The sequence below is a fragment of the Cherax quadricarinatus genome, chromosome 15, assembly GCF_038502225.1.
Source record: "Cherax quadricarinatus isolate ZL_2023a chromosome 15, ASM3850222v1, whole genome shotgun sequence".
Taxonomy (NCBI): Eukaryota; Metazoa; Arthropoda; class Malacostraca; order Decapoda; family Parastacidae; genus Cherax; species Cherax quadricarinatus.
In genome coordinates this window covers 46888578-46954264 of record NC_091306.1, presented here as the reverse complement: position 1 = coordinate 46954264, position 65687 = coordinate 46888578, and the positions used below count along the sequence as shown (strand labels likewise).

The window sequence follows — 65687 nt, the reverse complement described above, 5'->3', positions numbered from 1 at the left end:
GTAAATCATACAAAAGTGAACTCCACACCATAAGCATTACACATATGTCCTCCTGTGGACGGTTATACCTTCAAACATTGCCTAAAAACACTGAAGGTATTCCCTCCATCATACAACACACAGTATGACCTAAGAATATTACATCATTTCATGTATCAACTTAAGGTTTCTACACAAATAACCCGCACATAGAAGAGAGGAGCTTACGACGACGTTTTGGTCCGACTTGGACCATTTACAAAGTCACAATAACCCGAAGTGGTAGGAAGAGGTAGTGGTGGTAGTAGTAGTAGTAGTAGTAGTGGTGGTAGTAGTAGTAGTAGTAGTAGTAGTAGTAGTAGTAGTAGTAGTAGTAGTAGTAGTAGTAGTAGTAGTGGTAGTGGTAGTGGTGGGGAAGTAAGGAGGAGGAGCCAGTCATATACAAAGAAAGGGGAGCACTGCAAGGGAGCTAGGTGCCCACAGAGGGAGACCAAATGCACAGAGGTGGGGGGAAGGGGAAGTGATGAAATAAATAATGAAGGAACAGAAACACGCGACAGAAGAAACACAAAAAAAGGAAAGAGGAAAGGGGAAGAGAGAGAAGAAGAAAAAAATGAGGAATCAGGTTAAGTCACGGGTGTTCTGAAGTTTGGAGCATTTTACAATGTAGTGGGAGAGGAAGGCATCTACAGAGACGAAGCCAGGACTAAGACTCATACAAGGAAAGTTGTATATTAGAGAGGATTCAACAAGACGGCGACTGTTAAAGTTGGAAGTAGGGAAGACAGTTTTAGCAGAAGACCAGTCTATAGGATGGCTGTGATCTCTGACGTGACAGAAAAGAGCATTGTTAGTGTCGGCAAGCCTAACACTATTTTTGTGCTCCCTAAGTCAGTCAGAAAGAGATCGACCAGTTTCTCCAAAGTATTGAAGAGGACAGGAGGAGCAAGAAATAGTGTAGACACCAGGAACATCTGTAGAGGGAGGAGAGGTATGAACGAGATTAGTGCGAAGAGTGTTAGTCTGGCGGAAAGTAAGCTTGATGTCATAAGCTTGATGTCATAAATCCGTCTTCCATACTTCAGGTAGTTGCCCAGTTTCAAGGGATGTGTTGAAGATTGTGGTTAGTGGCACACACACAGCATATCCACTCCCTCTCTAAGGACCCACAGGGAGATGTTGTCCGGTCCCATTGCCTTTGAGGTATCAGTGTCCCTTAGAAGCTTCTTCACCTCCTCCTCAGTTGTATGTATGTCATCCAACGCTTGTTGGTATATTCCTTGCTGGTGTCCCCCTCTGTTCTGTCCTCCCAGAGGTTTTCCTGTCCCAATTGTAAATACTTCATGTATGTTGAGCTCCTCACATAACTCTTGATCGTTTCTTGTGAATTCCCCACCTTCTTTCCTCAGCCTGATCACCTGGTCTTTGACAGCTGTCTTCCTCCTAATGTGGCTATACAGCAGTTTCGGGTCAAACTTGACTTTCGATGCTATGTCGTTTTCGTACTGGCGCTTGGCCTCCCTCCTTACCTGTGCATACTCGTTTCCTGCTCTTCAGCTAATCTCCTTATTTTCCTGGGTCCTTTGCCTTTTGTACCTTTTCCATTCTCTGGTGCACTTAGTTTTTGCCTCCCAATACCTTCGGGTAAACCAAGGACTCGCTTTGGTCTTCCCATTATTTCTGTTGCTCTTTTGAACAAACCTTTCCTTTGCCTTCTTGCATTTTGTTGTTACTTACTCCCTCATCTCGTTTACTAACTTTCCTAAAAGTTCTCTGTCCCACTGAGCCTCCTGCAGTAAGTTCCTCATATCTGTGTAGTCCCCCCTTTTATAGTTTGGCTTTTCCCACTCAGTTCCTGTTACCCTCTCCACTTGTAACTCTACTATATATTCAAAACTCAGAACTACGTGATCGCTAGCTCCAAGGGGCCTCTCGTAAGTGACGTCTTCAATGTCTGAACTGATCAGGGTGAACACAATGTCCCGTCTTGCTGGTTCATCCTCCCCTCTCTCTCTGGTAGTGTCCCTGACATGTTGAAGCATGAGGTTTTCCAGTACCACATCCATCATCTTGGCTCTCCATGTTTTGGGACCCCCATGTGGCTCCAGGTTTTCCCAGTCCATCTCCCTGTGGTTGAAATCGCCCATAACCAGTAACTTTGCTCTGCTCAAGTGAGCTCTTCTTGCCACCTCAGCCAGTGTGTCCACCATCGCTCTGTTGTTTTCTTTGTACTCCTCTCTTGGCCTCCTGCAGTTCTGTGGTGGATTATACATTACTCCAATGACTACTTTATGTTCCCCAGATTGAATTGTACCTACTATGTAGTCCCTTTCTCCAATCTCGTCCATGCCTTCCATTTCCTCAAATCCCCATCCGTTTTTTATGAGCAGTGCAACCCCTCCTCCCCCTCTACTCCTTCTATCTTTCCTCAAGATCTGATATCCTGGTGGGAAGATTGCGTCTGCTATAGTCTCAGTGAGTTTCGTTTCTGTGACTGCTATGATGTCTGGAGATTTCTCACTGATTTTTTCGTGCCACTCCTCATATTTATTCGTTATTCCGTTCACGTTCGTGTACCAAGCCTTATGTATGCATGTACGTAGGTATGCTTTTGCATATATAATGTATGTGCAATGCATGTTTGTATTCATATCTATGCTTGTGCTATTGTACATGTTTTTTTATGAATGCATGTGTATCTATGTGCATGTGTGTGCATATGTCTGAAAGTATAATTTTTTGATGATTGAGACACTTATGCAACTTATGGGAATCTTTATTAAGGAAACGTTTCGCCACACAGTGGCTTCATCAGTCCAATACAAAGCAGAGAGGGGTAAGGAGAGGAGGAAATTGAGGTAATTAGTCCCTCAGCCTGGAATCAATGTGTTCAGTCCATCATTCTTCTATGTATGTACGTACATTTTTAGGATGTATGAATGTGAGAACTTAAATATGTGTTTATCTATGTCTGCATAGTGCGTATGAAATCTTGGGTGTGCATGTGTGTGCAGATGTATGTATATACGGATTTACTCTTGTTCATATGTATAAATATGAACTTGTATACATGTGTCTATCCATGTATATGCATCCTTGCGTGCACGTATGTGTGCGTGTGTGTGTGTGCTTCTGTATAATATATATATTTAAAGTGTGTGAATGTATTAGCCATAATAGAATCCCTGGGTGATATTATCGAATGATTTCCTTAGAGTTAGCGTAAAAATAATTACTTAACAAATCAATATTTATTTTTAGAGTTTCGTGGGATTTGTTATCTCATTTATATTACAGAAATCAATAGACTTATGATGAAGAACGTCACACAAGCTATTTAACAGACGCAGTATATTTTAGGTAAAAGTAATATCTGGTGAATAACTAAAGGGAATTGTCTATAAAATAACGTAGGAAAGTTCATATAAAATTCAGATTTGTTTAGTTATCAAATTTATTCCTAAAATACGTAACGTAAAGATATTTTGCAAATTTAAAATAGATAAAATTAGCAAATTAAAATCGTCTCTTTCAATAAGGCACAAATATCACATATTTACAAAACCGTGAGAGGTGAATGAAACAGGTGTGCAAGGGTTGCAAATGTGTACAGAGGAGACACTTACCTAACCAGTTAGTGTATCAATCCAGTACAGAAAATACTGCAAACGGTAGATTACACGAAGTGGTCTGAGGTGCTCAGTCTCTCAGAGTAATGAATCAGTTGGATTATTATTATTATTATTATAATCAAGGGGGAAGCGCTAAACCCGGAGGATTATACAGCGCCTGGGGGGGGGATATGGAAGGCATTCAGGCTTAATTCGGGGAACTGGAGCACAGATCCAATTCCCTAAATCAAGAGCCCCTCACCAACATCAAGGAACCTTCCTTGAGGGGACTGAATCAGTTGGAGACGGTAGAGGACGGGGGGAATTAGTTTGAGGTAGTTAGTCCCTCAAATATTTGTGTTCCAGCAAATAATCTTGATAATTCTGGTCACTTCAAAATATTACTTGATGCCTTCTACCGTTTGCAGTATTATTCTCTGTACTGGATTAATGATGGCTCTGGTTGGCAAAACATCTTCATAATAAGGATTCCTAAGTGTCGCACATGTCACATTTGTCTTATTCAAGACATGGTAACGTCGAAAGCTTGAAGCCGATCTGAAGAGAAAACAATATCTCGAAGTCCCTTATGTAAGAGTTTCCGTAGGGAACCCACGCCACTACTCCCTCCTCTCTCTTTCTCCCGTCCTTGTCCACCTTGCCTATATATACCGGCTCACTCATTCTTTTGTGTCTGTGTGACTTGTAAATGGTCCAAGTCGGACCGAAACGTCATCATAAGCTTTTCTCTCTTCTATGTGCGGGATATTTGTGTATTGCTCCAGTCAAGGAATTGGGTTTTTTCGTTCTTTTCCTGTCCAAGATATATTACGAGAGCTTTGCCATTTTGAAGCAGTTATAAACGATAATTTTGGGTAAAGATGAGAAAATTTTTACTGATATGTGTTAGATTTTTTATTTTTTTTTAATTTATTTTCTATTTAAAAAATCTCTTCAGGCCTGTAAGAAAATATCATACGTATTTTATTTTTTTAGGAAATCCAATTTGGGACAATTGCTTAAAAACAATGCCCAAAATCAATGCAAAAAAAATACTTAAAATTTAGATACACAAGCGTTTAGGGTTTGAAGCTGATCAGAAGACTAATTATGTAGTTAATTCAACTGGCAAATTGAAATTTACATGGCTAAAAGTGAACTAGCAGCTTTATTTTAAATAAAGCCCGAATCTGGTTAAAGTTTGAAGCTAATCAAAAATGGAATTCCCGAATAATTGACCTGATTCCAACAATTTCAAATTTTTTTTAACAATTTCTATAAAATTACAAATTTTGTAATGTTTAATCGCCAGTAGTTTGAAGCCAGTCGTGAGAGGCATTATTTAGTTATTGATTGTCAATGAAAATCAATGTTTATTTAATAAAATGGGCAAACAGTGACTTTTTCGACCCAACAGCAACGTGAACCTAGTGCTCAGGACACCAAAAATAGAGCATGAAATTTAAAGCCGATCAGAAGAGTCATTCTTCAGATAAAACACAGATTCCAACAATTGGAAGTGTTTCTTAAACTAACTGAACAAACTGAACATAATAAGTATTAAGTTGTTCTTAAGTGAATCAATATTAAATCTGTTCAGAAGAGGAAGACTTAAAAAAAAATTTCCGTGATTTAGCGGGAATAAAATGTGCAAGCTGTTTCACATGTAAAATTGAGACATACTATGTACCAGTATACTTGACCGTCACTCCCCGCCATCATCAATGATGACACACCAGTATACTTGACTGTCACTCCCCGCCATCATCAATGATGACACACCAGTATACTTGACTGTCACTCCCCGCCATCATCAATGATGACACACCAGTATACTTGACCGTCACTCCCTGCCATCATCAATGATGACACACCAGTATACTTGACTGTCACTCCCTCCCATCATCAATGATGACACACCAGTATACTTGGCTGTCACTCCCTACCATCATCAATGATGACACACCAGTATACTTGACTGTCACTCCCCGCCATCATCAATGATGACGCACCAGCACACTTGACTGTCACTCCCCGCCATCATCAATGATGACGCACCAGCACACTTGACTGTCACTCAACCATCATCAATGATGACGCACCAGCACACTTGACTGTCACTCCCCGCCATTATCAATGATGACGCACCAGCACACTTGACTGTCACTCAACCATCATCAATAATGACGCACCAGCACACTTGACTGTCACTCCCCGCCATCATCAATAATGACGCACCAGCACACTTGACTGTCACTCCCCGCCATCGTCAATGATGACGCACCAGCACACTGGACTGTCACTCCCCGCCATCATCAATGATGACGCACCAGCACACTTGACTGTCACTCCCCGCCATCATCAATAATGACGCACCAGCACACTTGACTGTCACTCCCCGCCATCATCAATAATGACGCACCAGCACACTTGACTGTCACTCCCCGCCATCGTCAATGATGACGCACCAGCACACTTGACTGTCACTCCACCATCATCAATAATGATGCACCAGCACACTTGACTGTCACTCCCCGCCATCATCAATAATGACGCACCAGCACACTTGACTGTCACTCCACCATCATCAATAATGACGCACCAGCACACTTGACTGTCACTCCACCATCATCAATAATGACGCACCAGCACACTTGACTGTCACTCCCCACCTTCATCAATAATGACGCACCAGCACACTTGACTGTCACTCCACCATCATCAATAATGACGCACCATATTCCCCTAAGAAAGAAGAAGAGCAGAAGTAAACTGGAGAGAAAAAGACGCTCCCTCTACAGAAGACGACGAAGAGTCACTGAGCTCCTCAGGAGTGCTAGAACATCTGATACACGAAGGGAGGCGCTGACCAGGGAAGTGGAAACTATCGAACTTAAGCTAAATGACTCTTACAGGAACCAGGAGAGGCAAGAGGAGCTTAAAGCTATTAGTGAAATTGAAAGAAATTCAAAATATTTCTTTTCATATGCCAAAAACAAGGCAAATACCACATCTAGTATCGGGCCCTTACTCAGACAGGATGGGACTTACACAGATGACAACAAGGAAATGAGTGAAATATTGAAATCCCAGTACGACTCTTTGTTTAGTGAACCACTAATCGGTCTGAGGATCGACGACCCAAATGATTTCTTCATGAATGAGCCTCAAAACTCCATAAATGTATGCCAGATTTCCGACATTACCCTAACTCCGATAGATTTCGAAAAAGCCATTGACAACATGCCTATGCACTCAGCCCCGGGCCCAGACTCGTGGAACTCTGTTTTCATTAAGAACTGCAAGAAACCCCTCTCGCGTGCCCTAAGTACACTATGGAGGAGGAGCTTGGACATGGGTGAAATTCCACAGTCACTTAAAACAACGGATATAGCCCCACTCCATAAAGGTGGCAGCAAAGCATTAGCTAAGAACTATAGACCAATAGCTCTGACGCCCCACATCATAAAAATCTTTGAAAGAGTGCTAAGAAGCAGGATTGCAAATCACCTGGATTCCCAAAATCTGCACAATCCAGGGCAACATGGGTTCAGGGCAGGTCGCTCCTGCCTCTCACAACTACTGGATCACTATGACATGGCCTTGGAAGCACTGGAAGAAAATCAGAATGCTGATGTAATATACACAGACTTTGCAAAAGCATTTGACAAATGCGATCATGGCGTAATAGCCCATAAAATACGTGCTAAATGAATAACTGGGAAAGTGGGGAGATGGATCTTCAACTTCCTAACAAATCGAACACAAAGAGTAGTGGTCAACAGAGTTAAATCGGAGGCTGCCATAGTGAAGAGCTCTGTTCCACAAGGCACAGTACTCGCCCCCATCTTATTCCTTATCCTCATATCAGACATATACAGAGATATACGCCACAGCACCGTATCATCCTTTGCGGATGATACTAGGATCTGCATGAGGCTGTCATCTGCTGAGGACGCGGTTAATCTCCAAGAAGATATAAACAAAGTTTTCCAATGGGCAACGGTAAACAATATGATGTTCAATGAGGACAAATTCCAACTACTCCGTTATGGAAAACTGGAGGAGATAATAACTAGAACAGAGTATACTACTGACTCCGGCCATACAATAGAGCGGAAAACTAATGTAAGGGACCTGGGAGTAGTAATGTCTGAGGATCTCACTTTCAAGGATCACAACAGTGCCACGATCGCACGTGCAAAGAAAATGATAGGATGGATAATGAGAACTTTCAAAACGAGAGATGCCAAGCCCATGATGATCCTTTTCAAATCACTTGTTCTCTCTAGGCTGGAATACTGCTGTACATTAACATCTCCATTCAAAGCAGGTAAAATCGCAGATCTAGAGAGTGTACAGAGATCCTTTACTGCACGTATAAGTTCTGTCAAGCACCTTAACTACTGGGAACGCTTGGAAGCACTTGACTTGTACTCGTTGGAACGCAGGAGGGAGAGATATATCATAATCTACACTTGGAAAATCTTGGAAAGAATGGTCCCAAATCTGCACACAGAAATCACTCCCTACGAAAGTAAAAGACTGGGCAGGCGATGCAAAATGCCGCCAATAAAAAGTAGGGGCGCCATTGGTACACTAAGGGAAAACACCATAAGTGTCCGGGGCCCAAAACTGTTTAACAGCCTCCCATCAAGCATTAGGGGAATTGCCAATAAACCCCTGGCTGCCTTCAAGAGAGAGCTGGACAGATACCTAAAGTCAGTGCCGGATCAGCCGGGCTGTGGCTCGTACGTTGGACTGCGTGCGGCCAGCAGTAGCAGCCTAGTTGATCAGGCCCTGATCCATCGGGAGGCCTGGTCATGGACCGGGCCGCGGGGGCGTTGATCCCCGGAATAACCTCCAGGTAACCTCCAGGTAACCAGCACACTTGACTGTCACTCCCCGCCATCATCAATGATGACGCACCAGCACACTTAAATGTCACTCCCCGCCATCATCAATAATGACGCACCAGCACACTTGACTGTCACCCCACCATCATCAATAATGACGCACCAGCACACTTGACTATCACTCCCACCATCATCAATAATGACGCACCAGCACACTTGACTGTCACCCCACCATCATCAATAATGACGCACCAGCACACTTGACTGTCACTCCCACCATCATCAATAATGACGCACCAGCACACTTGACTATCACTCCCACCATCATCAATAATGACGCACCAGCACACTTGACTGTCACTCCCACCATCATCAATAATGACGCACCAGCACACTTGACTATCACTCCCCGCCATCATCAATAATGACGCACCAGCACACTTAACTGTCACTCCCGCCATCATCAATAATGACGCACCAGCACACTTGACTATCACTCCCACCATCATCAATAATGACGCACCAGCACACTTGACTGTCACCCCACCATCATCAATAATGACGCACCAGCACACTTGACTGTCACTCCACCATCATCAATAATGACGCACCAGCACACTTGACTGTCACTCCACCATCATCAATAATGACGCATCAGCACACTTGACTGTCACTCCACCATCATCAATAATGACGCATCAGCACACTTGACTGTCACTCCACCATCATCAATAATGACGCATCAGCACACTTGACTGTCACTCCCCGCCATCATCAATAATGACGCACCAGCACACTTGACTGTCACTCCCACCATCATCAATAATGACGCACCAGCACACTTGACTGTCACTCCCCGCCATCATCAATAATGACGCACCAGCACACTTGACTGTCACTCCCACCATCATCAATAATGACGCACCAGCACACTTGACTGTCACTCCCACCATCATCAATAATGACGCACCAGCACACTTGACTGTCACTCCCACCATCATCAACAATGACGCACCAGCACACTTGACTGTCACTCCCACCATCATCAATAATGACGCATCAGCACACTTGACTGTCACTCCACCATCATCAATAATGACGCATCAGCACACTTGACTGTCACTCCACCATCATCAATAATGACGCACCAGCACACTTGACTGTCACTCCCACCATCATCAATAATGACGCACCAGCACACTTGACTGTCACTCCACCATCATCAATAATGACGCATCAGCACACTTGACTGTCACTCCCACCATCATAAATAATGACGCATCAGCACACTTGACTGTCACTCCCACCATCATCAATAATGACGCACCAGCACACTTGACTGTCACTCCACCATCATCAATAATGACGCACCAGCACACTTGACTGTCACTCCCCGCCATCATCAATGATGACGCACTAGCACACTTGACTGTCACTCCCCGCCATCATCAATGATGACGCACTAGCACACTTGACTGTCACTCCCCGCCATTATCAATAATGACGCACCAACACACTTGACTGTCACTCCCACCATCATCAATAATGACGCACCAGCACACTTGACTGTCACTCCCACCATCATCAATAATGACGCACCAGCACACTTGACTGTCACTCCACCATCATCAATAATGACGCATCAGCACACTTGACTGTCACTCCCACCATCATCAATAATGACGCACCAGCACACTTGACTGTCACTCCACCATCATCAATAATGACGCATCAGCACACTTGACTGTCACTCCCACCATCATCAATAATGACGCACCAGCACACTTGACTGTCACTCCCACCATCATCAATAATGACGCATCAGCACACTTGACTGTCACTCCACCATCATCAATAATGACGCATCAGCACACTTGACTGTCACTCCCACCATCATCAATAATGACGCATCAGCACACTTGACTGTCACTCCCACCATCATCAATAATGACGCATCAGCACACTTGACTGTCACTCCACCATCATCAATAATGACGCACCAGCACACTTGACTGTCACTCCCACCATCATAAATAATGACGCACCAGCACACTTGACTGTCACTCCACCATTATTAATAATGACGCATCAGCACACTTGACTGTCACTCCACCATCATCAATAATGACGCACCAGCACACTTGACTGTCACTCCACCATCATCAATAATGACGCACCAGCACACTTGACTGTCACTCCCACCATCATCAATAATGACGCACCAGCACACTTGACTGTCACTCCACCATCATCAATAATGACGCATCAGCACACTTGACTGTCACTCCCCGCCATCATAAATAATGACGCACCAGCACACTTGACTGTCACTCCACCATTATTAATAATGACGCATCTTTCTTTGAATATTTAAGCCACGTCGATGAAGGTTTTTCGAGAGTTTTCAAAGCTGTTCCAGAATGCTTGAAACAGGTTCCAGGAACTTTGATCATAGAACACATACACATACCATTTATTACAAGATTATCGCCCTTGCTACTGTACACCACCATTAAGAATTTGAAGCGTATCGGATAAGGCGTTTTTTTTGAGTTATGCGCAAAAATAAAAACGAAACTTTGGTGGAAAAAACAAATTTATAAACCACTTAAAACTTCTCCTTCTTATATAAAACTTTGTAAATCAATATAAGAGGCTTGACAAGACGTGTTTCCAAGTGGTAGTAGATGGTGAAGCACATTAATTAAACCTAGTGGTAGTAGATGCTGAAGTACATTAAACCCAGTGGTAGTAGATGGTGAAGTACATTAAACCCAGTGGTAGTAGATGCTGACGTACATTAAACCCAGTGGTAGTAGATGCTGACGTACATTAAACCCAGTGGTAGTAGATGCTGAAGTACATTAAACCCAGTGGTAGTAGATGCTGAAGCACATTAAACCCAGTGGTAGTAGATGCTGACGTACATTAAACCCAGTGGTAGTAGATGGTGAAGTACATTAAACCCAGTGGTAGTAGATGCTGAAGTACATTAAACCCAGTGGTAGTAGATGCTGAAGTACATTAAACCCAGTGGTAGTAGATGCTGACGTACATTAAACCCAGTGGTAGTAGATGCTGACGTACATTAAACCCAGTGGTAGTAGATGCTGAAGTACATTAAACCCAGTGGTAGTAGATGGTGAAGTACATTAAACCCAGTGGTAGTAGATGCTGAAGTACATTAAACCCAGTGGTAGTAGATGGTGAAGTACATTAAACCCAGTGGTACTAGATGGTGAAGTACATTAAACTCAGTGGTAGTAGATGCTGAAGTACATTAAACCCAGTGGTAGTAGATGCTGACGTACATTAAACCCAGTGGTAGTAGATGCTGAAGTACATTAAACCCAGTGGTAGTAGATGGTGAAGTACATTAAACCCAGTGGTAGTAGATGCTGAAGTACATTAAACCCAGTGGTAGTAGATGGTGAAGTACATTAAACCCAGTGGTAGTAGATGCTGAAGTACATTAAACCCAGTGGTAGTAGATGCTGACGTACATTAAACCCAGTGGTAGTAGATGGTGAAGTACATTAAACCCAGTGGTAGTAGATGGTGAAGTACATTAAACCCAGTGGTAGTAGATGCTTAAGTACATTAAACCCAGTGGTACTAGATGGTGAAGTACATTAAACTCAGTGGTAGTAGATGCTGAAGTACATTAAACCCAGTGGTAGTAGATGCTGACGTACATTAAACCCAGTGGTAGTAGATGCTGAAGTACATTAAACCCAGTGGTAGTAGATGGTGAAGTACATTAAACCCAGTGGTAGTAGATGCTGAAGTACATTAAACCCAGTGGTAGTAGATGGTGAAGTACATTAAACCTAGTGGTAGTAGATGGTGAAGTACATTAAACCCAGTGGTAGTAGATGCTGAAGTACATTAAACCCAGTGGTAGTAGATGCTGAAGTACATTAAACCCAGTGGTAGTAGATGCTGAAGTACATTAAACCCAGTGGTAGTAGATGGTGAAGTACATTAAACCCAGTGGTAGTAGATGCTGAAGTACATTAAACCCAGTGGTAGTAGATGCTGACGTACATTAAACCCAGTGGTAGTAGATGCTGAAGTACATTAAACCCAGTGGTAGTAGATGGTGAAGTACATTAAACCCAGTGGTAGTAGATGCTTAAGTACATTAAACCCAGTGGTACTAGATGGTGAAGTACATTAAACTCAGTGGTAGTAGATGCTGAAGTACATTAAACCCAGTGGTAGTAGATGCTGACGTACATTAAACCCAGTGGTAGTAGATGCTGAAGTACATTAAACCCAGTGGTAGTAGATGGTGAAGTACATTAAACCCAGTGGTAGTAGATGGTGAAGTACATTAAACCCAGTGGTAGTAGATGGTGAAGTACATTAAACCCAGTGGTAGTAGATGCTGAAGTACATTAAACCCAGTGGTAGTAGATGCTGAAGTACATTAAACCCAGTGGTAGTAGATGCTGAAGTACATTAAACCCAGTGGTAGTAGATGCTGAAGTACATTAAACCCAGTGGTAGTAGATGCTGAAGTACATTAAACCCAGTGGTAGTAGATGCTGAAGTACATTAAACCCAGTGGTAGTAGATGCTGACGTACATTAAACCCAGTGGTAGTAGATGCTGAAGTACATTAAACCCAGTGGTAGTAGATGGTGAAGTACATTAAACCCAGTGGTAGTAGATGCTTAAGTACATTAAACCCAGTGGTACTAGATGGTGAAGTACATTAAACTCAGTGGTAGTAGATGCTGAAGTACATTAAACCCAGTGGTAGTAGATGCTGACGTACATTAAACCCAGTGGTAGTAGATGCTGAAGTACATTAAACCCAGTGGTAGTAGATGGTGAAGTACATTAAACCCAGTGGTAGTAGATGCTGAAGTACATTAAACCCAGTGGTAGTAGATGGTGAAGTACATTAAACCCAGTGGTAGTAGATGGTGAAGTACATTAAACCCAGTGGTAGTAGATGCTGAAGTACATTAAACCCAGTGGTAGTAGATGGTGAAGTACATTAAACCCAGTGGTAGTAGATGCTGAAGTACATTAAACCCAGTGGTAGTAGATGGTGACGTACATTAAACCCAGTGGTAGTAGATGGTGAAGTACATTAAACCCAGTGGTAGTAGATGCTGAAGTACATTAAACCCAGTGGTAGTAGATGCTGAAGTACATTAAACCCAGTGGTAGTAGATGCTTAAGTACATTAAACCCAGTGGTAGTAGATGGTGAAGTACATTAAACTCAGTGGTAGTAGATGCTGAAGTACATTAAACCCAGTGGTAGTAGATGCTGACGTACATTAAACCCAGTGGTAGTAGATGATGAAGTACATTAAACCCAGTGGTAGTAGATGGTGAAGTACATTAAACCCAGTGGTAGTAGATGGTGAAGTACATTAAACTCAGTGGTAGTAGATGATGAAGTACATTAAACCCAGTGGTAGTAGATGGTGAAGTACATTAAACCCAGTGGTAGTAGATGCTGAAGTACATTAAACCCAGTGGCAGTAGATGGTGACGTACATTAAACCCAGTGGTAGTAGATGGTGAAGTACATTAAACCCAGTGGTAGTAGATGCTGAAGTACATTAAACCCAGTGGTAGTAGATGGTGAAGTACATTAAACCCAGTGGTAGTAGATGCTTAAGTACATTAAACCCAGTGGTAGTAGATGGTGAAGTACATTAAACCCAGTGGTAGTAGATGCTGAAGTACATTAAACCCAGTGGTAGTAGATGGTGAAGTACATTAAACCCAGTGGTAGTAGATGCTGAAGTACATTAAACCCAGTGGTAGTAGATGCTGAAGTACATTAAACCCAGTGGTAGTAGATGGTGAAGTACATTAAACCCAGTGGTAGTAGATGCTTAAGTATATTAAACCCAGTGGTAGTAGATGCTTAAGTATATTAAACCCAGTGGTAGTAGATGCTTAAGTATATTAAACCCAGTGGTAGTAGATGCTTAAGTATATTAAACCCAGTGGTAGTAGATGCTTAAGTATATTAAACCCAGTGGTAGTAGATGCTTAAGTATATTAAACCCAGTGGTAGTAGATGCTTAAGTATATTAAACCCAGTGGTAGTAGATGCTTAAGTATATTAAACCCAGTGGTAGTAGATGCTTAAGTATATTAAACCCAGTGGTAGTAGATGCTTAAGTATATTAAACCCAGTGGTAGTAGATGCTTAAGTATATTAAACCCAGTGGTAGTAGATGCTTAAGTATATTAAACCCAGTGGTAGTAGATGCTTAAGTATATTAAACCCAGTGGTAGTAGATGCTTAAGTATATTAAACCCAGTGGTAGTAGATGCTTAAGTATATTAAACCCAGTGGTAGTAGATGCTTAAGTATATTAAACCCAGTGGTAGTAGATGCTTAAGTATATTAAACCCAGTGGTAGTAGATGCTTAAGTATATTAAACCCAGTGGTAGTAGATGCTTAAGTATATTAAACCCAGTGGTAGTAGATGCTTAAGTATATTAAACCCAGTGGTAGTAGATGCTTAAGTATATTAAACCCAGTGGTAGTAGATGCTTAAGTATATTAAACCCAGTGGTAGTAGATGCTTAAGTATATTAAACCCAGTGGTAGTAGATGGTATTTTTTATTCCAGTGTGGATAAGAGTTTCACTAAAATGTACAGATTATTTCAACAAATTAATTTTCATTTCAGTTTGTAAGAACTTTCAGGATTCAGTACAGAACAGGATAATTACATAAATAAACATGTATTACACAGAGTTACACTAAGCTAACCATTATGGGAGTAATGATTTGAATCATTGTGTCATAGACTAATTGCCATTACAGTCTCAAAGATTGAATCTACCAGTACTGGATATTTACATAAAATTAAATGAGTGATTTCAGTCCGAGTGGGATCAAGTTAGCAGCTCTCACAACTAGATTTATGCGCTCTCTTAGACTCAAAAATCTAACGCTTACACACACTTTTCATATTATAGAATCACAGGTTACGAAATTAACTATGCATCAGCAATAGAAAGATTGAAATTAATTTGGTTAGGTTTTTTGAGTTTCCTGTTATGTTTCCTCTTCTGTATTTCACACTGCCTGAAAACACCGGTGTCCAGGGTAAGCGAGAAGTGTGTTTGTACTGCGGCACTGGGCCAGTCTCTTGGTGTCTGGACATAAGAGCATAAGAAAGAAGGAACACTGTAGCAGGCCTACTGGCCCATGTGAGGCAGGTCCAAGTTGCTTATGTCACTGACCCAATTTAGTCAGGTCCAGGTCACATCCACTTAAGGAAGAAGCACTTCATCAGACCTAATAGCACAAGCAAGTCAGGTCCAACTCACACCCACTCTTGTATTGATCTAACCTATTTTTAAAACTACACAACGTCTTAGCTTCTATGACGGTACTCGGGAGTTTGTTCCAGTCATCCACAACTTTATTACCATACTAATGCTTTCCTATATCTTTCCTGAATCTGAATTTTTCCAGCTTAAAACCATTGCTGCGAGTCCTGTCTTGGCTAGATATTTTTAGCACACTATTTACATTCCCTTTATTTATTCCTGTTTTCCATTAATACACCTTAATCATATCCCCCCTAATTTTACGCCTTTCTAGAGAGTGCAGATTCAGGGCCCTCATTCTATCCTCATAGGGAAGATTTCTGATATATGAGATCAAAATGAAAATTAGACACATATGCAACATTTGGATATCTTTAGTGTAGACGTTTCGCCATCCAATGGCTTTATCAATACAAATTAAAAGGCATAACTGGAAGATAAGAACTATACACAGAAGATGAGGTAATCAGTCCCTCAGCCTTGGAATTGGTGTGAGGAGCTCCGTATTCGTGAAGAATCTGCAGCATAGGCAAGAAGGCAACACTTATATACTCGCGTCAGGTGAAAAGGGATGGGTAGCAGACGAGGGCATAATCACTGGTAGGCGGGATTTCCCAGTGGAAGTGGCGGCCCATTAAAAGTTACTCATTTAAAGGGGAGGCATCTGTAATTCCAAGGAAGACGGCTATTGTTTATCTATATTACAGGATTCTGAAGCAAATGCTGGCTTAACTATCAGACAAAGCAAGAAATATAGGCCCCTAAGTGTAGAACTACATGCAAGACAGCCTAACATATTCGTATAAGAGACTAATTTTTGGGATGTACAATTACCTCAACTAAAAACGAATCTAATTTTAGCAATCCATCACTGTTATTGTATAATGAACGCTTATCATGCTTAATAATTACCGATTCTACAATATTACGTTCAAGCAAAGAGGAACAAGGGTTAATGAATCGTACCTTCGACCAATTTGCCGATTGAAAGTTAAGACACATGTGCAACATCTGGGTATCTTTATAGTAGACGTCTACAATAAAGACACCCACATGTTGCACATGTGTCTTAACATTCATTTTGTTAGTACTGTATACCTTTCTTGCACAATCTTTCTATTATTGTAAGCTATATTGTGGCTAAAAATTCCGTTTGACTCCTGTGAAGTACGTATCGAATAACGGTGTTGTGATATCCAGACACACTTCTGGGGAGAATTATTTATCAGAATGGTTCTAATAGTCCGCGAATTCTTAAAAATTACTTGCATATTAAATCTTTTAATGACATTAGGCAGGACAGATAGATTCTCGATGCATGGGAGAGCTAACACATTCTTTATCTGAAGTGTTATCCTAGGCTCTGTTCTATGATAAGTTTTCCTATCTGCCAACAACGCAGATTCCACGAGCTATTTAGGATAATTGTAGTTTCTTGGCAATGTTAAATATATCCACACAGCCAGACTCCAAATAAATATTGACGCCTAGCAGAAACTAGTCGGTCACACCCTACATACCATCAATACGACAACATTTGCAAATATTCAGTGTCTTAAACTATCAACAAACAACAAAATAACTTTCATCAGTAGACTCCTCACACTCAAATGAAATGTTTGCGGCTTTTACAGAGACCTACACAAAGCATCACTTTGATAACGAAATATGGATGCCAGGGTATAACCTATTGTGTGTGACAGAAAGAACAGGCAACAATGGGGAAGGGGTTGGCCTGTATGTCACTGAGTCGCTCATTTGCTCGGAATTAGTAAACACCACAAATGATGAAGTCGAAATTTTGGCAGTAAAGACTGAAAACTAAAACCTTGACCCTGTGAGTATATACAAGCCACTAGATACAACTTCCCAACAGTTCAAGGAAAAGCTTCTAAAAATTGACTACTGCCTGGAAAATCTCCCAACTCTGGCCCCAAATATCTTGTAGATAAATGGTTCAGAGAACCGACAAGTGTCTAATTTCCCAAATATCTTGTTGCTGGGTGATTCCAACTTACGACGCCTAAAATAAAGAAATGTAGCAAATAATGTTTTAGCAGAGATAACTCCAGAGGGCAGCTTAGACACATGAGCTATTGAATCTCTGCAACAAATTCACCTTAAGCTAGCAAATAGTGGGACCAACAAGACTGGAAAGTACACTTGACCTCATTTTTCACTAATAATGATGATTGGTACGAAATATAATAGTTTAAAGACAATACACTCGCATCACAACATAATCGATATGCAGACATGTAGCGCAGGGCTCCTGAACAGCAAAATAAGATCAGTTATGAGGGTGCCGTCACCAAATTCATTAACAAAAGCAGAGTGGGATCAAATTAACCATGTCCTATATGAAACAACCTGAGAAGATATCCTAAACAACACGGATACGAATCTTTGCCTAGAAAGAATTAACTCTGTGGCATTTAGAGGTATGCTCAAGGTACACTCTCCTAAGAAAAAAGAAGAGACGATGTAAACTAGAAAGAGAGAGAGAGGGGGAAATACTCCCTTTACAGGCTAAGGCAAAGAATCACAGAGCTGCTGAAAGGGGCCAATATATCAGAAATACGGTAGATGGCACTGGCCAGAGAAATAGAAAACATCAAACTTAAGCTTAAGGAATCATCTTGGAGCCATGAAACACAGGAAGAACTTAATGCCATAAATGAAATTGAGAAAATGCAAAATATTTCATTTCTCATGCCAAATCTAGTGAAAAAACCACATCCAAAACTGGGCCTCTGTTTAAAAGAGATGGGCTTCACACAGGTGACAACAAAGAAATGAGTGAGATACTGAAGTAACAATTCTTGAATTTTATATGACTGAGACTAAACTATGGTTAATTCAAGAATTTCGGATATAATCCTAACACCACAGGAATTTGAGAAAACAATAAACGATATGCCCATGCGCTTTGCCACAGGCCCAGACTCGTGGAACTCCGTGTTCATCAAGAACTGCAAGAAATCCCTTTCACCTGCCTTAAATATTCTATGGAGAGGGCAGAAACACAAGGGCCATCCCACAGTCACTAAAAATAATAGATATAACCCCACTCGACACAGGTGGTAGTAAAGCAATTGCACTAACGTCCCACATCATAAAAATCTTTGAAAGGGTTCTAAGAAGCAAGATTGTCAACCACCTGGATACCCATTAGTTGCACAACCCAGGGCATCATGGATTTAGAGCAGGTCACTCCTGCTTCTCACAACTACTGGACCCCTATGACAAGGTCTCGGATGCACTGGAGGACAAAGGAAATGCAGAAGTAGTTTACACAGTCCTTGTGAAAGGCTTTAACAAGTGCGATCATGGCATAATAGCACACAAAATGCATGGTAAATAAATAACAAAAAAAGTGGGCAGATGGGTTTATATCTTCCTGGTAAATAGAACACAAAGAGTAATAGTAAACAGAGTAAAGTCAAAGGTGGCTAAATGGAAAACTCTGTTCCACAAGGTACAATACTTGCTGCCATCCTTTTCCTCATCCTCATGTCTGACATAGAGGTGTATTGTAAGTTGCAGTGCCGTGTACTCCTTTGCTGGTGATACTAGAATTTGCATGACAGTGTCATCCATTGAAGACACTGTAAATCTACAAGCGTATATTAACCAAGTCTTTAAACGGGCTTCAGAAAACAATATGAAGTTCAGTGAAGACAAATTTCAATTACTCCGCTATGGAAAACTCGAGGAAATATAAACTGGAATGGAGTATAAAGCAAATTCCAACCATACAGTAGAGCGAGAAAACTAATGTGAAGAACCTGGGAATGATAATGTAAAAAAAAAAATTCACTTTCAAATATCACAGCAATGTTTCTATCACATCTGCTAGGAAAATGATATGATATATAATGAGAATCTTAAATACCAGGGATGCTAAAACAGTGATGATTCTCTTCAGATCGCTTGTTCTTTCTAGACTGGAATATTGCTGAACACTAATGGTCCCTTTCAAGGTAGGCAGACCTGGTGAATATACAGAGAACTTTTATTGCTCGTATAAGTACAATAAAACACCTAAATTACTGGGAGCGGTTGAAGTCCCTTGACCTGTACTTCTTGGAATGCAGGCGAGAAAGACACCTAATAATATACACTTGGAAAATCTTGGAGGGACTAGTCCCAAATCTGCACACAGAAATCACACGCTATGAAAGCGAAAGACTCGGCGCCATGAGTACGCTAAGATACAACACAAGTGTCAGAGGCTCAAAACTGTTTAACTGCCTCAGAGCATACATAAGGGGGGATTACTAATAGATCCTTGGTTGTCTTCAAGGGGGAGCTCGACAGACACCTAAAGTACGTGATAAGCCGGGCTGTGGTTCGTGCGTCAGTTTACGTGCCGCCAGCAGTAACAGCCTGGTTGATAAGGCTCTGATTCACCACGAGGCCTGGCCATGGACCGAGCTGCGGGGGCGTTGACCCTCGGAACACCTTCCAGGTATACCCCGGAGCACAAGGCTTGCGCAAAGTTATTTCATTAAATCCTCTCATATACAGTAAACTTCGAAAGAGATTTTGAATTCTTAACAATTTAGGGCTAACATCTTATTCCCACCTTTATATATAATTGATATCCTAGGTTTTTAGTTCATATCTGCCACAATGTTAATGTAAAGTGGTCTGGTGGCTAAAGCTCCCGCTTCACACACGGAGGGCCCGGGTTCGATTCCCGGCGGGTGGAAATTCCGACACGTTTCCTTACACCTATTGTCCTGTTCACCTAGCAGCAAATAGGTACCTGGGTGTTAGTCGACTGGTGTGGGTCGCATCCTGGGGGACAAGATTAAGGACCCCAATGGAAATAAGTTAGACAGTCCTCGATGACGCACTGACTTTCTTGGGTTATCCTGGGTGGCTAATCCTCCGGGGTTAAAAATCCGAACGAAATCTTATCTTATCTTATCTTAACTCTGTTGAACATATTAAAGTCTCCCATTGCCAAATTAATAGAAAATGTGAGGAGGACAGAAAATGCAAAACTCTAATGGTAGACTCAACTAATGCAACCTGGAAAATACGATTTTGGAACCATCATAAGTAAGTAAGCAAGTTTATTCAAGTATACACAAATACAGTTACATAGATTATCATACAGAGCAGCATATGTGTAGAGAACCTAGGATAGCCCAAAAAAGTAGGACAAAGTGACTTATTTCCATTGGGGTCCTATAGTAATCTTTAAAGTGAAGTGTGCTTGGTTCAGGAGATACTGGTCTAACACAAGCCTGTCTAGAAAGTAGCCACTAATCAAGTGTTAGCATTACATAACAAACAATCTGGAGATCTTGGGAAACATTCTTGTTGATAATTGTGAGAAATTAACTCTAGTAAATAATGATGCATCTGTTAGGGACAATAACTTAGGCTTATGCCCAGTTTAGCAAGATAATTGCTAAACTGTGGCTGAAGATCACATTCGATTCCTTTGACGTCCCAGACTGATTTGTAATTTTGCGCTAACCTATCTTCATGTAAATTTCCTGACTGATCTACACAGAAAAGGGTCACACACATAGTTCAAGGAACCCTTTGAACACCTCCAACTACGTTACTCAATGTTCTCTTAGTCAACCTGTGATATACCCTCCCTGTATTCTTAAAGACAATATTTATATTAAACCGTTTCATTGTAAGATAAGATCTTGTTCGGATTTTTAACCCCTGAAGGTTAGCCAACCAGGATAACCCAAGAAAGGCGTTGCATCATCCAGGGACTGTCTGTCTTATTTCCATTGGGATCCTCAATCATGTCCTCCCAGAAAACGACCCATACCAGTTGACTAACACCCAGGGACCTACTTGTTAGGTGAACAGGACAACAGGTGTAAAGAAACGAGTCGAAATGTTTTCACTCTGCCGGGAATCGAACCCGGGCCCTCAGCGTGTGAAGAAAGAGCTTTGCCATCCAGACCACGGGGCTACGTGTATTAGGTAAGACATCCAGATTCTCAGTGTAGTATAAAACTAGTAACTAGTTGTATACACTCACGTGATCATGTTAGGGCCCGGAGTCTGGCTGAGGGAGGCCACGTACGAGATGAGTTTCATCTGTATTTCTGGAGGAACACCGTCAGGGAAGACGATCTGTAACCACGACAACGACAATGAAAATTACGTTCATGGAAAATTAGCAAAATTATTCTGTTTTAAAAATACTTCTGATTCTTCATTATATAAGCTGCTTCTAGTACTCTTATTTTGCATTATATTGATTTTATCCAACATTTTTCTTTTCTTATGCTTTGTGAAATCGAAGTACATCATTCATATCATAAACTCTACTAACAACATTACTTGGTCATTTGTCACGCCTTCTCCAATACTACTAACACTGTCACTCAACATGCTTCCTAAAACACAACTAATTTAATTTACATTTCCTCCAACACCACTAACTTGGACCTTCGTCATGCCTCCTCCAACACCACTAACTTGGACCTTCGTCATGCCTCCTCCAACATCGCTAACTTGGACCTTCGTCATGCCTCCTCCAACACCGCTAACTTGGACCTTCGTCATGCCTCCTCCAACACCACTAACTTGGACCTTCGTCATGCCTCCTCCAACACCACTAGCTTGGACATTCGTCATGCCTCCTCCAACACCACTAACTTGGACCTTCGTCATGCCTCCTCCAACACCACTAACTTGGACCTTCATCATGCCTCCTCCAACACCGCTAACTTGGACCTTCGTCATGCCTCCTCCAACACCACTAACTTGGACCTTCGCCATGCCTCCTCCAACACCACTAACTTGGACCTTCGTCATGCCTCCTCCAACACCACTAACTTGGACCATCGTCATGCCTCCTCCAACACCACTAACTTGGACCTTCGTCATGCCTCCTCCAACACCTCTAACTTGGACCTTCGTCATGCCTCCTCCATCACCACTAACTTGCACCTTCGTCATGCCTCCTCCAACACCACTAACTTGGACCTTCGTCATGCCTCCTCCAACACCGCTAACTTGGACCTTCGTCATGCCTCCTCCAACACCACTAACTTGGACCTTCGTCATGCCTCCTGTTACCACTAACTTGGACCTTCATCATGCCTCCTCCATCACCACTAACTTGGACCTTCGTCATGCCTCCTCCAACACCACTAACTTGGACCTTCGTCATGCCTCCTCCAACATCGCTAACTTGGACCTTCGTCATGCCTCCTCCAACAACACTAACTTGGACCTTCGTCATGCCTCCTGTTACCACTAACTTGGACCTTCATCATGCCTCCTCCATCACCAATAACTTGGACCTTCGTCATGCCTCCTCCAACACCACTAACTTGGACCTTCGTCATGCCTCCTCCAACATCGCTAACTTGGACCTTCGTCATGCCTCCTCCAACAACACTAACTTGGACCTTCGTCATGCCTCCTGTTACCACTAACTTGGACCTTCATCAAGCCTCCTCCATCACCACTAACTTGGACCTTCGTCATGCCTCCTCCAACACCACTAACTTGGACCTTCGTCATGCCTCCTCCAACACCACTAGCTTGGACATTCGTCATGCCTCCTCCAACACCACTAACTTGGACCTTCGTCATGCCTCCTCCAACACCACTAACTTGGACCTTCGTCATGTCTTCTCCAACACCACTAACTTGGACCTACGTCATGCCTCCCGTTAACACTAACTTGGACCTTCATCATGCCTCCTCCAACACCGCTAACTTGGACCTTCGTCATGCCTCCTCCAACACAACTAACTTGGACCTTCGTCATGCCTCCTCCAACATCGCTAACTTGGACCTTCGTCATGCCTCCTCCAACAACACTAACTTGGACCTTCGTCATGCCTCCTACCACTAACTTGGACCTTCATCATGCCTCCTCCATCAGCACTAACTTGGACCTTCGTCATGCCTCCTCCAACACCACTAACTTGGACCTTCGTCATGCCTCCTCCAACACCGCTAACTTGGACCTTCGTCATGCCTCCTTCAACACCACTAACTTGGACCTTCGTCATGCCTCCTGTTACCACTAACTTGGACCTTCATCATGCCTCCTCCATCACCACTAACTTGGACCTTCGTCATGCCTCCTCCAACACCACTAACTTGGACCTTCGTCGTGCCTCCTCCAACATCGCTAACTTGGACCTTCGTCATGCCTCCTCCAACACCGCTAACTTGGACCTTCGTCATGCCTCCTCCAACACCGCTAACTTGGACCTTCGTCATGCCTCCTCCAACACCACTAACTTGGACCTTCGTCATGCCTCCTCCAACACCGCTAACTTGGACCTTCGTCATGCCTCCTCCAACACCACTAACTTGGACCTTCGTCATGCCTCCTCCAACACCACTAACTTGGACCATCGTCATGCCTCCTCCAACACCACTAACTTGGACCTTCGTCATGCCTCCTCCAACACCACTAACTTGGACCTTCGTCATGCCTCCTCCAACACCGCTAACTTGGACCTTCGTCATGCCTCCTCCAACACCACTAACTTGGACCTTCGTCATGCCTCCTCCAACACCACTAACTTGGACCTTCGTCATGCCTCCTCCAACACCACTAACTTGGACCATCGTCATGCCTCCTCCAACACCACTAACTTGGACCTTCGTCATGCCTCCTCCAACACCACTAACTTGGACCTTCGTCATGCCTCCTCCAACACCACTAACTTGGACCTTCGTCATGCCTCCTCCAACACCACTAACTTGGACCTTCGTCATGCCTCCTCCAACACCGCTAACTTGGACCTTCGTCATGCCTCCTCCAACACCACTAACTTGGACCTTCGTCATACCTCCTCCAACAACACTAACTTGGACCTTCGTCATGCCTCCTCCAACACCGCTAACTTGGACCTTCGTCATGCCTCCTCCAACACCGCTAACTTGGACCTTCGTCATGCCTCCTCCAACACCACTAACTTGGACCTTCGTCATGCCTCCTCCAACACCGCTAACTTGGACCTTCGTCATGCCTCCTCCAACACCACTAACTTGGACCTTCGTCATGCCTCCTCCAACACCACTAACTTGGACCATCGTCATGCCTCCTCCAACACCACTAACTTGGACCTTCGTCATGCCTCCTCCAACACCACTAACTTGGACCTTCGTCATGCCTCCTCCAACACCGCTAACTTGGACCTTCGTCATGCCTCCTCCAACACCACTAACTTGGACCTTCGTCATGCCTCCTCCAACAACACTAACTTGGACCTTCGTCATGCCTCCTCCAACAACACTAACTTGGACCTTCGTCATGCCTCCTCCAACACCACTAACTTGGACCATCGTCATGCCTCCTCCAACACCACTAACTTGGACCTTCGTCATGCCTCCTCCAACACCTCTAACTTGGACCTTCGTCATGCCTCCTCCATCACCACTAACTTGGACCTTCGTCATGCCTCCTCCAACACCACTAACTTGGACCTTCGTCATGCCTCCTCCAACACCGCTAACTTGGACCTTCGTCATGCCTCCTCCAACACCACTAACTTGGACCTTCGTCATGCCTCCTCCAACAACACTAACATGGACCTTCGTCATGCCTCCTGTTACCACTAACTTGGACCTTCATCATGCCTCCTCCATCACCACTAACTTGGACCTTCGTCATGCCTCCTCCAACACCACTAACTTGGACCTTCGTCATGCCTCCTCCAACATCGCTAACTTGGACCTTCGTCATGCCTCCTCCAACAACACTAACTTGGACCTTCGTCATGCCTCCTGTTACCAATAACTTGGACCTTCATCATGCCTCCTCCATCACCACTAACTTGGACCTTCGTCATGCCTCCTCCAACACCACTAACTTGGACCTTCGTCATGCCTCCTCCAACATCGCTAACTTGGACCTTCGTCATGCCTCCTCCAACAACACTAACTTGGACCTTCGTCATGCCTCCTGTTACCACTAACTTGGACCTTCTTCATGCCTCCTCCATCACCACTAACTTGGACCTTCGTCATGCCTCCTCCAACACCACTAACTTGGACCTTCGTCATGCCTCCTCCAACACCGCTAACTTGGACCTTCGTCATGCCTCCTCCAACACCACTAACTTGGACCTTCGTCATGCCTCCTGTTACCACTAACTTGGACCTTCATCATGCCTCCTCCATCACCACTAACTTGGACCTTCGCCATGCCTCCTCCAACACCACTAACTTGGACCTTCGTCATGCCTCCTCCAACATCGCTAACTTGGACCTTCGTCATGCCTCCTCCAACAACACTAACTTGGACCTTCGTCATGCCTCCTGTTACCACTAACTTGGACCTTCATCATGCCTCCTCCATCACCACTAACTTGGACCTTCGTCATGCCTCCTCCAACACCACTAACTTGGACCTTCGTCATGCCTCCTCCAACACCGCTAACTTGGACCTTCGTCATGCCTCCTCCAACACCACTAACTTGGACCTTCGTCATGCCTCCTGTTACCACTAACTTGGACCTTCATCATGCCTCCTCCATCACCACTAACTTGGACCTTCGTCATGCCTCCTCCAACACCACTAACTTGGACCTTCGTCATGCCTCCTCCAACATCGCTAACTTGGACCTTCGTCATGCCTCCTCCAACAACACTAACTTGGACCTTCGTCATGCCTCCTGTTACCACTAACTTGGACCTTCATCATGCCTCCTCCATCACCACTAACTTGGACCTTCGTCATGCCTCCTCCAACACCACTAACTTGGACCTTCGTCATGCCTCCTCCAACATCGCTAACTTGGACCTTCGTCATGCCTCCTCCAACAACACTAACTTGGACCTTCGTCATGCCTCCTGTTACCACTAACTTGGACCTTCATCATGCCTCCTCCATCACCACTAACTTGGACCTTCGTCATGCCTCCTCCAACACCACTAACTTGGACCTTCGTCATGCCTCCTCCAACACCGCTAACTTGGACCTTCGTGATGCCTCCTCCAACATCGCTAACTTGGACCTTCGTCATACCTCCTCCAACACCACTAACTTGGACCTTCGTCATGCCTCCCCCAACACCACTAACTTGGACCTTCGTCATGCCTCCTCCAACACCACTAACTTGGACCTTCATTATGCCTCCTCCAACACCGCTAACTTGGACCTTCGGCATGCCTCCTCCAACACCACTAACTTGGACCTTCGTCATGCCTCCTCCAACACCGCTAACTTGGACCTTCGTGATGCCTCCTCCAACATCGCTAACTTGGACCTTCGTCATGCCTCCTCCAACACCACTAACTTGGACCTTCGTCATGCCTCCTCCAACACCACTAACTTGGACCTTCGTCATGCCTCCTCCAACACCACTAACTTGGACCTTCATTATGCCTCCTCCAACACCGCTAACTTGGACCTTCGTCATGCCTCCTCCAACACCACTAACTTGGACCTTCGTCATGCCTCCTCCAACACCACTAACTTGGACCTTCGTCATGCCTCCTCCAACACCACTAACTTGGACCTTCGTCATGCCTCCTCCAACACCACTAACTTGGACCTTCGTCATGCCTCCTCCAACACCACTAACTTGGACCTTCGTCATGCCTCCTCCAACACCACTAACTTGGACCTTCGTCATGCCTCCTCCAACACCTCTAACTTGGACCTTCGTCATGCCTCCTCCAACACCTCTAACTTGGACCTTCGTCATGCCTCCTCCATCACCACTAACTTGGACCTTCGTCATGCCTCCTCCAACACCACTAACTTGGACCTTCGTCATGCCTCCTCCAACACCGCTAACTTGGACCTTCGTTATGCCTCCTCCAACACCGCTAACTTGGACCTTTGTCATGCCTCCTCCAACACCACTAACTTGGACCTTCGTCATGCCTCCTCCAACATCGCTAACTTGGACCTTCGTCATGCCTCCTCCAACACCACTAACTTGGACCTTCGTCATGCCTCCTCCAACACCACAAACTTGAACCTTCGTCATGCCTCCTCCAACACCACTAACTTGGACCTTCGTCATGCCTCCTCCAACACCATTAACTTGGACCTTCGTCATGCCTCCTCCAACACCGCTAACTTGGGCCTTCGTCATGCCTCCTCAAACCCCACTAACTTGGACCTTCATCATGCCTCCTCCAACACCACTAAATTGGACCTTCGTCATACCTCTTGAAACACCACTAACCTGGACCTTCGTCATGCCTACTCCAACACCACTAACTTGGACCTTCGTCATGCCTCCTCCAACACCACTAACTTGGACCTTCGTCATGCCTCCTGTATCACCACTAACTTGGACCTTCATCATGCCTCCTCCAACACCACTAACTTGGACCTTCGTCATACCTCTTGAAACACCACTAACCTGGACCTTCGTCATGCCTATTTCAACACCCTAACTTAGATCTTTGTCATGCCTCCTCCAACACCTCACCTCCTCCAACACCTCTTCCCGTCACAAGTGCGATATGTTACATTCATAACGACAGCTTATAAACACTAAATAAACAAAATTGTTTCCAGTTATGCTCTGGATAAGAGTAATGTGCATGTATTATTTTTTTATTATTATTATCACACTGGCCGATTCCCACCAAGGCAGGGTGGCCCGAAAAAGAAAAACTTTCACCATCATTCGCTCCATCTCTGTCTTGCCAGAAGGGTGCTTTACACTACAGTTTTTAAACTGCAACATTAATACCCCTCCTTCAGAGTGCAGGCACTGTACTTCCCATCTCCAGGACTCAAGTCCGGCCTGCCGGTTTCCCTGAATCCCTTCATAAATGTTACTTTGCTCACACTCCAACAGCACGTCAAGTATTAAAAACCATTTGTCTCCATTCACTCCTATCAAACACGCTCACGCATGCCTGCTGGAAGTCCAAGCCCCTCGCACACAAAACCTCCTTTACCCCCTCCCTCCAACCCTTCCTAGGCCGACCCCTACCCCGCCTTCCTTCCACTACAGACTGATACACTCTTGAAGTCATTCTGTTTCGCTCAATTCTCTCTACATGTCCGAACCACCTCAACAACCCTTCCTCAGCCCTCTGGACAACAGTTTTGGTAATCCCGCACCTCCTCCTAACTTCCAAACTACGAATTCTCTGCATTATATTCACACCACACATTGCCCTCAGACATGACATCTCCACTGCCTCCAGCCTTCTCCTCGCTACAACATTCATCACCCACGCTTCACACCCATATAAGAGCGTTGGTAAAACTATACTCTCATACATTCCCCTCTTTGCCTCCAAGGACAAAGTTCTTTGTCTCCACAGACTCCTAAGTGCACCACTCACTCTTTTTTCCCTCATCAATTCTATGATTCACCTCATCTTTCATAGACCCATCCGCTGACACGTCCACTCCCAAATATCTGAATACATTCACCTCCTCCATACTCTCTCCCTCCAATCTGATATCAAATCTTTCATCACCTAATCTTTTTGTTATCCTCATAACCTTACTCTTTCCTGTATTCACCTTTAATTTTCTTCTTTTGCACACCCTACCAAATTCATCCACCAATCTCTGCAGCTTCTCTTCAGAATCTCCCAAGAGCACAGTGTCATCAGCAAAGAGCAGCTGTGACAACTCCCACTTTGTGTGTGATTCTTTATCTTTTAACTCCACGCCTCTTGCCAAGACCCTCGCATTTACTTCTCTTACAACCCCATCTATAAATATATTAAACAACCACGGTGACATCACACATCCTTGTCTAAGGCCTACTTTTACTGGGAAAAAATTTCCCTCTTTCCTACATACTCTAACTTGAGCCTCACTATCCTCATAAAAACTCTTCACTGCTTTCAGTAACCTACTTCCTACACCATACACTTGCAACATCTGCCACATTGCCCCCCTATCCACCCTGTCATACGCCTTTTCCAAATCCATAAATGCCACAAAGACCTCTTTAGCCTTATCTAAATACTGTTCACTTATATGTTTCACTGTAAACACCTGGTCCACACACCCCCTACCTTTCCTAAAGCCTCCTTGTTCATCTGCTATCCTATTCTCCGTCTTACTCTTAATTCTTTCAATTATAACTCTACCATACACTTTACCAGGTACACTCAACAGACTTATCCCCCTATAATTTTTGCACTCTCTTTTATCCCCTTTGCCTTTATACAAAGGAACTATGCATGCTCTCTGCCAATCCCTAGGTACCTTACCCTCTTCCATACATTTATTAAATAATTGCACCAACCACTCCAAAACTATATCCCCACCTGCTTTTAACATTTCTATCTTTATCCCATCAATCCCGGCTGCCTTACCCCCTTTCATTTTACCTACTGCCTCACGAACTTCCCCCACACTCACAACTGGCTCTTCCTCACTCCTACAAGATGTTATTCCTCCTTGCCCTATACACGAAATCACAGCTTCCCTATCTTCATCAACATTTAACAATTCCTCAAAATATTCCCTCCATCTTCCCAATACCTCTAACTCTCCATTTAATAACTCTCCTCTCCTATTTTTAACTGACAAATCCATTTGTTCTCTAGGCTTTCTTAACTTGTTAATCTCACTCCAAAACTTTTTCTTATTTTCAACAAAATTTGTTGATAACATCTCACCCACTCTCTCATTTGCTCTCTTTTTACATTGCTTCACCACTCTCTTAACCTCTCTCTTTTTCTCCATATACTCTTCCCTCCTTGCATCACTTCTACTTTGTAAAAACTTCTCATATGCTAACTTTTTCTCCCTTACTACTCTCTTTACATCATCATTCCACCAATCACTCCTCTTCCCTCCTGCACCCACTTTCCTGTAACCACAAACTTCTGCTGAACACTCTAACACTACATTTTTAAACCTACCCCATACCTCTTCGACCCCATTGCCTATGCTCTCATTAGCCCATCTATCCTCCAATAGCTGTTTATATCTTACCCTAACTGCCTCCTCTTTTAGTTTATAAACCTTCACCTCTCTCTTCCCTGATGCTTCTATTCTCCTTGTATCCCATCTACCTTTTACTCTCAGTGTAGCTACAACTAGAAAGTGATCTGATATATCTGTGGCCCCTCTATAAACATGTACATCCTGAAGTCTACTCAACAGTCTTTTATCTACCAATACATAATCCAACAAACTACTGTCATTTCGCCCTACATCATATCGTGTATACTTATTTATCCTCTTTTTCTTAAAATATGTATTACCTATAACTAAACCCCTTTCTATACAAAGTTCAATCAAAGGGCTCCCATTATCATTTACACCTGGCACCCCAAACTTACCTACCACACCCTCTCTAAAAGTTTCTCCTACTTTAGCATTCAGGTCCCCTACCACAATTACTCTCTCACTTGGTTCAAAGGCTCCTATACATTCACTTAACATCTCCCAAAATCTCTCTCTCTCCTCTGCATTCCTCTCTTCTCCAGGTGCATACACGCTTATTATGACCCACTTCTCGCATCCAACCTTTACTTTAATCCACATAATTCTTGAATTTACACATTCATATTCTCTTTTCTCCTTCCATAACTGATCATTTAACATTACTGCTACCCCTTCCTTTGCTCTAACTCTCTCAGATACTCCAGATTTAATCCCATTTATTTCCCCCCACTGAAATTCTCCTACCCCCTTCAGCTTTGTTTCGCTTAGAGCCAGGACATCCAACTTCTTTTCATTCATAACATCAGCAATCATCTGTTTCTTGTCATCCGCACTACATCCACGCACATTTAAGCATCCCAATTTTATAAAGTTTTTCTTCTTCTCTTTTTTAGTAAATGTATACAGGAGAAGGGGTTACTAGCCCATTGCTCCCGGCATTTTAGTCGCCTCATACGACACGCATGGCTTACGGAGGAAAGATTCTTTTCCACTTCCCCATGGACAATAGAAGAAATAAAAAAGAACAAGAGCTATTTAGAAAAAGGAGAAAAACCTAGATGTATGTATATATATATATGCATGTGCGTGTCTGTGAAGTGTGACCAAAGTGTAAGTAGGAGTAGCAAGATATCCCTGTTATCTAGCGTGTTTATGGAGAAAACTCCCAAAGCTTAAATTTGATAGAATTTTGGTACTCAGGAGCAAAGAAAAAATAAAATGTTGTCTGCCACTGATATTATATCAGTTCCACTAAGTACAATTTTTTTTTTATCATACTTTAAATGACGTTAGAGTTGCAGTGTTATACTGTTGGATGTGCAGTTTTCATTCCAGTTCTGCATACACCAAGCTGAGCATGATAAGTATTGTTTAAAGAGTGGGAACTCCTCTCCGTTGATTTTTTAAGTGAATTTTAATCGGGGGTAGGGGGAAGGAAACGCTACACCCGTATGAGACATATAGTGCCTGAGGAATAGGAGTCATGCAGGTTAGATCCAAGGAAGAGGAGCACAAGTCCAGTACCTTGTTTGGTTGAGATTCCAGAAAGCAACACTCATATTTACAAGACGATCATTTACTGCAGAAATTATGAGCCTCTGGTGATGCACCTGACACCACTCTTCCATAGGTGTGTGTACTCACCTAATTGTACTCACCTAATTGTGGTTGCAGGGGTCGAGACTCAGCTCCTGGCCCCGCCTCTTCACTGATCGCTACTGGATCCTCTCTCTCTCTGCTTCCTGAGCTTTGTCATACCTCTTCTTAAAACTATGTATGGTTCCTGCCTCCACTACTTCACTTGCTAGGCTATTCCACTTGCTGACAACTCTATGACTGAAGAAATACTTCCTAACGTCCCTGTGACTCGTCTGAGTCTTCAGCTTCCAGTTGTGACCCCTTGTCCCTGTGTCCCCTCTCTGGAACATCCTATCTCTGTCCACCTTGTCTATTCCCCGCAGTATCTTGTATGTCGTTATCATGTCTCCCCTGACCCTTCTGTCCTCCAGTGTCGTCAGTCCGATTTCCCTTAACCTTTCCTCGTACGACATTCCCTTGAGCTCTGGGACTAGCCTTGTTGCAAACCTTTGTACTTTCTCTAACTTCTTGACGTGCTTGACCAGGTGTGGGTTCCAGACTGGTGCTGCATACTCCAGTATGGGTCTAACATACACAGTGTACAGTGTCTTGAACGATTCCTTATTAAGGTATCGGAACGCTATTCTCAGGTTTGCCAGGCGCCCGTATGCTGCAGCGGTTATTTGGTTGATGTGTGCCTCCGGTGATGTGCTCGGTGTTATGGTCACCCCAAGGTCTTTCTCCCTGAGTGAGGTCTGTAGTCTTTGTCCACCTAGCCTATATTCTGTCTGCGGTCTTCTTTGCCCCTCCCCAATCTTCATGACTTTGCATTTGGCTGGATTGAATTCGAGGAGCCAGTTACTGGACCACATGTCCAGCCTCTCCAGGTCTCTTTGCAGTCCTGCCTCATCCTCGTCCGATTTAATTCTTCTCATCAACTTCACGTCATCTGCGAACAGGGACACTTCAGAGTCTATTCCTTCCATCATGTCGTTCACATATATCAAAAATAGCACTGGTCCTAGAACTGACCCCTGTGGGACCCCGCTCGTAACAGGCGCCCACTGTGATACCTCTTCACGTACCATGACTCGTTGCTGCCTCCCTGTCAGGTATTCCCTTATCCATTGCAGTGCCCTTCCTTTTACGTGTGCCTGATCCTCCAGCTTCTGCACTAATCTCTTGTGGGGAACTGTGTCAAAGGCCTTCCTGCAGTCTAGGAAAACGCAATCTACCCAACCCTCTCTCTCGTGTCTTACTTCTGTTACCTTGTCATAAAACTCCAGGAGGTTTGTGATACAAGATTTGCCTTCCATGAACCCATGCTGGTTTTCATTTATAATCTTGTTCCTTTCCAAGTGTTCGACCACTCTCCTCCTGATAATCTTCTCCATGACTTTGCACACAATACATGTCAGTGACACAGGTCTGTAGTTTAGTGCCTCGTTTCTGTTTCCTTTCTTAAATATGGGGACTACATTAGCTGTCTTCCATTTCTCAGGTAGTTGCCCAGTTTCAAGGGATGTGTTGAAGATTGTGGTTAGAGGCACACACAGCATCTCTGCTCCTTCTCTAAGGACCCATGGGGAGATGTTGTCCGGTCCCATCGCCTTTGAGGTGTCAAGGTCACTTAAGAGCTTCTTCACCTCCTCCTCAGTTGTTCGTATGTCATCCAACACTTGTTGGTATATTCCCTCTTGATGTTCCCTTCTGTGCTGTCTTCCCACAGCCCTTCCTGTCTCTACTGTAAAAACTTCCTTAAATCTCCTGTTCAGCTCCTCACATACCTCCTGATCATTTCTTGTGAGTTCTCCACCTTCTGTCCTTAATCTGATCACCTGGTCTTTGACTGTTGTCTTCCTCCTGATGTGGCTATACAACAGTTTCGGGTCAGTCTTGATTCTCGATGCTATGTCATTTTCATACTGTCGCTGGGCCTCCCTCCTTACCTGTGCGTACTCGTTCCTGGCTCTGCGACTGATCTCCCTATTTTCGTGTGTTCTCTGCCTTCTGTACTTTTTCCATTCTCTATTGCACTTTGTTTTTGCCTCCTTACACCGTCGGGTAAACCAGGGGCTTGTTCTGGTCTTCCCGTTGTTACTGTTGCCCTTGGGAATGAACCTTTCCACTGCCTCCTTGCATTTTGTTGCTACATATTCCATCATTTCATTTACTGGCTTTCCTGCCAGTTCTCTGTCCCACTGGACCTCCCGCAGGAAGTTCTTCAACCCTATGTAGTCCCCTCTTTTATAGTCAGGCTTTACCCATTCTACTCCTGTTATTCTCTCCACTTGCAGCTCTACTATGTATTCAAAGCACAGAACCACGTGGTCGCTAGCTCCTAGGGGACTCTCATACTTGATGTCCTCAATGTCTGAGCTGCCCAGGGTGAACACAAGGTCCAATCTTGCTGGTTCATCCTCCCCTCTCACTCTGGTAGTGTCCTTAACATGTTGGTGCATGAGGTTTTCCAGCACCACGTCCAACATCCTGGCTCTCCATGTTTCGGGACCCCCATGTGGCTCCAGGTTTTCCCAGTCAATCTCCCTGTGGTTGAAATCCCCCATAACCAGCAACTTTGCTCTGCTGGAGTGAGCTCTTCTTGCCACCTCAGCAAGTGTGTCCACCATTGCTCTGTTGCTCTCTTCATATTCCTCTCTTGGCCTCCTGCAGTTCTGTGGTGGATTATACATCACTGCAATGACCACTTTGTGTTCCCCAGACTGAAGTGTACCTGCTATGTAGTCTCTTTCTCCTGTCTCATCTATTCCTTCCATTTTCTCGAATTTCCATCTGTTTTTTACGAGCAGAGCAACCCCACCTCCCCCCCTACCCCTTCTATCTTTCCTCATGATCTGGTATCCTGGTGGGAAGATTGCATCTGTTATTGTCTCCATGAGTTTTGTTTCTGTAACTGCTATGATGTCTGGGGACTTCTCATTGATTCTTTCTTGCCATTCCTCATGTTTATTCGTTAATCCATCTGCATTTGTGTACCAAACCTTCAACTTCTGTTCTAATACTGTAACTGTGGTGCGGGGGGTGGAAACAGAGGGATCGGTGTGTGATGGTTGGTTTGGAATGTTCAGTTGCCTTGGGGGTGTCGTGGCTGGAGTCCTTCTGCAGGTGTTTCTGGGGGGTGCGCTTGTCCTTCCCTTTGTGTGTGTGTGTGTGTGTGTGTGTGTGTGTGTGTGAGTGTGTGTGTGTGAGTGTGTGTGTGTGTGTGTGTGTGGGTGTGGGTGTTTGTGTGTGTATGTGTGTATGTGTGTATGTGTGTATGTGTGTGTGTGTGTTTGTGTGTGTGTGTGTGTGTGTGTGTGTGTGTGTGTGTGTGTGTATTTTGTATGTTGTTATCATGTCCCTCTATCTCTCCTGTCCTCCAGTGTCGTCAGGTCGATTTCCCTTAACCTCTTCTCGTAGGACATACCCCTTAGCTCTGGGACTAGTCTTGCTGCAAATCTTTGCACTTTCTCTAGTTTCTTTACGTGCGTGGCTAGGTGTGGGTTCCAAACTGGTGCCGCATACTCCAATATGGGCCTAACGTACACGGTGTACAGGGTTCTGAACGATTCCTTATTAAGATGTCGGAATGCTGTTCTGAGGTTTGCTAGGCGCCCATATGGTGCAGCAGTTATTTGGTTGATGTGCGCTTCAGGAGATGTGCCTGGTGTTATACTCACCCCAAGATCTTTTTCCTTGAGTGAGGTTTGTAGTCTCTGGTCCCCTAGACTGTACTCCGTCTGCGGTCTTCTTTGCCCTTCCCCAATCTTCATGACTTTGCAATTGGTGGGGGTTGAACTAAAGGAGCCAATTGCTGAACCAGGTCTGCAGCCTGTCCAGATCCCTTTGTAGTTCTGTCTGGTCTTCGACCGAATGAATTCTTCTCATCAACTTCACGTCATGTGGAAACAGGGACACTTCGGAGTCTATTCCTTCCGTCATGTCGTTCACAAATACCAGAAACAGCACTGGTCCTAGGACTGACCCCTGTGGGACCCCGCTGGTCACAGGTGCCCACTCTGACACCTCGCCACGTACCATGACTCGCTTCTGTCTTCCTGACAAGCATTCCCTGATCCATTGTAGTGCCTTCCCTGTTATCCCTGCTTGGTCCTCCAGCTTTTGCACTAATCTCTTGTGAAGAACTGTGTCTAACGCCTTCTTACAGTCCAAGAAAATGCAATCTGTGTGTGTGTGTGTGTGTGTGTGTGTGTGTGTGTGTGTGTGTGTCTGGATCCCGCCTCTAGCACTTCACTCTGCAGATTGCTCAAATTAGTGAAAACTCTAAGGGTGAAGAAATACTTCTTAACACACCAATGAGTCATCTGAGTTTTCAACCTCCAGTTGTGCACTTGTTTCTATGTCCATCTCTGAAACACTCTGTACCTGTTTATCTAATCACTTTTTCACAGTATTTTTGTACGTCATTATATCTTTCCTATTCCTCCTGTCCCATTACCTCTCCTCTACACTTTCTCTAATTTCTTGATGTGCTTGACCAAGTATGGGTTCCATACTGCTGATGCACATTCCAACATGGGATTGACGTACACGATGAACAGACTTGTGAATGACTCTTTACTTGGATGTCGAAATGTTATTCTCAGATTTGTCAGACGCTCATGTTCTGCAGCAGTTATTTGGTTGATGTGCGCCTCAGAGGTCATCCTTGGTATGAAACTCACCCTCAAGGTCTTTCTCCTTGAGTTAGGTTGCAGTCTTTGCCCTCCTCCCAGAGCCTGCACTCTGAAATGTGCTTTGTCCGTCCCCAGTTTTATAACTTGTACTTTGTGGGGTTAAACTCCAGGATCTATTTCTCAGACCAGGCATGTAGCCTGTCTAGATACCTTTGTAGCCTATACTGGCCCTTGTCTTCTTGTATTTTCCTCATTAGTTTCACGTCGTCTGCAAACAGGGACACCTCTGACTCTATCCTTCCTTTTATGTCATTCACGCATACAAGAAACTGCGCCGGTCCGAGGGCTGATCCTTGGAACCCCACTCGTTACTTTCATCCATTTTGACACCTTGTATATCATCACTGGTTGTTTCCTTCCTGTCAAGTATTCCCTGATCCATTGTGTAGTGCTTTTTTGTTATTCCTGCCTGTTCTTCTAGCTTTGCACTAGTCTCTTGAGTGGTGCTGTGTGAAAAGCAAAAATACAACCCAGGAAAATGCAAGTTGCCAATCCCTAGGTGCTCCACCACTCTTCTCCAATTTTTACATACTATACATATCAGTGGCACTGATATGTATAGTATGTAAAAATTGGGACAATATTTGTTGTCTTCTATACCTCTAGCAGTTGCCCAATTTCAATAGATCTGTTGATGATTGTTGCTAGCGGCACACTCAGTGCCTCTGCTTCCTCTCTCTGGACCCATGGAATAATGTTTTCTGGTCCCACCGCCTTCGAAGTATTTGTCTCACGCAGCAGTTTCTTCACCTCTTCTATGGTTGTGTGTAGCGTGTCTAACAATTGTTGGTGCACTTTCCTGCCTCGGTTTATTGTGTGTGTGTATTACGAACACAGGTCAGATGGCCAATTGTACCTGGTCGTAACTAAGTCAGCAAAACAAAAAAGAAACTCATGAGGACAGAGAAGGGGCAAAGCAAACAATCAGGGATAGATTTCTTTACCCATGTATTTCTTCACCATTATTTATAAACGCTATGTACAATATTATTATGAGAATGAAACAGACTGGAAAATGTAGCAGTTAGAGCCACTCAAAGCAGCAGTAATCACAACCAGTGTGAGCGGAAGTCTACCACATGTTAGTAAAGTGGGGGTGCTTGTCCGGTAGCCATTGTGTCCTCTGCACTGCATTTGCGCTGCAAGCCTGCTTACGTTGTTTGCATGCTACCTGTTACTGCTGTATTGCTACAGGGTAGTGCTATGTATACTTAGTGCTGGCTGGTGATGTTACGCATGTTAGACGTCTGGTAACAGCGTATACGCTACAAACCATGCCCTGACTTTCTCTACAGAGCTGCTGGCGAATCGTTTGTTCATTTGGCATTGTCACCGTACTCTTACTGCTGCACAGCTTCATAAGTGTATATATATTGCGCCCCCTGAATGGGGCTCAATGTTCATAATGAATATAATGTAAATTTTATGTATATATTTACCTTTTCATATAATTTTATATTGCCGATATTTTCATTAATAGCTAAAATGAAAATATCTTGTTTTATATTGTTATTTGACTTATTATATTAGTTATATATGTAGGTAGGATATATAACTAATAGGATATATAACTTCTCACTGTGCTCGCTGTTGAAGAGTTGTGATTGGCTGTCTGCCGTCGCAAACTGCCTTGCTAACTACCGCTCGCTTGTTTGTAACAGGTTGTACCTTGTACCTCGCTGGAGTAGCACGGGCGAGTCACATGATCTCACCTGATGTGAGGCCTGTGTTAATATTGGTAGAATTACCGACAATATATTAAGTAAAAGGACACAAGTGCAACTTATGTGACATTTTATTGTGCCAACGTTTTGCTGGAGAGCGAAATGTGTAAGTGAATCCCTCTCCTTACTTTCAACATGTGTAAGTGCATCCCTCTCCATAACTTCAACATGTGTAAGCGCATCCCTCTCCTTACTTTCAATATGTGTAAGTGCATCCCTCTCCATAACTTCAACATGTGTAAGTGCATCCCTCTCCTTACTTTCAATATGTGTAAGTGCATCCCTTTCCTTACCTTCAACATGTGTAAGCGCATCCCTCTCCTTACTTTCAATATGTGTAAGTGCATCCCTCTCCTTACCTTCAACATGTGTAAGTGCATCCCTCTCCTTACTTTCAACATGTGTAAGTGCATCCCTCTCCTTGCCTTCAACATGTATAAGAGCATCTCTCTCCTTACCTTCAACATGTGTTTAGTGCATATTTCTCCTTACCTTCAACATGTGTATAAGTGCATCCCTCTCCTTACCTTCAACATGTGTGTAAGTGCAAGTGCATCCCTCTCCTTACCTTCATGTGTATAAGTGCATCCCTCTCCTTACCTTCAACATGTGTGTAAGTGCAAGTGCATCCCTCTCCTTACCTTCATGTGTATAAGTGCATCCCTCTCCTTACCTTCATGTGTATAAGTGCATCCCTCTCCTTACCTTCAACATGTGTGTAAGTGCAAGTGCATCCCTCTCCTTACCTTCATGTGTATAAGTGCATCCCTCTCCTTACCTTCAACATGTGTGTAAGTGCAAGTGCATCCCTCTCCTTACCTTCATGTGTACAAGTGCATCCCTCTCCTTACCTTCAACATGTGTGTAAGTGCAAGTGCATCCCTCTCCTTACCTTCATGTGTACAAGTGCATCCCTCTCCTTACCTTCAACATGTGTGTAAGTGCAAGTGCATCCCTCTCCTTACCTTCATGTGTACAAGTGCATCCCTCTCCTTACCTTCAACATGTGTGTAAGTGCAAGTGCATCCCTCTCCGTACCTTCATGTGTACAAGTGCATCCCTCTCCTTACCTTCAACATGTGTGTAAGTGCAAGTGCATCCCTCTCCTTACCTTCATGTGTATAAGTGCATCCCTCTCCTTATCTTCATGTGTACAAGTGCATCCCTCTCCTTACCTTCAACATGTGTGTAAGTGCAAGTGCATCCCTCTCCTTACCTTCATGTGTATAAGTGCATCCCTCTCCTTACCTTCATGTGTACAAGTGCATCCCTCTCCTTACCTTCAACATGTGTGTAAGTGCAAGTGCATCCCTCTCCTTACCTTCATGTGTATAAGTGCATCCCTCTCCTTATCTTCAACATGTGTGTAAGTGCAAGTGCATCCCTCTCCTTACCTTCATGTGTACAAGTGCATCCCTCTCCTTACCTTCATGTGTATAAGTGCATCCCTCTCCTTACCTTCAACATGTGTGTAAGTGCAAGTGCATCCCTCTCCTTACCTTCATGTGTATAAGTGCATCCCTCTCCTTACCTTCAACATGTGTGTAAGTGCAAGTGCATCCCTCTCCTTACCTTCATGTGTACAAGTGCATCCCTCTCCTTACCTTCAACATGTGTGTAAGTGCAAGTGCATCCCTCTCCTTACCTTCAACATGTGTGTAAGTGCAAGTGCATCCCTCTCCTTACCTTCATGTGTACAAGTGCATCCCTCTCCTTACCTTCATGTGTATAAGTGCATCCCTCTCCTTATCTTCAACATGTGTGTAAGTGCAAGTGCATCCCTCTCCTTACCTTCATGTGTATAAGTGCATCCCTCTCCTTACCTTCATGTGAACAAGTGCATCCCTCTCCTTACCTTCAACATGTGTGTAAGTGCAAGTGCATCCCTCTCCTTACCTTCATGTGTACAAGTGCATCCCTCTCCTTACCTTCAACATGTGTGTAAGTGCAAGTGCATCCCTCTCCTTACCTTCAACATGTGTGTAAGTGCAAGTGCATCCCTCTCCTTACCTTCATGTGTACAAGTGCATCCCTCTCCTTACCTTCATGTGTATAAGTGCATCCCTCTCCTTATCTTCAACATGTGTGTAAGTGCAAGTGCATCCCTCTCCTTACCTTCATGTGTATAAGTGCATCCCTCTCCTTACCTTCATGTGTACAAGTGCATCCCTCTCCTTACCTTCAACATGTGTGTAAGTGCAAGTGCATCCCTCTCCTTACCTTCATGTGTATAAGTGCATCCCTCTCCTTATCTTCAACATGTGTGTAAGTGCAAGTGCATCCCTCTCCTTACCTTCATGTGTACAAGTGCATCCCTCTCCTTACCTTCATGTGTATAAGTGCATCCCTCTCCTTACCTTCAACATGTGTGTAAGTGCAAGTGCATCCCTCTCCTTACCTTCATGTGTATAAGTGCATCCCTCTCCTTACCTTCAACATGTGTGTAAGTGCAAGTGCATCCCTCTCCTTACCTTCATGTGTACAAGTGCATCCCTCTCCTTACCTTCAACATGTGTGTAAGTGCAAGTGCATCCCTCTCCTTACCTTCAACATGTGTGTAAGTGCAAGTGCATCCCTCTCCTTACCTTCATGTGTACAAGTGCATCCCTCTCCTTACCTTCAACATGTGTGTAAGTGCAAGTGCATCCCTCTCCTTACCTTCAACATGTGTGTAAGTGCAAGTGCATCCCTCTCCTTACCTTCAACATGTGTGTAAGTGCAAGTGCATCCCTCTCCTTACCTTCATGTGTACAAGTGCATCCCTCTCCTTACCTTCAACATGTGTGTAAGTGCATCCCTCGCCTTACCTTCAACATGTGTATAAGTGCATCCCTCTCCTTACCTTCAACATGTGTATAAGTGCATCCCTCTCCTTACCTTCAACATGTGTGTAAGTGCATCCCTCTCCTTACCTTCAACATGTGTATAAGTGCATCCCTCTCCTTACCTTCAACATGTGTATAAGTGCATCCCTCTCCTTACCTTCAACATGTGTGTAAGTGCATCCCTCTCCTTACCTTCAACATGTGTATAAGTGCATCCCTCTCCTTACCTTCAACATGTGTGTAAGTGCATCCTTCTCCTTACCTTCAACATGTGTATAAGTGCATCCCTCTCCTTACCTTCAACATGTGTATAAGTGCATCCCTCTCCTTACCTTCAACATGTGTGTAAGTGCAAGTGCATCCCTCTCCTTACCTTCATGTGTACAAGTGCATCCCTCTCCTTACCTTCAACATGTGTATAAGTGCATCCCTCTCCTTACCTTCAACATGTGTGTAAGTGCATCCCTCTCCTTACCTTCAACATGTGTATAAGTGCATCCCTCTCCTTACCTTCAACATGTGTGTAAGTGCATCCCTCTCCTTACCTTCAACATGTGTATAAGTGCATCCCTCTCCTTGCCTTCAACATGTGTATAAGTGCATCCCTCTCCTTACCTTCAACATGTGTGTAAGTGCAAGTGCATCCCTCTCCTTACCTTCATGTGTACAAGTGCATCCCTCTCCTTACCTTCAACATGTGTATAAGTGCATCCCTCTCCTTACCTTCAACATGTGTATAAGTGCATCCCTCTCCTTACCTTCAACATGTGTATAAGTGCATCCCTCTATTTGCTTTATAAAGGTATGAGTGGATCACACTTCTCACTCACACAGAGAGAGGATCGTACTTCTTACTTTCAAGAAGTGTGTGAGGGCATCTCACTTCTTACCTTCAACAAGCGGGCATCTGAGGGCAGTACAAGACGCGGTAGAGGACCATTCTCTTGAGTTTGACGCGGTTGAGGACCATCCTTGTGGGGCTGACGATCTGCTTCGGTTTCAGCTACCGCCCAAATCACCATGCCCGCCCACAACCACGCCCACGCCCAGGCCCACACCCATACCCGCTGCATGACACGCACAGTTCAACTTCACAGCACAACATAAACTCTTGGAATAATTTATTTTTTCCTGAGAGATGCAATTGTGAGATTATTATTATTATTATTATTATTATTATTATTATTATTATTATTATTATTATTATTAATATTATAGTAATATTATTATTTTGTACTGCTACTACTACTACTACTACTACTATTATTATTATTATTATTATTATTATTATTATTATTATTATTATTATTATTATTATTATTATTATTATTTTTATTTTTATTATTTTTATTATAGTTATTTTTTCTTTTATTTTTATTATTATTATTATTATTATTAGGAGTAGTAATAGTATCAGTAGTGGTAGAAATAGTAGCAATGTTAGCAGTAATAATGGTAGTAGTAGCAATGGTGGTAGTAATAGTAGTAGTAGTAATTGTTGATGTCGTCGTAGAGGTAGTACTAACAGTAGTGAAAGTACTACTAGTTGTAGTAATAGCAGGTGCAGCAATAGTAGTAGTAATAGCAGGTGCAGCAATAGTAGTAGTAATAGCAGGTGCAGCAATAGTAGTAGTAATAGCAGGTGCAGCAATAGTAGTAGTAATAGCAGGTGCAGCAATAGTAGTAGTAATAGCAGGTGCAGCAATAGTAGTAGTAATAGCAGGTGCAGCAATAGTAGTAGTAATAGCAGGTGCAGCAATAGTAGCAGTAATAGTCATAAAATTATTATTAATATTTATATTAACAAATTTTTATAATACTTGTCACTTCGTTATTTTTTTTTTTTTTTCAAAATCATTACAAGATTTTAATGTGTGATAAATCACGTTTGATAACTAGAAGGAACCTGATGAAAACCCGTTAATTAACACCGTGTGTTATTCCGTTAACTTCACAAACACTTTAACAAATAAATCCCAATATTTGGTTAGCTGAACATTTCACGTCGTTTCCATTATCTGAAGGTACATATTTTTTTTTTTTCACTGTTGAACTAAATTCCGTTATTCACTTAAATTAGCGTATTACTTTTGATTACGCGAAACTCTCCGTGAGAATCGGCACCGGCGCTCACTGCCAGCCAGGCTTAATACACCCAAGAATGATGTCAACATCAGACACAGACATGTGTGAACTGCACACTTGTTTTCCCCTTCTCTCCCACTCCTCACCCCCGTCCCTGACTAAGCCAGGTGTAGGAAAACGAGCACAGCTGTTTCTCCCATCCCCCTTACTCGTCTCCCTTGCGAGTATGCATGCACCTCATCATTTTTACCTCTACTCTTTTCATCTCTGCTTCCCTTTCTTTTTCCTCTCTTCATCTCTCCCTCTCTTTTTGCATCGAAATGCAAATACGTGTGCGAGTGCCGCCCTGAATCATCAAATACTGAGTCAAAGTTATTATGATGTCGCTGGAATAACGTTAAGGTAGATGTGGTGGGTATCCTCAGGGGATACGATTTTCCTTCCTTATTAAATATCCCAGAAGGGAAACCTTTAGTTAAGTGATGGCAAAAGTTTTTTTTTTATTTTTTAACTGTTATTTCTTAATCCAACTTATCGTTTTTATTTCCCTCATAATATGAGAAGGCCTCATACGATCAGCTTCAAATTTTGACAGTGGTGTAGGGCTACTAGGCCCAATATTCTTGGAATACTGGGTGTGGGAAGACGCCCTATAAACGGAGTTGCAAGACTAATTCCAAGCGTCCAGGGACTGCTAAACTTTCAAAACTGTCTGTGGTAAAGTTTCATACGTTCAAAAAGGGACGTCTCTAAATCCAACGACGGCGAAAAGTGAAATTAAAGTGTGTAGACGCGCATCCATCAATTTAATGTGGAAACTAGTTTTAAATTTTGAATTCTGTTAAATAACGTTAAATATATTTCAGTCTACCTCATTTATATGGCTTCACTCTTCATTGTCTGAGGCATCTATAGGCTAGCATAGCCCTCTTGTTCGTGGCAAATTTGTCAAAGCTTTAAAATTTCTTTCTCTAAAACTTGGAATCATTGGACGCCACGCAATAACCTTAGAATGTTTCTTCTTATCAGCTTCAAATTTTCAGCATTGGTGTGTTTCCCACAAAGTAATGTTCTCGTTGTTATTGTCTTCCAAGAATCCCAATTTACCCGTTGTTGTTTTTTTTTTTTAAATTGTGATATTGATTCCCATTCAATTAATAGAATAATGCTTCATTTTATCTGCTTCAAAATAGTAAGTTTAGGTGCACATTTGAAAGTATAATGAAACTGATGAATAAAATGGAATAATTGGATTCAAAATAGTTAGTGAAAAATGTCTTTATGATTGGCTTCAAATTTTCGGTTTTCATTGGATTTTTTAAAAGATTACATTACTGTATGACCCATGTGGCTTCAGCGCTTAGTTTTGACTGTGACACTCTTAAAAAGAACACTAGGCTTTCACTCTGTCCAATGCAAATTTTCAAAAGCCACTCTTATTGAATAAATTTATTTCCAAGTTATAATCAGAGACTCGTCTGTAGGGTAGAGTTTTATAATTTGGGATTTCACAATTTAACTGATTTAGTGTGATTATTTTTGAGTGCTTCATCTGATTGGTTTCACCATTTAGCCCTGATAACTGATACTGCGCATTCTGAGTGCCTTTAAACGTAACTGCTGATGTATTTTAGATTGGCCTCTCTCTGAGATAACAAGAGCAGGCCTGGTAGGTATTGTATACCATACTGATATTCACTCTGTCAGGCACAAGAACAGGCCTCTTCAGCTTGGCTTCAAACCTGGTGTTTCTTGAAGAATTGAGACACTTATGTAAAATATGGGAATCTGTACTGAAGAAACGTTTCACCACATAGTGGTTTCATCAGTTCAATACAAAGCAGGAAGGTATAAGGAGAGGAGGAGTTTCAGGTAATCAGTCCATCAGCCTGGAATCGATGTGTTCGGTCCATCACTCTTGTAGGACTGGTGGACTGCATATATATCGATTCCAGGCTGAGGGATTGATTACCTTAACCTCCTCTCCTTATACCTTCCTGCTTTGTATTGGGCTGATGAAGCCACTGTGTGGCGAAACGTTTCTTCAGTACAGATTCCCATATGTTGCATAAGTGTCTCAGTTCTTCAACTTGTCGGTTTTGAAAACCATTCATCACAATTGGTGTTTCTTACTAAAAGGCTTGTTAATAGTTTTGGGCTGTGTAAATCTACATTTGCTATTTTTAGCGAAGAAAATGGGATGGAAATAAATGGTATAAAATACCGACACAATGGAAATATAAACACAAATGCAGTATAATGTGATCCTTTATTGACTACGTTTCGCCCACACAGTGGGCTTTTTCAAGTCACAAACAGAACTACCTGGGGTGGAAGGAACGCGAGTATTTATAGTCCGGTTCAGAATGCAGCATTCTTCACCTGACCTCAGCATTCTGAACCGGACTATAAATACTCGCGTTCCTTCCACCCCAGGTAGTTCTGTTTGTGACTTGAAAAAGCCCACTGTGTGGGCGAAACGTAGTCAATAAAGGATCACATTATACTGCATTTGTGTTTATATTTCCAAGAAAATGGGATATTAGTGCAGTGTGGTACCTTGTGACTTCTTTTCCTGATGATTCACTTTAAATCTTCACTGCTAATATTTAACTGTTTTCGATATGAGAGTAATATTATAATTGTTAAGTAATGTCTTCACACAGATTTATTTGTGCCCTTTTACAACATATAAAAGCTGCGTCAACCATTAAAGATTACTGCCGTACAGACATATTTTATTTTAATGAACGGTAGAGCTAAATTCCTAGGGGTCTTATAGCGGCTTAGGAAGTAGACATTCAAACTCTATCCACGAAAGGAGAGAAGTTCAAGTTTCAGGTTCAGTTGTGTAATAGTAAAATTTGATGTGAGACTAACTATCAGGAAGCTTATTACAGCCAGAATACAGGTATGTCATTGTGAATTGGATCGTAGTATCACTTGCACTGGCACAGGAGTGGATGCAATAACAGTAATTCCATGGTGAGGAGAAGTACCTAATTCCGTCTAACCATTGTTCCAGGAAAAAGAGTCTCAATAACTAACGGATCACTTATGATCTACAGTAACCTAGAAGACAACCAACTACATTAATTCTCAGCAAACAAAAAGTAGCAGCAGGTAAGACTCATCTGGCTACCTATTATGTGTAGTAGTTCCTGATAGAACAGCATTATCTGAGACTTTCGATAAACTATGATACATTATACGACTGTTGGTGATATCTCGACTACTACTACTGCTGCTCCACCGCAACTACCATATCATCCACTAATATCACCTCAACTCGTATAACCACTTCTACCACCGTCTTTATTGGAACTTTCTCCACTACTGTCCCTTCCACTGTCACTATCAATATTATCATCGCTATCACCAGTACTACCACCAGTGTTATCCCTACTACAAATATCATTACCACTATTACTGCAGTGCTTCTATCGCCAATATTACCATTATCATCATTTCTTTTACTGTCATCACCACTACTTCTGCCACCACCGCCAGTACTGCCACTGCTACCACAATTATTAAGAGGCTGGCCAGTGGCAGAGGCTCAACACACGTAATCAGATGTTGACAAGTCATAGGCAGCTGGATGGGATCCATGATAAATTACCAGCTACAAGTAATGGAACCTTACGAAGATAAACGACGAACATAACACCAAAATCGGTATTGAAAGAGCACATATAACTACAAATAGTTAAAGTAGAGGTCAGTGTCACACCAGCTGCTTTCTCTTATAATGATAATGGTAGAATTTCCGACAAAATATTAGATAAATGGAAAGAGATGCAACTAATGTGACATTTTATTGTGGCAACGTTTCGCTCTCCTGGAGCTTTGTCAAGCTTCTGGAGAGCGAAATGTTGTTACAATAAAATGTCATGTTAATTGCATCTTTGTCCATTTACCTAACGTCTGATGTTCTCCAGTCTACGCTCAGTCATCTCAACTGCTACTGTTATAAATGGTGATTTTCACCCATCAATTTCAAAATGTTATGTTGACTACAAAAGAGTAATTTGTGTCATTATCATCTTAGCATTTAAGGTCATTCTTATGCACACTGAGAATGACTTTCACTCCTCCCCCTCCTCCCTTTTCCCAATTTTACACATCGCAATCTCTGGCTTCCAATCAGTATATACCCCTATCCCTGTCCATCCTTGTCCGTCTCTGCCACAATTCTCGCTACTTATTGTCAACGGCACAATTGAAACGTCGGATCTGTCATGTTGAATGAGAAGACTTGGGTGACAGCATTACTGAAGATCTGAGTGGGAATGAGTGAGCTCTTGTAGTTGTACTCTCCTAGCTATGGTTGCGGGAGTTAATCTCAGTTCCTGTTCACTTATGCACAGATGGTCACTCTATTCCGGGCTTCATGATTATATACACATTCTTAGGAATGTATATATAATCTTCTTCTATTTATTACTTATCCAGATCGTTAAACAAACTAATAATCCTTTCACGGAATTACTTCTTCATATTCCTGTAACTAATTTACTAGTCCCTTGGCAAATTTCAATGCTTTATTTAGAGTTTGAATACGTTTCCTACCCATTAAGAGGTTTAGCATACAAATAGCGAGTCGTCAGAGAAATTTTGTTTAGGTAACTTAAATTCGCTTATTCACCTAATATGCAGCTCTGGCTAATTTTTTTTTCTTATACTTTTTCCTAGGACATTTTCCTTTTCTCATATTTGGAGCCTCTGTCTCGACTGTTCGTATTCCGCGTGCGTTTTCTCTGTCGTTTCCCGGATTTGCTAACCTTACTCTCTCTGGCATTTAAAAGTTCAATAATCATCTGTCTGAATTTCCTTGTAATCTGTTCAGGTTCACTTGTAGGCACAACCTCTTGTGTTCCCGGTATTTATTCTCTATGGTAATTGAACCTTGCCTACAGACTTTCTTATCAGGTAAATTACTCCAATTCCTCACCAACTTAAGTCAGAGTAAATGCTTCCTCATATTCCTGCGACTCATCTTTCCTTTAACTTTTAATTGTGCCTTTGTGTACTATTTTAGTGCCTCTCGAGTAGTTAATCTTGTTCTCTTCATTATAATGTCTTCTCTTCTCTCCAATAATATCGTCAGGTTCAGCTCTTTTGGTTTCTTTTTATGGTTTATATCTCTTCCCGCACTAACCTTATATAAAACATGTATAATTTGCTATATTTATCATATTTACAAAGTGCTCATTTAATGCAGAGGCTATTTAATTAATGTGCGATGGGGCAATTAGCTTAGTAGCCTCTGATAAGAAATATTGTATTAAGTTCATGGATAACATTTACTTTCATTTTCCTTTTACGCATCAGTTTTCCAAGTTGTTATAATACCTCAGCTCATTTTAAAACTAGCTAGCACTGAGTAAGGTATATACCACCCCCTTGGGATGCAACACACGAGTCGACTAACACCTAGGTACCTACTTATTGCTAGGTGAACAAGGGCAGTAGGTGTAAAGAAACATGCCCAACGTTTTACCCGTGCCGGGGTTGTGACCATGGACACTCATTTTAAGAGCTGAATGCGTTACCAACATAGCCATTGCTCGGCTAGGTATTGTGTAATGAACACCTGCCACTGGAGACAGAAACTCAGAAAATAAATTTGTCTGCATATTTCAACCCCTTGCTTGGGTCCTCTTCAGCAGATACACAAAAGACGAACATGAATTTATGGGAAGGTTGAGCTTGTCAACCGTGCAGGTGAACATAGTGCGTCAGGTCACCTCGTGGGAAGACAGGTCAAGGAATCAGTGATTGTAATGACAGGTCTTAAAGTAAATGACTTGTATAAGCTTAAAATTAATTAAGGCAAGTAGTTCCTCTGTGCTATGTAATTCTTGTTCTTGTGCTGGCGTTCTGTGTTAGGTTGGGTGCTGGTATGTACGTCTTGAGAGCGAATTGTTAAATAACATCTCGTTTCCATTGTTCCTGTGAAATGTTAAAATTAGGGGTGGTAGCTATGACAGCAGATTCTATGATTCTGCGTTTGTAGCTACAGTGTAATTTGTTTTTGACGATGGCAGTTTCCCATTGAATATTGTTATTGTCGTTGTAAACTTGTTGAAAAATGGCTGAATTCTCTTGCCCATACATATTGTTCTCTGTTGTTCGATGATCCTCGTAATTAGCATGCGGCCTGTTTGCCCGATGTATACTTGGTTACAGTCTTTGCATGGTATGGTGTGTCTTATGTAACTGAGTGCTTGTGTTTCTTGGAAGAGGGATTTCTTAGCTTGTTGGAATATAAAGTGATTATATTGGTCACTTTATTGAGACGGTTGAATATACCTTGGTGGTATGGAACCATGAGTTGAGGTTTGATGGGTAGAGTTGAGGTCTTGTGCACTGAAGTTGACATTTGCTGTCTTTTTTCTTTGCCTGATAAACCAGTCAGGGTATCCTAATTTGGAGAATTATGTTCTGAGGATTTATTTTTCTTGGTCCAGCTTTGAGGGTTGTGTATCTTGAGTGTACCTACAAACCGGCTTGATACGGTGCTTTTTAATCTGCATTGATTATTGGCTGTAGAAATGAACATAGTTGGCAGTGTGAGTGAGCTTTCTATAAACTGAAAATTCAACTTCATTGTCCAAATTTCATGTCTATTAGATTTCAATACTAACTTCATTGTCGTTAGCGAAAGGTGCATCAGCTCGCACTCAGAACAGATTGTCTAAAGCGAGCAAATTTTCATATCAGCTGTATCACCATCGCAGATTTTTCAAATAGAAAATGAGAGATTTTCTTTCATAAGTGTCATTCTAGTGTCAGGAGCTGAGTGGGAGGCTGTGGTGGTCTTAACCATTGTGCTGGGATGTCGTAGTGGGAGAGGAGTTAACCAGCACTTACATTTATTTGACTAATTATGTGTTTTCGTTTGTCGATTCTTCTTCTTTTTCTTTTTCTTTCTTTCTTTCTTTCTTTCTTTCTTTCTTTCTTTCTTTCTTTCTTTCTTTCTTTCTTTCTATCTTTCTTCTTCTTCTTCTTCTTCTTCTTCTTCTTCTTCTTCTTCTTCTTCTTCTTCTTCTTCTTCTTCTTCTTCTTCTTCTTCTTCTTCTTCTTCTTCCTCTTCTTCTTCCTCTTCACTAATAACAACGGTACCGCCACTCATCAATAATCATCATACAGTCATCATTACCGTACATATATAGACAAACATTAAACCTACCAGATAACTGGAACATACATTATGTCATGTATATTACTCTTCTGCTCATCATGAAACTCAAAGATAACAAAAAGTATGAGATCCTCAACACATCATGCATAACAACCAGATGAGAACCATCCTAAGTCTGGTTAGGTTAGAGTTTCTAAACAAGTTTTCACGTAAAGTGAGAGAGTAGAATCTGAACCATGAGCACAAAATACCTAACAACTCGTGTTGAGAATATTTTGCTTCTAAATCTTTTTGAGTTACGAACAATTTTTTATTCTCCTATACAGTAGAAAATCCGCATAATTTTACATTACCCGCTGTAGGTGCCCAGACATCAAAGAACCTTATTTATTCAGCTATTAAAGCATGAATTAGTTACATAATCATACCATAACCAAAAAGGGAGGAAAGTATATTGGTTGGTGAATAAGGTTTAATGCTACGGATCACAAGATGGTCATTAAGGATGCACTTCCAGTCTAAAATACTTTAATATCTAAAATATGGATTAAAATATTTTTTTCGGATTATGTACACTAAGAGACATACACGTCTCAGTTTACATAATCTTTGAAAGTACTTCATTGTACTAATGAATAACACTGAAATAGTAGGAGTGATTCTTGTAATATTCATCTAACTTATAAATGATAATAATATTAAAAGTGCTATGAACACTTGTCGAGGATAGAGAATATTAATGATTAGAAAATGAAGAGTATCCTTCACGCAGAAAGAAAAGCAGCAGTTGTAATGAGTACTTTTCAACATTCTACTGGAGTACTCATCAGCAGAATGATTCTGTTGATGAGGACACTAGCTTGGAGTCGAAATATACAGACATATTACATAAGAACATAAGAAAGAAGGAACACTGCAGTAGGCCTACTGGCCCATGCGAGGCAGGTTCAAGTCTCCTACTGGCCTAAGTCAGTTCAGGTCACATTCACTTAAGGAAGGAGCACGGCATCTGACATAGTAGCACAAGCTAGTCAGGTCTAACTCACACTCACCCACACCTACTCATGTATATATCTAGCCAATTTTTAAAACTACACAACGTTTTAGCCTGAATAACTGTACTCGGGAGTTTGTTCCACTCATCCACAACTCTATTACCAAACCAGTGCTTTCCTATATTCTTCCTGAATCTGAATTTTTCCAACTTAAAGCCATTGCTACGAGTCCTGTCTAGGCTAGATATTTTTACTACGCTATTTACGGCAAAGTTTAGTAAATACTACATTATATGCCGCAAGTTATGTCCTGTCTGCTTATACTTTGCCTTTTTAATATTTTTTATTACTGAAGAATGAGACACTTGTGAAACATTTTGGATTTTTTTTTTCGAGAAAACGTTTCGCCTGGCTTCTTCAGTCCAATACAGAGAAAATCGCTGGAAGATAAGTAGGAGTTTGAGGTAATCCCTCCCTCATCCTGTAATTTATAATAATGGAAGATTACACAGAGAGATGTGCATCCCTCAGTGAATATAGTGTTAAAGTTTACTTTATTCCTTATTTCAATAATTAACTCATTTACTCTACTAGTGACATGCAGCCTTAGTGACCCTCACATTGGTAGCACACTCAGTTCACACACTGAGTGTTCGTGGCTTGATACCCAATACAGGGTGGAAACACTGGGCATGTTTCCTTAAGGTGCCCCGTGGCCTGGTGGCTAAAGCTCTCGCATCACACTGCGAGGGTCCGGGTAAGAATACCAGCGAGGGTAGAAGCACTAGGCGTGTTTTTGTTGAACAAGAATGGTATACAATACCGACAATTGAAATTGAGACACATGTACAACATCTGGGTTGTACATGTGTCTCAATTTCATCTTGTCGGTATTGTATACCATTCTTGTACAACCTGTCAGACGCTGCAACATCATGGAATCTTGATTCTGAGGACATGTACATAATCTTCACGACTACGACAACTGCTGCTACAACTAACCCATCTCTTTGGGTAGGACCTACTTCCACTGGGGAATCCCGCCTACCAGTGACTATGCCCTCGTCTGCTACCCGTCCGATTTCCATCTGACGTTGCTATATAAGCGTCAGGCGCCTTGCTTCTGCTTCAGAATCTCCACGACTATGGTGCTCTTCGCACCTACTGCTAGGTTGAGGGACTGATTACCTCATCTTCTGTACATAGTTCTCCTGTCTTCAAGTTATGTCCTGGAATTTGTATTGATAAAGCCACTGGATGGCGAAACGTCTACACTAAAGATACCCAGATGTTGTACGCGTGTTTTTGTTAAACTGGTTGCCTATGTTCCCCATCAGTAAAATGGGTACCTGGGTGTTAGTCGACTGGTGTGGGTCGCATCCTGGGGACAATATTAACCAAAGTTGCCTGAAATGGTCTGCAAAACCAGGGGACTTTCTATGTCACTGATGTCTGATTCCTTGTAAGAGGTAATTAAAAAAAGTTATCTACTAAACTAGTTAAGTTTACGCGTTGCTGTTGACATTTTCTCTAATGACTCGACTTTTGTTATTCTCCTATACAAACTCATATGGGGGACACAAGTTATTTAATTTTTACTTAAACTGAACAAATTATATATATATATATATATATATATATATATATATATATATATATATATATATATATATATATATATATATATATATATATATATATATATATATATAGAGAATTTGTTCAGTTTAAGTAAAAATTAAAAAACTATATATATATATATATATATATATATATATATATATATATATATATATATATATATATATATATATATATATATATATATATATATATATATATATATATATATATATATATATATATATATATATATATATATATATATATATATATATATATATATATATATATATATATATATATATATATATATATATATATATATATATATAGATATATTTATCAATTGGTATCCTCGCAGGATCAATAATCCAGGATAACCAGGAAACGCCAAGTAGTGTCGTTTATTTTTGCTGGAGTCGTAATTTAGGCATTCCCTAAATTGCAACCCACAACAGTAAGTTCTTCTCCTTCTTTAACTTGAAATAAGATTTTGTTCGGATTTCTGGCCAAGGAGAATTAGCCACCCAGGATAACCCAAGAAAGTCAGTGTGTCATCGTAGAACTGTCTGTCTTATTTCCAGTGTGGTCTTCAATCTTGTCCTCCTGGATGCGACTCACAACAGTTGACTAACACCCTTCCTGGGGGCTCGAAACACGTTGGATCGAAACACGTAGTGGTTGTTGTTGTTGTTGTTTTTCTTCTTCTGTTTCTTGGTCTTCTCATCTTTCTTCTCGTTCCTCTTCGCTGAACATAAGAATATAAGAATGGGGAATTATATTATACTTATTTAATTTCTACATCTTGTCGGTGTTATATTTCTTCTATCTTTGAAGATAATAAAGACACAAAAATAGTAATTTGAAACTACTGAGACAATATTTTGCAAGTCAGTTTATCTAGGCACAGGAACACATAAGTACAATTATCATACATAATGTAAATTACCAAGGATAAAGTCAGACAAAGTGATTTATTTCCACTGGTGTCCTTAACATCTTATTAGTTGAAACCTTAGAAGTTAAAGCAGGTAAGTGACTTAACTGTGTGAAAATCACTCTTCAGTAACCACGATCCACTGGCCTACCTCACTCTTTAGTGACCACAATCCACTGGCCTACCTCACTCTTTAGTGACCACAATTCACTGGCCTACTTCAGTCTTCAGTAACCGCAATCCACTGTCCTACCTCAGTCTTTAGTAACCACGATCCACTGTCCTACCTCAGTCTTTAGTAATCACAATCCACTGGCCTACCTTAGTCTTCAGTAACCACAATCCACTGTCCTACCTCAGTCTTTAGTAACCACGATCCACTTGCCTACCTCAGTCTTTAGTAACCACGATCCACTGGCCTACCTCAGTCTTTAGTGACCAAAATCCACTGGCCTACCTCAGTCTTTAGTAAACACAATTCACTGGCCTACCTCAGTCTTCAGTAACCTCAATTCACTGGCCTACCTCAGTCTTTAGTAACCACAATCCTCTGGCCTACCTTAGTCTTTAGTAACCACAATGCACTGGCCTACCTCAGTCTTTAGTAACCACAATCCACTGGCCTACCTCAGTCTTTAGTAACCACGATCCACTGGCCTACCTCAGTCTTTAGCGACCACAATCCACTGGCCTACCTCAGTCTTTAGTAACCACAATTCACTGGCCTACTTCAGTCTTCAGTAACCACAATCCACTGGCCTACCTTAGTCTTTAGTAACTACAATTCACTGGCCTACCTCAGTCTTTAGTAACCACAATTCACTGGCCTACCTCAGTCTTCAGTAATCACAATCCACTGGCCTACCTCAGTCTTTAGTAACCACAATTCACTGGCCTACCTCAGTCTTTAGTAACCACATTCAACTGCCCTACCTCAGTCTTTTGTAACCACAATTCACTGGCCTACCTCAGTCTTCAGTAACCACAATTCACTGGCCTACCTCATTCTTTAGTAACCACAATCCACTGGCCTACCTTAGTCTTTAGTAACCACAATTCACTGGCCTACCTCAGATTTCAGTAACCACAATCCACTGGCCTAACTAAGTGTTTAGTAACCACAATCCACTGGCCTACTTCAGTCTTCAGTAACCACGATCCACTGGCCTACCTCAGTCTTTAGTAACTACAATTCACTGTCCTACCTCAGTCTTTAGTAACCACGTTCCACTGGCCTACCTCAGCCTTTAGTAACCACGTTCCATTAGCCTACCTAAGTCTTTAGTGACCACATTCCACTGGCCTACCTCAGTCTTTAGTAACCACGATCCACTGTCCTACCTCAGTCTTTAGTAACCACAATCCACTGGCCTACCTGAATCTTCAGTAACCACAATCCACTGTCCTACCTCAGTCTTTAGTAACCACGATCCACTTGCCTACCTCAGTCTTTAGTAACCACGATCCACTGGCCTACCTCAGTCTTTAGTGACCAAAATCCACTGGCCTACCTCAGTCTTTAGTAAACACAATTCACTGGCCTACCTCAGTCTTCAGTAACCTCAATTCACTGGCCTACCTCAGTCTTTAGTAACCACAATCCTCTGGCCTACCTTAGTCTTTAGTAACCACAATGCACTGGCCTACCTCAGTCTTTAGTAACCACAATCCACTGGCCTACCTCAGTCTTTAGTAACCACATTCCTCTGGCCTACCTCAGTCTTTAGTAACCACAATCCACTGGCCTACCTCAGTCTTTAGTAACCACGATCCACTGTCTTACCCCAGTCTTTAGTAACCACAATTCACTGGCCTACTTCAGTCTTCAGTAACCACAATCCACTGGCCTACCTTAGTCTTTAGTAACTACAATTCACTGGCCTACCTCAGTCTTTAGTAACCACAATTCACTGGCCTACCTCAGTCTTCAGTAATCACAATCCACTGGCCTACCTCAGTCTTTAGTAACCACAATTCACTGGCCTACCTCAGTCTTTAGTAACCACATTCCACTGCCCTGCCTCAGTCTTTTGTAACCACAATTCACTGGCCTACCTCAGTCTTCAGTAACCACAATTCACTGGCCTACCTCATTCTTTAGTAACCACAATCCACTGGCCTACCTTAGTCTTTAGTAACCACAATTCACTGGCCTACCTCAGATTTCAGTAACCACAACCCACTGGCCTACCTAAGTGTTTAGTAACCACAATCCACTGGCCTACTTCAGTCTTCAGTAACCACGATCCACTGGCCTACCTCAGTCTTTAGTAACTACAATTCACTGTCCTACCTCAGTCTTTAGTAACCACGATCCACTGGCCTACCTCAGCCTTTAGTAACCACGTTCCATTAGCCTACCTAAGTCTTTAGTGACCACATTCCACTGGCCTACCTCAGTCTTTAGTAACCACGATCCACTGTCCTACCTCAGTCTTTAGTAACCACAATCCACTGGCCTACCTGAATCTTCAGTAACCACAATCCACTGTCCTACCTCAGTCTTTAGTAACCACGATCCACTTGCCTACCTCAGTCTTTAGTAACCACGATCCACTGGCCTACCTCAGTCTTTAGTGACCAAAATCCACTGGCCTACCTCAGTCTTTAGTAAACACAATTCACTGGCCTTCCTCAGTCTTCAGTAACCTCAATTCACTGGCCTACCTCAGTCTTTAGTAACCACAATCCTCTGGCCTACCTTAGTCTTTAGTAACCACAATGCACTGGCCTACCTCAGTCTTTAGTAACCACAATCCACTGGCCTACCTCAGTCTTTAGTAACCACATTCCTCTGGCCTACCTCAGTCTTTAGTAACCACAATCCACTGGCCTACCTCAGTCTTTAGTAACCACGATCCACTGTCTTACCCCAGTCTTTAGTAACCACGATCCACTGGCCTACCTCAGTCTTTAGTGACCACAATCCACTGGCCTACCTCAGTCTTTAGTAACCACAATTCACTGGCCTACCTCAGTCATCAGTAACCACAATTCACTGTCCTACCTCAGTCTTTAGTAACTACGATTCACTGGCCTACCTAAGTCTTTAGTAACCACGTTCCACTGGCCTACCTCACTCTTTAGTGCCCACATTCCACTGGCCTACCTCAGTCTTTAGTAACCACAATCCACTGTCCTTCCTCAGTCTTTAGTAACCACAATCCACTGGCCTACCTCAATCTTCAGTAACCACAATCCAGTGGCCTACCTAAGTCTTTAGTAACCACGATCCACTGGCCTACCTCAGTCTTTAGTAACCACGATCCACTGGCCTACCTCAGTCTTTAGTAACCACGATCCACTGGCCTACCTCAGTCTTTAGTAACCACAATTCACTGGCCTTCCTCAGTCTTCAGTAACCATAATTCACTGGCCTACCTCAGTCTTTAGTAGCCACAATCCACTGGCCTACCTTAGCATTTCGTAACCACAATTCACTGGCCTACCTCAGTCTTCAGTAACCACAATCCACTGGCCTACCTCAGTCTTTAGTAACCAAAATCCACTGGCCTACCTCAGTCTTTAGTAACCACAATCCACTGGCCTACCTCAATCTTTAGTAACCACAATTCACTGGCCTACTTCAGTCTTCATTAACCAAAATCCACTGGCCTACCTTAGTCTTTAGTAACCACAATCCACTGGCCTACCTCAGTCTTTAGTAACCACAATCCACTGTCCTACCTCAGTCTTTAGTAACCACAATCCACTGGCCTACCTCAGTCTTTAGTAACCACAATCCACTGGCCTACCTCAGTCTTCAGTAACCATAATCCTCTGGCCTACCTCAGTCTTTAGTAACCACGATCCACTGTCCTACATCAGTCTTTAGTAACCACGATCCACTGTCCTACCTCAGTCTTTAGTAACCACGATCCACTGGCCTACCTCAGTCTTTAGTAACCACGATCCACTGGCCTACCTCAGTCTTTAGTAACCACAATCCACTGTCCTACCTCAGTCTTTAGTAACCACGATCCAATGGCCTACCTCAGTCTTTAGTAACCACAATCCACTGGCCTACCTCAGTCTTTAGTAACCACAATACACTGGCCTACCTCAGTTTTTAGTAACCACAATCCACTGGCCTACCTCAGTCTTTAGTAACCACAATCCACTGTCCTACCTCAGTCATTAGTAACCACAATCCACTGGCCTACCTCAGTCTTTAGCAAACACGATCCACTGTCCTACCTCAGTCTTTAGTAACCACGATCCACTGGCCTACCTCAGTCTTTAGGGACCACAATCCACTGGCCTACCTCAGTCTTTAGTAACCACAATTCACTGGCCTACTTCAGTCTTCAGTAACCACAATCCACTGGCCTACCTTAGTCTTTAGTAACTACAATTCACTTGCCTACCTCAGTCTTCAGTAATCACAATCCACTGGCCTACCTCAGTCTTTAGTAACCACAATTCACTGGCCTACCTCAGTCTTTAGTAACCACATTCCACTGCCCTACCTCAGTCTTTTGTAACCACAATTCACTGGCCTACCTCAGTCTTCAGTAACCACAATTCACTGGCCTTCCTCATTCTTTAGTAACCACAATCCACTGGCCTACCTTAGTCTTTATTAACCACAATTCACTGGCCTACCTCAGATTTCAGTAACCACAATCCACTGGCCTACTTCAGTCTTCAGTAACCACGATCCACTGGCCTATTTCAGTCTTTAGTAACTACAATTCACTGTCCTACCTCAGTCTTTAGTAACCACGATCCACTGGCCTACCTCAGTCTTTAGTAACCACGTTCCATTAGCCTACCTAAGTCTTTAGTGACCACATTCCACTGGCCTACCTCAGTCTTTAGTAACCACGATCCACTGTCCTACCTCAGTCTTTAGTAACCACAATCCACTGGCCTACCTGAATCTTCAGTAACCACAATCCACTGTCCTACCTCAGTCTTTAGTAACCACGATCCACTTGCCTACCTCAGTCTTTAGTAACCACAATTCACTGGCCTACCTCAGATTTCAGTAACCACAATCCACTGGCCTAACTAAGTGTTTAGTAACCACAATCCACTGGCCTACTTCAGTCTTCAGTAACCACGATCCACTGGCCTACCTCAGTCTTTAGTAACTACAATTCACTGTCCTACCTCAGTCTTTAGTAACCACGTTCCACTGGCCTACCTCAGCCTTTAGTAACCACGTTCCATTAGCCTACCTAAGTCTTTAGTGACCACATTCCACTGGCCTACCTCAGTCTTTAGTAACCACGATCCACTGTCCTACCTCAGTCTTTAGTAACCACAATCCACTGGCCTACCTGAATCTTCAGTAACCACAATCCACTGTCCTACCTCAGTCTTTAGTAACCACGATCCACTTGCCTACCTCAGTCTTTAGTAACCACGATCCACTGGCCTACCTCAGTCTTTAGTGACCAAAATCCACTGGCCTACCTCAGTCTTTAGTAAACACAATTCACTGGCCTACCTCAGTCTTCAGTAACCTCAATTCACTGGCCTACCTCAGTCTTTAGTAACCACAATCCTCTGGCCTACCTTAGTCTTTAGTAACCACAATGCACTGGCCTACCTCAGTCTTTAGTAACCACAATCCACTGGCCTACCTCAGTCTTTAGTAACCACATTCCTCTGGCCTACCTCAGTCTTTAGTAACCACAATCCACTGGCCTACCTCAGTCTTTAGTAACCACGATCCACTGTCTTACCCCAGTCTTTAGTAACCACAATTCACTGGCCTACTTCAGTCTTCAGTAACCACAATCCACTGGCCTACCTTAGTCTTTAGTAACTACAATTCACTGGCCTACCTCAGTCTTTAGTAACCACAATTCACTGGCCTACCTCAGTCTTCAGTAATCACAATCCACTGGCCTACCTCAGTCTTTAGTAACCACAATTCACTGGCCTACCTCAGTCTTTAGTAACCACATTCCACTGCCCTACCTCAGTCTTTTGTAACCACAATTCACTGGCCTACCTCAGTCTTCAGTAACCACAATTCACTGGCCTACCTCATTCTTTAGTAACCACAATCCACTGGCCTACCTTAGTCTTTAGTAACCACAATTCACTGGCCTACCTCAGATTTCAGTAACCACAACCCACTGGCCTACCTAAGTGTTTAGTAACCACAATCCACTGGCCTACTTCAGTCTTCAGTAACCACGATCCACTGGCCTACCTCAGTCTTTAGTAACTACAATTCACTGTCCTACCTCAGTCTTTAGTAACCACGATCCACTGGCCTACCTCAGCCTTTAGTAACCACGTTCCATTAGCCTACCTAAGTCTTTAGTGACCACATTCCACTGGCCTACCTCAGTCTTTAGTAACCACGATCCACTGTCCTACCTCAGTCTTTAGTAACCACAATCCACTGGCCTACCTGAATCTTCAGTAACCACAATCCACTGTCCTACCTCAGTCTTTATTAACCACGATCCACTTGCCTACCTCAGTCTTTAGTAACCACGATCCACTGGCCTACCTCAGTCTTTAGTGACCAAAATCCACTGGCCTACCTCAGTCTTTAGTAAACACAATTCACTGGCCTTCCTCAGTCTTCAGTAACCTCAATTCACTGGCCTACCTCAGTCTTTAGTAACCACAATCCTCTGGCCTACCTTAGTCTTTAGTAACCACAATGCACTGGCCTACCTCAGTCTTTAGTAACCACAATCCACTGGCCTACCTCAGTCTTTAGTAACCACATTCCTCTGGCCTACCTCAGTCTTTAGTAACCACAATCCACTGGCCTACCTCAGTCTTTAGTAACCACGATCCACTGTCTTACCCCAGTCTTTAGTAACCACGATCCACTGGCCTACCTCAGTCTTTAGTGACCACAATCCACTGGCCTACCTCAGTCTTTAGTAACCACAATTCACTGGCCTACCTCAGTCATCAGTAACCACAATTCACTGTCCTACCTCAGTCTTTAGTAACTACGATTCACTGGCCTACCTAAGTCTTTAGTAACCACGTTCCACTGGCCTACCTCACTCTTTAGTGCCCACATTCCACTGGCCTACCTCAGTCTTTAGTAACCACAATCCACTGTCCTTCCTCAGTCTTTAGTAACCACAATCCACTGGCCTACCTCAATCTTCAGTAACCACAATCCAGTGGCCTACCTAAGTCTTTAGTGACCACGATCCACTGGCCTACCTCAGTCTTTAGTAACCACGATCCACTGGCCTACCTCAGTCTTTAGTGACCACAATCCACTGGCCTACCACAGTCTTTAGTAACCACAATTCACTGGCCTACCTCAGTCTTCAGTAACCACAATTCACTGGCCTACCTCAGTTTTTAGTAACCACAATCCACTGGCCTACCTTAGTCTTTCGTAACCACAATTCACTGGCCTACCTCAGTCTTCAGTAACCACAATCCACTGGCCTACCTCAGTCTTTAGTAACCACGATCCACTGACCTACCTCAGTCTTTAGTAACCACAGTCCACTGTCCTACCTCAATCTTTAGTAACCACAATTCACTGGCCTACTTCAGTCTTCAGTAACCACAATCCACTGGCCTACCTTAGTCTTTAGTAACCACAATCCACTGGCCTACCTCAGTCTTTAGTAACCACAATCCACTGTCCTACCTCAGTCTTTAGTAACTACAATCCACAGGCCTACCTCAGTCTTCAGTAACCATAATCCACTGGCCTACCTCAGTCTTTAGTAACCACGCTCCTCTGGCCTACCTCAGTCTTTAGTAACCACGATCCACTGTTCTACATCAGTCTTTAGTAACCACGATCCACTGTCCTACCTCAGTCTTTAGTAACCATGATCCACTGGCCTACCTCAGTCTTTAGTAACCACGATCCACTGGCCTACCTCAGTCTTTAGTAACCACAGTCCACTGTCCTACCTCAGTCTTTAGTAACCACGATCCAATGGCCTTCCTCAGTCTTTAGTAACCACAATCCACTGGCCTATCTCAGTCTTTAGTAACCACAATACACTGGCCTACCTCAGTTTTTAGTAACCACAATCCACTGGCCTACCTCAGTCTTTAGTAACCACAATCCACTGTCCTACCTCAGTCATTAGTAACCACAATCCACTGGCCTACCTCAGTCTTTAGCAAACACGATCCACTGTCCTACCTCAGTCTTTAGTAACCACGATCCACTGGCCTACCTCAGTCTTTAGGGACCACAATCCACTGGCCTACCTCAGTCTTTAGTAACCACAATTCACTGGCCTACTTCAGTCTTCAGTAACCACAATCCACTGGCCTACCTTAGTCTTTAGTAACTACAATTCACTTGCCTACCTCAGTCTTCAGTAATCACAATCCACTGGCCTACCTCAGTCTTTAGTAACCACAATTCACTGGCCTACCTCAGTCTTTAGTAACCACATTCCACTGCCCTACCTCAGTCTTTTGTAACCACAATTCACTGGCCTACCTCAGTCTTCAGTAACCACAATTCACTGGCCTTCCTCATTCTTTAGTAACCACAATCCACTGGCCTACCTTAGTCTTTATTAACCACAATTCACTGGCCTACCTCAGATTTCAGTAACCACAATCCACTGGCCTACTTCAGTCTTCAGTAACCACGATCCACTGGCCTATTTCAGTCTTTAGTAACTACAATTCACTGTCCTACCTCAGTCTTTAGTAACCACGATCCACTGGCCTACCTCAGTCTTTAGTAACCACGTTCCATTAGCCTACCTAAGTCTTTAGTGACCACATTCCACTGGCCTACCTCAGTCTTTAGTAACCACGATCCACTGTCCTACCTCAGTCTTTAGTAACCACAATCCACTGGCCTACCTGAATCTTCAGTAACCACAATCCACTGTCCTACCTCAGTCTTTAGTAACCACGATCCACTTGCCTACCTCAGTCTTTAGTAACCACGATCCACTGGCCTACCTCAGTCTTTAGTGACCAAAATCCACTGGCCTTCCTCAGTCTTTAGTAAACACAATTCACTGGCCTACCTCAGTCTTCAGTAACCTCAATTCACTGGCCTACCTCAGTCTTTAGTAACCACAATCCTCTGGCCTACCTTAGTCTTTAGTAACCACAATGCACTGGCCTACCTCAGTCTTTAGTAACCACAATCCACTGGCCTACCTCAGTCTTTAGTAACCACATTCCTCTGGCCTACCTCAGTCTTTAGTAACCACAATCCACTGGCCTACCTCAGTCTTTAGTAACCACGATCCACTGTCTTACCTCAGTCTTTAGTAACCACGATCCACTGGCCTACCTCAGTCTTTAGTGACCAGAATCCACTGGCCTACCTCGGTCTTTAGTAACCACAATTCACTGGCCTACCTCAGTCTTCAGTAACCACAATTCACTGTCCTACCTCAGTCTTTAGTAACCACGATCCACTGGCCTACCTCAGTCTTTAGCAACGATGATCCACTGGCCTACCTCAGTCTTTAGTGACCACAATCCACTGGCCTACCTCAGTCTTTAGTAATCACAATTCACTGGCCTACCTCAGTCTTCAGTAACCACAATTCACTGTCCTACCTCAGTCTTTAATAACCACGATCCACTGGCCTACCAAAGTCTTTAGTAACCCCGTTCCACTGTCCTACCTCAGTCTTTAGTGACCACATTCCACTGGCCTACCTCAGTCTTTAGTAACCACGATCCACTGGCCTACCTCAGTCTTTAGTAACCACAATTCACTGGCCGACCTCAGTCTTTAGTAACCACAATCCACTGGCCTACCTCAATATTCAGTAACCACAATTCACTGGTCTACCTCAGTCTTTTAATAACCACAATCCACTGGCCTACCTGAGTCTTTAGTAACCACAATTCACTGGCCTACCTCAGTCTTCAGTAACCACATTCCACTTGCCTTCCTCAGACTTTAGTAACCACAATCCACTAGCCTACCTCAGTCTTTAGTAACCACATTCCACTGGCCTACCTCAGTCTTTAGTAACCACAGTCCACTGTCCTACCTCAGTCTTTAGTAACCACGATCCAATGGCCTTCCTCAGTCTTTAGTAACCACAATCCACTGGCCTATCTCAGTCTTTAGTAACCACAATACACTGGCCTACCTCAGTTTTTAGTAACCACAATCCACTGGCCTACCTCAGTCTTTAGTAACCACAATCCACTGTCCTACCTCAGTCATTAGTAACCACAATCCACTGGCCTACCTCAGTCTTTAGCAAACACGATCCACTGTCCTACCTCAGTCTTTAGTAACCACGATCCACTGGCCTACCTCAGTCTTTAGGGACCACAATCCACTGGCCTACCTCAGTCTTTAGTAACCACAATTCACTGGCCTACTTCAGTCTTCAGTAACCACAATCCACTGGCCTACCTTAGTCTTTAGTAACTACAATTCACTTGCCTACCTCAGTCTTCAGTAATCACAATCCACTGGCCTACCTCAGTCTTTAGTAACCACAATTCACTGGCCTACCTCAGTCTTTAGTAACCACATTCCACTGCCCTACCTCAGTCTTTTGTAACCACAATTCACTGGCCTACCTCAGTCTTCAGTAACCACAATTCACTGGCCTTCCTCATTCTTTAGTAACCACAATCCACTGGCCTACCTTAGTCTTTATTAACCACAATTCACTGGCCTACCTCAGATTTCAGTAACCACAATCCACTGGCCTACTTCAGTCTTCAGTAACCACGATCCACTGGCCTATTTCAGTCTTTAGTAACTACAATTCACTGTCCTACCTCAGTCTTTAGTAACCACGATCCACTGGCCTACCTCAGTCTTTAGTAACCACGTTCCATTAGCCTACCTAAGTCTTTAGTGACCACATTCCACTGGCCTACCTCAGTCTTTAGTAACCACGATCCACTGTCCTACCTCAGTCTTTAGTAACCACAATCCACTGGCCTACCTGAATCTTCAGTAACCACAATCCACTGTCCTACCTCAGTCTTTAGTAACCACGATCCACTTGCCTACCTCAGTCTTTAGTAACCACGATCCACTGGCCTACCTCAGTCTTTAGTGACCAAAATCCACTGGCCTTCCTCAGTCTTTAGTAAACACAATTCACTGGCCTACCTCAGTCTTCAGTAACCTCAATTCACTGGCCTACCTCAGTCTTTAGTAACCACAATCCTCTGGCCTACCTTAGTCTTTAGTAACCACAATGCACTGGCCTACCTCAGTCTTTAGTAACCACAATCCACTGGCCTACCTCAGTCTTTAGTAACCACATTCCTCTGGCCTACCTCAGTCTTTAGTAACCACAATCCACTGGCCTACCTCAGTCTTTAGTAACCACGATCCACTGTCTTACCTCAGTCTTTAGTAACCACGATCCACTGGCCTACCTCAGTCTTTAGTGACCAGAATCCACTGGCCTACCTCGGTCTTTAGTAACCACAATTCACTGGCCTACCTCAGTCTTCAGTAACCACAATTCACTGTCCTACCTCAGTCTTTAGTAACCACGATCCACTGGCCTACCTCAGTCTTTAGCAACGAT

General features: G+C 42.9%; 1 long non-coding RNA gene across 1 annotated transcript; it reads right to left on the bottom strand.

Moving 5' to 3' along the window:
• Window positions 1–21789: 21789 nt before the first annotated feature.
• Window positions 21790–43652, bottom strand: LOC138852749 (uncharacterized). Its single transcript, XR_011392051.1, has 3 exons — window positions 43530–43652; window positions 42332–42572; window positions 21790–21886 (listed from the first exon to the last, which is right to left on the bottom strand). It is a non-coding gene; the product is annotated as an uncharacterized lncRNA (long non-coding RNA).
• Window positions 43653–65687: the final 22035 nt, after the last annotated feature.